The 72,089-nt window shown below is 41.1% G+C and overlaps 1 protein-coding gene across 1 annotated transcript; it reads right to left on the minus strand.

Moving 5' to 3' along the window:
• Positions 1 to 24,484: 24,484 nt before the first annotated feature.
• On the minus strand, positions 24,485 to 44,599 carry LOC121876118 (T-cell leukemia homeobox protein 1-like). The gene is made up of 3 exons (XM_042381055.1): positions 44,428 to 44,599; positions 39,668 to 39,852; positions 24,485 to 28,036 (listed from the first exon to the last, which is right to left on the minus strand). Exons 1-3 carry the CDS (start codon positions 44,597 to 44,599, stop codon positions 27,854 to 27,856), a joined length of 540 nt encoding a protein of 179 aa, XP_042236989.1. The 3' UTR covers positions 24,485 to 27,853.
• Between the last annotated feature and the right edge of the window lie 27,490 nt (positions 44,600 to 72,089).

Here is a 72,089-nt window from a genome sequence, read left to right on the forward strand (position 1 = left end):
TATTGCAACTCATCTTTTCCCCAGAAGTTGCAGCTACCTGCATCATTGGATGTGTGGTTGCACCCTGCGCTCCTGCCTCACCACATAAATCAACTAATGTACAGCCATCATCTCGCTCATCACACTCTTCATCATCATCAAAACCCCTATACCTCTAAAAGTCCTATGACGACAGACGAGTGGGGACGGAGACTGGTGGAGTTGACTGCTGGGAGTCTCTAGTCATAACTCTGCACATGGGCGGCAGCACGTAGTAGGCAACTACCAAACAAGGAGGTACTACCGCCTGGGAAGATATTGGAAGCATAATGTATTGTCTAATGGTAGACCCTGCTGCTATATGGTACCACAAAAATTGTGACCAAGTCCCAGGTTGCTGATCTGTCTTTCTGCCTCATTTACACACAATTGCAGGGTCTCAATTGTTTCTTTTACTCTTGACAACACAACATACATATATTATTTCTCACTCTTGATTTATTTTTTATTTTTGTATTATTTGTGGTTATTATTCTTATTATTATTACTATTATTTTATTTTATTTTCATTTTCAGTAATTTTTATTTATATTAATTTTTATTTATTATTATTATTATTATTATTATTAATATTATTATTATTATTATTATTATTATTATTATTATTATTATTATTAGTGCCTCGCGCTTTCGGTCGCCTCAAGTAACGGCCACTCCATGTAGTGTCGGCTGACCAAGTGAGTATATATAACTAATGTTACATCAGCGAGACCATAGAAATGGTGGCTATCTCTACCAAAGTTACATAAACAAGTGTTAGGTGTGACAATTCTTGCTCCCAGTGGATTATTCTCATGTGTGGATTATCGCCCACATGGGGGGTGCCCGACACAACCACACGCGCGCGTATGCCCCTACTACTCGGACACCGCAGGCCAGGCCGTCACCTCTGTGCCTCATACGCATAAGATCTAGTTTCTTCGTCCGTATGGGCCCAATAGCAGAGGTCGGAGGCGGAAGTATCTGTCGCCCAAGGTGCTGGTCACTATGCCTGGCAACAGTCTTTGCTGCGTCTGTGCTAGCCCGAACCAAAACTGCACAAATTGGCTTTGTGCGAGAAACAACCGACCATGTGTGGATTGCAGGAAGCTAGACCAGTGTCGGAACCCACGTCGCAGGGAGCCGACACAGGCGGCCACAGTGGATATCGCCGGGACCCAACCACCCGATGATATCCGAAATGATAGCAGTGAGTCTACTCAACCCGAAAATGTAGTACTAATAAATGCTGCTCCCTCAGTAGCAGGTGTCCAGGTGGAGAATGAGAGACAGCCGCCTCAGTGGAAAGGCATGTCGATGGAAAATGCAGGAGTATGGGTCAAAGAAACCTACTCAGAAATTGTCAAGTGGTCGCCCGCTAACTTATTTGAACCACCCAAGTGTGCGGCCACCAAAGAAATGATTCGGGAGATGACTTTCTTCATGACCGATTACACTCAGGACCACTTCCTCGCCCCCCTAGCTCTTCAAATACTGGCAATAATACCACATCTATTTTGTCAGAGGACACACACAAAGGCTAAGCACAAAGAAAATGTGGCAGCAATGAAGAGAAGATTGACAATGTGGCGGACTGGGGCCCTAGATGATCTCCTATGTGAAGCAAGAACACTGCAGGAAAGACTAAAATCTACGGGTGACGGAAAGCAAAACACCGATGACGTGGCAAGAAAATTTGGAAACAAAATGCGTGTGGGAAAAGTGTCTCTCGCGGTAAGATCTCTCACTCAGGAATCTTCCGGTGGGGTGATGCCAATAAACAGAGAGACATTAAAACTATTGAAAGAGAAACATCCCCCTGCAAGTGAAGATGAAGGCATCAGGTTCCAGGGCGCCTATATCCCACCAAATGCTGTCCTGTTCGAGAAAATAACAGGAGAGATGGTGTGGAAAAAGGCACTGAAGACTCGTGGAGGAGCCGGCCCTTCAGGTCTGGATGCAAACGGTTGGAGAGTCATCCTCAGCACAAACAAGTTTGGCCCTGTAGCAAGCGATCTCTGCACTGCCATTGCCGCCCTTGCAAGAAAGCTTGCATCCTCTTGCTGCCATCACCTCCAGGCCCTGACGGCCTGCCGCCTTATTCCTCTGGAAAAGAAACCAGGATGTAGACCTATAGGGGTGGGGGAAGTGCTGAGGCGGATTATCGGAAAGTGCATAATGGAGGTGGTAAAGGACGATGTCAGGGCAGCAGCAGGGAACCTACAAGTGTGTGCTGGCCACCAGGCTGGTGGGGAGGCGGCCATTCACGCCATGAGATTGATATTTGAGCAGCGTGATTGTGAGGCCGTTCTCCTGGTGGATGCTTCAAACGCATTCAACATACTTAACCGCAAGGCTGCACTGCACAACATCAAGATCAAGTGTCCTAGCTTTGCGATGTATGTTGAAAATTCGTATAGGAATCCATCAGACCTCTACATAGTAAACAACAAGGCTCTACGAGGTGATACCATCCTACAGTCGACTGAGGGAACAACACAGGGGGACCCCGTTGCAATGGCAATGTATGCAATAGGCCTATCAGTGCTCCAACAAGAAATAAAATTTGAAACAACTGGGGTCAAACAAGTGGCATATGCTGATGACTTTACAGGAGCAGGAAAAGTGGAGGACATCAAAAAGTGGTGGGACCTGGTAACATCGCGAGGTCCACAAATAGGGTACCACCCAAACGCCAGCAAATCCTTCCTCATCGTGAAGCCAGATCATTATGATCGGGCATTGGAGGTTTTCGGCGAAAGTGAGGTCAAAATAACTTAGGCCGGCCAAAGACATCTAGGCACAGTAATTGGCACTACGGACTTCAAGACCCAGTACGTAGCGGGAAAGGTGAATGGTGGGTTAGCGAAATCCAAGCTCTATCGGAGATTGCTAACACAGAGCCACATGCGGCCTTTGCAGCATTCACCCATGGAGTCAAGCATCATTGGAACTACCTGATGCGTACCATCCCTGAGATCGGACCCCTCCTCCACCCTTTGGAAGAAGCAATCAGTGTCAAGTTCATTCCCAAACTAGTGAAACACCCTGACTTAACCCTAGCAGAAAGAACACTTCTTGCACTTCCACCAAGACTGGGAGGGATGGGACTAACTAATCCAGAGGAGATTGCTGACTCTGAACATCAAAATTCACTTAAGCTCACGGCAGCCCTCACTGACCACATAATAGCCCAGAATGCAACAGGGGAAGTGGACACCAGCGAAGTAAATAAGATCCGTAGGTCCATTACAACAGATCGGCAGCACTGCCAAAATGACATGTTGCAGCAACTATTGCTGCAGGCTCCAGAAAATTTGACAAAAAAAGTAGCTATAGCGCAGGAGGTGGGCGCCTCGAACTGGTTAACTACGTTACCGATAAGGGCAAATGGTTTCAGCCTTAACAAACAAGAATTTACAGATGCCATTGCTCTAAGGTACGGTTGGCCAGTAGATGGTTTGCCCTCCCAATGCGTGTGTGGCTCTTCCTATGATAGCGATCACGCCATGGTCTGCAAGAAGGGGGGCTTCATATGCATGAGGCATGACGAGGTAAGGGATCTCACAGCAAATATGTTGAAGGAAATCTGCCGGGACGTCATGGTAGAACCGACCCTCCTTCCACTGGATGGCGAAATCTTCCAACACAGGACTTCAAACACATCTAACGAAGCCCGTGTGGACGTCAGTGCTCGAGGATTCTGGACGAGGGGACAGCGAGCTTTCTTCGACATCAGGATTTTTGCGGTTTTCTTCACATCAGATTTTTTATCCCATGGCCGTTCTGTCACCGTAACTCCAGCTCTCGATGCTGCAATACAGGAGGAACGAGAACGAGAAGAGGCGGCTATGGGGAGAAAATCAAAATACCGTTGATCAAGGCAGCTTCAATTCTTCAGTGTTCATAACCCTGGTGGATGTGGCCCAAGTGCAAGATGTTTCACGCCAGACTCGCGGAGTTGATCGCCGAACAGAAGCAGCAGCCCAGAAGTTATGTTACAGCCTGGACTAGATGTCGACTGTCCTTCTCTCTCCTTCGGTCGGCTTTGCTCTGCCTCAGGGGAACGAGAGCTTCTGCCCCTACTCCGACAACTGCTGCAGATATTGACTATGAGGCTACAGTCACTGAATGCCGCATAGATCTGCGGCTCAACTAATTTAACACAGATAGGATAGCTTCTATGTATTAGGATATTTAATATTAAGGTAAATAAATGGTGGCGAAGGTGTGGCTATTGGGGAGGCTGGAGGCCACGAGAAAAAAAAAAAAAAAAAAAAGTAGAAAGTAGTATTAGTAGTAGTAGTAGTATTAGTAGTAGTAGTAGTACGGCATAAATTGTAAATATTCCGTGTGTTCACCGGTGTTCTCCAAGTGAGTGGTGACCTGTGCTGGGTCGGTGGTGGGATAATGAGGAGGCTCGGCGCCAAGGTCAGTGTCGTTAGGCCTACTTTGACAGGGGTGGTCACGAGACTATCGCCCCTATGGGGCCGAGAGTGCTGACCATGCGGTCGCCCCCCCCCCCCACCCCCACCATAGTAAAGGACACTTAATGTAGGGTCTCGACGAACCAAGTGAGTATACATAACTGATATTACACCAGTGAGACCATATAAATAGTGGTTATTTGTGCCAAGGATATATAAACAAGTGCTTGGTGTGACAAACTCTTGTCCATAGTGTATCATTCTGATGTATGGATGGTCGCTATTAGGGGGGGTAGCCTACACACCCACGCGCGCACGTATGCCCCTACTACCTGGACACAGCAGTCCAGCCTGTCACCTCTCTGCCCCTCCCTCATAAGAACCAGTATTATCTTGTGCCTGGGACTAAATCAGATGTTCGGAGGCGGACGTAACTGTCGCGCAAGGTGCTGTTCACTATGCCTGGCAACAATCATTGCTGCGTCTGTGCTAACCCGAACCAAAACTGCACAAATTGTGTTTGTGCGAGAAACAACCGACCATGTGTGGATTGCAAGAAGCGAGACCAGTGTCGGAACCCACGTCGCAGGGAGCCGACACAGGTGGCCACAGTGGATATCGCCGGGACCCAACTACCCGATGATATCCGAAATGATAGCAGTGAGTCTACTCAACCCGAAAATGTAGTACTAACAAATGCTGCTCCCTTAGTAGCAGGTGTCCACGAGGAGAATGAGAGACAGCCACCTCAGTGGAATGGCATGTCGATGGAAAATGCAGACATATGGGTCAAAGAAACCTACTCAGAAATTGTCAAGTGGTCGCCCGCTAACTTATTTGAACCACCCAAGTGTGCGGCCACCAAAGAAATGATTCGGGAGATGACTCGCTTCATGACTGATTACACTCAGGACCGCTTCCTCGCCCCCCTAGCTCTTCAAATACTGGCAATAATACCACATCTATTTTGTCAGAGGACACACACAAAGGCTAAGCACAAAGAAAATGTGGCAGCAATGAAGAGAAGATTGACAATGTGGCAGACTGGGGCCCTAGATGATCTCCTATGTGAAGCAAGAACACTGCAGGAGAGACTAAAAATTACGGGTGACGGAAAGCAAAACACCGATGACGTGGCAAGAAAAGTTGGAAACAAAATGCGTGTGGGAAAAGTGTCTCTTGCGGTAAGATCTCTCACAGAGGAATCCTCCTGTGGGGTGATGCCAATAAACAGAGAGACATTAAAACTATTGAAAGAGAAACATCCCCCTGCAAGCGAAGATGAAGGCATCAGGTTCCAGGGTGACTATATCCCACCAAATGCTGTCCTGTTCGAGAAAATAACAGGAGAGATGGTGTGGAAAAAGGCACTGAAGACTCGAGGAGGAGCCGGCCCTTCAGGTCTGGATGCAAACGGCTGGAGAGTCATCCTCAGCACAAACAAGTTTGGCCCTGTAGCAAGCGATCTCTGCACTGCCATTGCCGCCCTTGCAAGAAAGCCTGCATCCTCTTGCTGCCATCACCTCCAGGCCCTGACGGCCTGCCGCCTTATTCCTCTGGAAAAGAAACCAGGATGTAGACCTATAGGGGTGGGGGAAGTGCTGAGGCGGATCATCGGAAAGTGCATAATGGAGGTGGTAAAGGACGATGTCAGGGCAGCAGCAGGAAACCTACAAGTGTGTGCTGGCCACCAGGCTGGTGGGGAGGCGGCCATTCACGCCATGAGATTGATATTTGAGCAGCGTGATTGTGAGGCCGTTCTCCTGGTGGATGCTCCAAACGCATTCAACATACTTAACCGCAAGGCTGCACTGCACAACATCAAGATCAAGTGTCCAAGCTTTGCGATGTATGTTGAAAATTCGTATAGGAATCCTTCAGACCTCTACATAGTAAATAACAAGGCTCTACGAGGTGATACCATCCTACAGTCGACCGAGGGAACAACACAGGGGACCCCGTTGCAATGGCAAGGTATGCAATTGGCCTATCAGTGCTCCAACAAGAAATAAAATTTGAAACAACTGAGGTCAAACAAGTGGCATATGCTGATGACCTTACAGGAGCAGGAAAAGTTGAGTGCATCAAAAAGTTTTGGGACTTGGTAACATCGCGAGGTCCACAAATAGGGTACCACCGAAACGCCAGCAAGTCCTTCCTTATCGTGAAGCCAGAACACTATGAACGGGCATTGGAGGTTTTTGGCGGAAGTGGGGTCAAAATAACTAAGTACGGCCAAAGACATCTAGGCGCAGTAATTGGCACTACGGACTTCAAAACCGAGTACGTGGCGGGAAAGGTGAATGAGTGGGTTAGTGAAATCCAAGCTCTGTCTGAGATTGCTAACACAGAGCCACATGTGGCCTTTGCAGCATTCACCCATGGAGTCAAGCATCGTTGGAACTACCTGATGCGTACCATCCCTGAGATCGGACCCCTCCTCCACCCTCTGGAAGAAGCTATCAGTGTCAAGTTCATTCCCAAACTAGTGAAACACCCTGACTTAACCCCAGCAGAAAGAGCACTTCTTGCACTTCCACCAAGACTGGGAGGGATGGGACTAACTAATCCAGAGGAGATTGCTGCCACTGAGCATCAAAATTCACTTAAGCTCACGGCAGCCCTCACGGACCACATAATAGCCCAGAATGCAACAGGGGAAGTGGATACCAGCGAAGTAAATAAGATTCGTAGGTCCATTACGACAGATCGACAGCACTGCCAAAATGAAAAGTTGCAGCAACGATTGCTGCAGGTTCCAGAAAATTTGAAAAAAAAGTAGCTATCGCGCAGGAGGTGGGCGCCTCGAACTGGTTAACTACGTTATCGATAAGGGCAAATGGTTTCAGTCTTAATAAACAAGAATTTACAGATGCCATTGCTCTAAGGTACGGTTGGCCAGTAGAAGGTTTGCCCTCCCAATGCGTGTGTGGTTCTTCCTATGATGGCGATCACGCCATGGTCTGCAAGAAGGGGGGCTTCATATAAACATAAGAACATAAGAAAATAAGGAGTCTGCAATAGGCCGGTTGGCCTGTGCATGGCAGCTCCTGTCGAGAGTTACTACCACTCTATCATCCATGAATCTATCTAGCCTCCTTTTGAAACTTTCCAGAGTTCCCGCACTTACTACAAAGTTGCTAAGCTTGTTCCACTCGTCCACCACCCTATTTGTGAACCAGTTTCTTCCTATCTCCCTCCTAAACCTAAACTTATCCAACTTGAATCCGTTGCTCCGAGTCCTATCCTGCTCGGATATTATAAGAACTTTATCTATATCCCCTTTATTGATTCCTTTCACCCACTTAAATACTTCTATCATATCTCCCCGCACTCTTCGTCTTTCTAGGGAATGCAAGTTAAGTTTCTTTAACCTATCCTGATATGGAAGGTTTCTAAGTCCCGGAATCATTTTTGTCATTCTTCGCTGCACCGACTCTAGTGAATTTATATCCATTCTATAATAGGGGCACCAGAACTGAACCGCATAATCGAGGTGCGGCCTAACTAGCGCAAGATATAGTTGCAATAAGACCTCTGCACTCTTGTTACTTACACTTCTAGATATAAAATCCAATACTCTGTTTGCCTTATTTCGAACATTAACGCACTGTTTTCTAGGCCGTAGGTCCGGGCTTACAAGTACCCCTAGGTCTCTTTCACAAGTCGACTTCTCTAGGTTGATGTTGTTAAGGCTGTATACATTATAAGTATTTGTTCTTCCAATATTAAGTACGCTGCACTTGCTGGTGTTGAATTTCATTTGCCATTTTTCAGACCACCCTGCAGTTTATTTAGATCCTCCTGTAATGCATTTGCATCCTGCCCTGAATTAATTTGCCGCCCTATTTTGGTGTCATCCGCAAACTTGCTTATGTCACTGCTGATCCCAGTATCTAGATCGTTTATGTAGATTATGAACAAGAGTGGGCCTAGTACTGACCCCTGGGGAACCCCACTGGTTACACGGCCCCACTCAGATTTAACACCATCTACGCTGACCCTCTGCGTTCTATCGGTGAGCCATGATTTTATCCAATTTAAAACTTTCCCCTCGATACCATGAGCCTTAATTTTTCTCAGAAGCCTCTGATGCCTCTGTCAAATGCTTTGCTAAAGTCTAAGTAAATAACATCGTAATTTTCGTCATTATCTACTACCTCGAAGACTTTCCTAAAAAACGTTAGCAGATTTGTTAGACAAGATTTTCCCTTTGTAAACCCATGTTGAGAGTCGTAGATTAATTTGCTTTTCTCTAGATGCGATCGGATGCTATCTGCTATAATTGATTCAAGAAATTTCCCCACTACTGACATCAAACTGATCGGCCGGTAATTTGACGCTGATGCTCTGTCTCTCTTTTTGAATATGGGTACTACATTTGCCTGTTTCCACAACTCTGGCACAACTCCAGTGTCTAATGATTTTGTAAATAAGTTTACGAGGGGTCCGCTAATCTGTTCCCTACACTCTTTTAAGACTCAAGGAAAAATTACATCCGGCCCTGGGGATTTTGTATTCTTTAGTTTATTTATCTTCTTAAGAACATCCTCTTTTCTGATAATGATATTCTTTAATTTCTCTTCTTCCTTTCCCATATGCATGAGGTATGACGAGGTAAGGGATCTCACAGCAAATATGTTGAAGGAAATCTGCCGGGACGTCATGGTAGAACCGACCCTCCTTCCATTGGATGGCGAGATCTTCCAACACAGGACTTCAAACACATCTAACGAAGCCCGCGTGGACGTCAGTGCTCGAGGATTCTGGACGTGGGGATAGCGAGCTTTCTTCAACATCAGGATTTTTGATCCCATGACCGCATGTCACCGTAACCTAGCTCTCGATGCTGCACATAGGAGGAACGAGAACGACAAGAGAAGGGCATATGGGGAGAGAATTCAAAACGTTGATCAAGGCAGCTTCACTCCTCTAGTGTTCACAACCTCTGGTGGGATGGGCCCAAGTGCAAGATGTTTCTACGCCAGACTCGCGGAGTTGATCTCCGAACAGAAGCAGCAGCCCAGAAGTTATGTTGCAGCCTGGATGAGATGTCGACTGTCTTTCTCTCTCCTTCGGTCGGCTTTGCTCTGCCTCAGGGGAACGAGAGCTTCTGCCTCTACTCCGACAACTGCTGCAGATATTGACTATGAGGTTACAGTCACTGAATGCCGCATAGATCTGCGGCTCAACTAATTTAACACAGATAGGATAGCTTCTTATGTATTATGATATTTAATATTAAGGTAAATAAATGGTGGCGAAGGTGTGGCTATTGGGGGAGGCTGGAGGCCACGTTTAAAAAAAAAAAGTAGTTGTAGTAGTAGTAGTAGTAGTAGTAGTATTGTATTTTTGCCCCCCAGGCCCTGATGTGGCTCAGTGACCTGTGCCCGGGTGTGCTAATCGCCGTAAAAAAAAATAAATTACTCTAGAAAAAATCGTCGTTTATGCACTGGGGTCTAAGTAGCAGTGCAATCCAGTCCTATCTGTGCAACTGAGTAGCTCTTTTCAGAAGTCACTCCACTCACCCCATATGGGGAGGGGGATAAACGGGTTCCCTAAACATGGACTACCTAAAAAAAAAGCTGACAGGGGAACCGTACCCAGTAAGGTAATCCTAATGCGGTCGTAAACATTATCATAATCAGTTATCAAAGCAAAAACAATTTATACAACCTTTTATGGTCGTGGCATGGAATGTCAAGACCAGGGCTCCCACAAAGCAAAACATTGAATTCCCCAAACTAACGTGAAAATTTCCCTCTCTCTCTCTCTCTCTCTCTCTCTCTCTCTCTCTGATACACGCACTAGCAGGCAGTAAATTACTTATAATGGAGAACTGTACTGTTTTAGAAAAAAAAATGGCTCAAATGAAGTCTTAAACCTTTATTATGAAAAATACATTCTTTTGTAATAAGTATATGATTCACTAACCACTGTTAAACTTAATGGATTTATAGTCTTTGGAATAATAAGCAGAGGTCCTTTCATCACTGTTAACCTAGTTTCTATTTCTTATATATTTATTATACAAGAATGAAAATGCAGATCATTTCACTCACCACTGTTAAACTCAGTGGAATTATTTATATTTTTTCTTTAGGAAAATAATGTAGTCTTTGAAATAATAAGCAGAGGTCCTTTCATAACAATCACATTTCTCGCAATTTCCCCAAAATTGCCATTTCCCTAGATTTTCCCTAAACCCACTCAAATGTCCCGATCTAGGAACCCTTTCTCCGAAAGTGGGTTCCCTGGTCAGGACCCTTCTGGATACTGACACAACTGAGCGCCCTGTGGCTAAAGAGCTATCTAGGTATAATTTTAACATAGCAGCCAATAGTGAGTCCCGGCTCCCAGACGAGGGTCGACTCACAAAACTGGGGTGTGGCTATAACTTCTTTTGAAAGGGGAAGCCTGCTGCGGAAAGAAACCTCATTTATGGAGTTGGTTTTCTCTTTTCCAATCCATCCTACAAAGACTAACTGAAATGCCTGTTTGTATCAAAGATCGCCTCGTGACGCTGCGAGTCCCGCTGTATCACTCACGCCATGCCTTCATCATCAGTGCAGACACAGGATGCAGAGAATGACATCAAGGAGGCCTTATACGCCAACCTTGACAGAGTGCTAGCCTCTGTTCCCAGAGAAGGTAAGGTTGTGCTTCTAGGTGACTTCAATACCAAAGTTGGCAGAGATGCTGACATATGGCAGAGAACCACAGGGAGAAAGGGAGTAGGCAAGTGTAATCCCACTGTGACACAGATCATAGGCTCATCAGAGTCAAACTCTCCCTACACGTCGTCCCAAAATCTGCGAAGGCAACAAGCCTCCAGAAGAGGTTTTAAGACCAAGCGACTGGAGGGTCCTGCAGTAACACATGCTTTCAGAGAGCAGCTCAACGATGGACTGATAAGCAATCCAACAACAAAAAATCTTGATCCTAGTGCCGAATGGGGTCTCCTCAAAACTGCTATCACAAAAACCTGCAGCGAGACCCTGGCCAGATCAGAAGAAAAACCAGGATTTGTTTGATGAAATTGATCCGGAAAACGAAGTACTCTCAAAAACAAACGTGTTCGTCTCACTGACTGGAATAATAACCCTAAATCTCGGACCAAAGCTGATACCTTCCACGAGACGAAAGCGGCCGTTCATCTCGAACTTCGCAAACTATTGAACAAATGGTGAAAATATATTGCGTGTGAAATGCAAAAAATTGCGGATCAACACAAGATGCGTGAATTTTTCAATTCCATTAAACCAATACATGGCCCAAATACTCATAGCGTGGCCTCCCTCCGCTCATATGACGGTAACTCCCTAATTAAAGACAAAGAAGGCATCTATGAGTGCTGGAAAGAGGACTACCAGTCGCTGCTCAACCGGAACACCGATGTGGATGTCCTGACTATACCCAGCAGGTTTCTCAGCACCAAGAGTTGACCCACCTCAGCTATCTTCCATCCTTGGATGAGGTAGATACTGCTATCAAGCAGATGAAACATAACAAAAGCCTCAGGGCCTGAAGGGATCCTAACAGAGGTGTACTGTATATAGTACGTAGGAGGACCTCTGCTTACCAGCCGTCTCCGATCTCTCCTGGAGAATATATGCGAGAAGGAGGAAATTCCCCAAGCTCTTAAAGACGCCTCCATCGTCAATATTTATAAGAACAAGAGAGACTGATCACTGATCAGACTATGGCAACTGCCATGGGATCTCGCTGCTGTCCGAATCTGGCAAAATTATCGCCCGAGTGCTCCAAAAACAGACTGCTTGCTGAGGCGGATACCTTCCTTCCAGAATCTCAATTTGACTTTAGACAATCACATGACACCACTGATATGATCTTTTTGCAGACAACAGCGACGTGACTTGAACATGGCCTTCATCTACCTTACTAAGGACTTTGACTCGGTCAAACAGGGAAGCCCACCAAAACTCACTGCCATTGTGAGGAAACTCTACAGTGGCATGAACGGCAGTGTCCTGCACATTGGCACCCAGTCTGAGTTCTTATCCATCCAAACGGGGATTAACCCTTTCACAGCGAGAGGTTACCCTAAACTGAATAAAATCGTCTGGCGGTAGCCAGAATAATATGGCAAGTGCGTGACACGCGGTGAAGGGGTTAAAGAAGGATGTTTACTCGGACCAACTTTCTTTTCCATTTTCTTGGCTGCCTTTCTTACTCGTGCCACTGCCAATTTAGCCGGTAGGGTATACATCCAGTGTCGGATGAAGGGACTTTTCAACATAAGACAACTGCAGGCAGGAACAAAGGTGTCGGCCGCTTTCATCACTGAACTTCAGTATGCAGACGACTTCACCCTCGTCGCTCACACTGAACGTGACCTACAGGAGATCTTGAACACCTATGCAGATGCATGTGCACACTACGGCCTTGGGGTGAATGTATTTCAAACCCAGATTCTCTTTCAGCCTGCCCCTGGTTCAACCACACCTCCACCATCCACACAGCTTAACGGTACTACCCTCTCTTATGTTACCCACTTTAAGTATCTCGGCTCCCACCTGTCCACCATCGCGGACATCGATGAAAAGATTCAACATCGGATCAGATGTGTATCTCAAACATTCGGTAAACTCCGTACCCGTGTCCTCAGCTTTAGGGAGCAGATATTATCTACAAAGTTGCACGTATATTGAGCATTGGTCTTTCTCACCCTTCTGTATGGCAGTGAGACATGGGTCACATGTAAGAGGCACTTCAAGGCACTTGAAAACTTTCATCAACGTAGTCTATGTTCCATCTTCTGAGGTCGCTGGGAAGACAAGAGAACAAATGCCAGTATTCTCACTGATGCCAACTGTATGAGCTTCGAGGCTACCATTTTTCTTGAACAAGTACAATGGACTGGCCATGGTACCCACATGGATGATAGTAGACTGCCAAAGCAGCTACTTTACAATCACCGAACAAATGATAAACATAATGCTGGCGGGCACCGGAAAAGGTATAAGGATAGGCTTAAAACAAACCTGAAAAAGTGCCAAATCGCCCCCCTCAACTGGGAGACGATCACTCCACACCGTAACGCTTGGAGTAGCACCACACGGGGATGTGCCAGTACTTTCGATTTAGCCGAACTGCATACCGAGGCAGACAAGCGCCAGCGCTGGGAAGATGTAGCCGTCACCCCTCCCGCACTAGTTGTGGCTCTCCACACGTGCAACATCTGTGGACGGCCCGGGTTGTCCCGTATCGGCCTCTCGAGTCACCTCAGAGCTCACCAACGAAGGTGATATCCTTAATAACTCATATAATTGAATCATAGCTTGATGATCGTCATACTCGATCCCGAGGACAGCAAAATAGTAGTAGTAGTAGTAGTGTGTGTCTGTGTGTGTGTGTTTATTCTGCTAAATTAAACCGGTATGACAGAGAAATCTCATCGTTATGTGGAACGAGTGAAAATAACTCTAAAATTGATCATTTGGAAATAATGGTAAAGTGGTTTAGAAAAGTGTTTCACAATAATGAAATTTAAAACTAACCTTCAGATGAATGTCTTATACATGTAATATTAGATCAAGTTTTAAAAACACGAAGCAAAAGAAAAGGTTACCCTCTTACCGGGAGAAATTTTATTAATTTTATCCATTTATATATCAAGAATTAAGCATACTAACCATATAAACTAACATCTGCCGATTAGTTGTAAATGCATTTCTACAAAAATCTTTGTTACATATGATATAGTTCAGTCTGAACGCGTAAAACAAAAGACAAGTATGTGAAACAGTGATTATCAAGTTATTTATACTATTTGTTGAAGTAACATGGAGAACAAGTGATATTCTGATGTGAACAAGTAAAATGACTTCCAATACATTGACCTGCTGTTGCAATACACTGTGGTGATAATCTGTGTTGATACATTGAGGTGTTACACTGTGGTGATGATCTGTTTTGATACATTGTAATAATTTACTATGGTTTTTCACTTTGGTGATAAACTGTTTCGATACACTGGAAATACATTGAGATGATACGTTCTAATAATGTGCTAGTAATACACTTATAGTAAATTAAATGGTGATACATATTTGTTGAAAGTGTAAAACCTATAAACAAAATCTCCTGCGGGATGCCTCTTAAGCTCGTCACCATTGTGTATAATTTAGAAGACGACAAATGATTTAACATCACTCTCCTTTTAAGACGATAAAGTGCATTGTTGCTATACTGTTATTACTACGCTTCAACAACGAAGGTCTTTAAGCATGTAACAAAGTTATTAATACACTAGTCCAATAACATTAAAAATTATGAGAGATAGAACTGTCGGCTTGAGGTGTATCTGTCAGCTGTGTCATCTAAACCCGTTCAGTTGTCAAACAAAACTTACCTACACTTGTTACGGCATCAACGGGGCTACTTATTTTCCCTACTTACACGCGTTATGACAAATTATTAATAAGAATTGGCCTCATATTTTCTGAAAGCTCTGTTCCGCTAGAATCCAGTTCGTACGCGACCTTAATGATGGCAAAAATGGTAATAATATCTTCAGTCCGGTGTACAAGTCATCGTTAGACTGGGTATCGTCTCCACCCTCGCTCACTTTTGGTGGAAATGTGTTCACCGACTCTTACTCTTTTTCTCGAATTCCTTGAAAAGTTAGCGAAAAATATTTGTCACCTCTTCTGATTTGACTGTTAAGGAAAAACTCTTTCTTGGAATGTTTTCTAGTGTTGTAAGTCATCTCTTATAGTTAGTGTTACAAAGTTTACGTTTTCTTTCTATTTTCTTCCTCGAGTTTTCTCTTTTCCGTACACCTTCATCTACGATAATGATATGAATAAATCACATGTAAAAATTTTTCTTTATTGTGAACATAAAATACGCATGGTCAATATTCCTCTTTACAATGAAGAAGGTACTTCATCCAATTGGCTAAGCTGAGTTATCGACTTTCGGTTTTAGCTAAGTAACCATTATCGACCACCATTAGTGCACTAATAATCCTATCAAGGCTCGTAAAAAGATTAAGTTACGTGATGGGAAGACTCGCGGTGCGGAAGGGATCTTCTAGTCATTAAAATATTTTTAGGCTTCTAATCAATATAAATGAAATCTATCAATTGAATAAACCGTAACTTTAATTCATCCCCAACGAAGTGTAAGAGACGGTTTAAAGAATTATATCTAGATGTTTACTTGTATACATTTGTGAATAAAATAATGATTTAAGCTGTAAGAGACGGCGGCGTGTTCGTCTACCAAACGAGGCCACTCAGTCGTTGGTCGTCCCGCCCCTGTTACCAGATATATCAGCTAAAAGGCTGCAATACTACACTCACTTTTCTTTTCTTCTGCGCCATCCCCTACTTTCTGTTAATTATAATATAAAACACTATATATGCGTTATATTTGAGCTAGTACTCTTTCTATCTTTGGATGATTTCATGTGGACCTTATGGGACGTGGGCTCAACCAAAAATGTGGTGGGGGAGGGGGGAAGACCTTCAGAGTACCCTTCATATATATACATACACACACTAAGGTCCTAAGGTTAGTAATACACTAGTCCAACAACGTTAAACAATCATGTTAGACAGAACAGTTTTATTTACTATATAATTTTGCATTGAAACAAATATTGCAACAATATATTTTTTTTTGCAGATTTTAAGAGAGGGAATCTTCTCGAATAACATAATTATTATAAACGTTGAAAATTGTAAGTGGGGAAACACTTCCAAATATGTAGCCATATGCAGCTTGAGATTCAGAAGGTTACAAGGCACTTTAGCTGTACTGGAACGGTGGTATGCGATGCAGGGAAATTCATGATAGAAGGAATGAAGGATGTGTTTCCACTATATTATCTTTGGTTTACATGCTTGAAAGAATAATAGTTTAGGGCCTTTATTTTTTCTTTACTATAATGTACCATCCACTTTCTTATTTATAATTATTTTCGGGTTGTTGTTCAAGTTTTAAACAACAGTAATTAGATATTTATAATAACGTTGATATGATGAGAAATATTGAAACGAGGCTGGAAATCACATTTATTTTTTAATATTTACCAACACAGGTCATACAGTACAGAATATCATTAGTCCATCCAATGGTCTCCTCGCCTGTCAATCGTGGTCTCCCCGGCCTAAAATTATATAATTTTTATAAAATAAGAGTTCAAATGTGTTTGGTTCTATAACACACCCGAAATTAGTCATTTTAATATATCAAATAAGAGCAAACCATTCAAAATACTCACTGCGGCTGGTCTCCCAGAGTCCTCCCAGCTGGTTAATCAACGTCTCACATTTACCCCAACCACCCATGCAATTTCTGACGTGTAGCCAGCCAGGCGCGAACCGATAATTTGCCAGCGACTCACCCATCGTTCTTTAGTGTTCATCCTGGGCTGGGTGTGGAGCAGTGGCCAAACACTATTGCCTCCACCACTTCATCACCTCGCATTGATTTTCACAACTCCAATAAGCATATTACAGGGTGGACAAGTCACAGTCGATCCAACAATTCATTCCGATTTTTTTTTTTAATTAATAGTGTTTTTTTTTTTCAAGAATGGCTGTGGCGAGAGGTGAAAGTGATCAAGTAACAGCCTCGTTTAGTGTTATTGATGGTGAGCAAGCCACGCCCCCTCCTCTCTTATGTTGTCATATCAGGGGCTTTCCCTCACGGAAACCAGACGCCTTAACAAACCTAATGACACATTATCTGCCAAAAGCTCACTCGCATTCCTCCCCAGAATCTCAACTAAAGACAACGATAACTTAGGGGAAGTTAAGTCCATTTGACACTTCCCCTTCACCTCCTCGGATACTCGCTCTCCTGGTTGATTGGTTGTTTGGGTTTCAGGCTTATCAACTGCCAAAGGCATTAAGGCCATCAACGACAAGCTGCATCCACCAACCTTAACACCTTCTTCTGGTGTTAAGGATAATTCTAAGACCACATACACTCTCACTACGTATGTGGCCCTTGATTTGCACCCTCCTACCTTAGCCAGGTCTGGCACCCCCATCAATACCTCCCCGATCCATTTGTGATCTGTCATGTAGAAAAAAACCTTGATCTCGCAGGTATGGTAGTAGGGGAGGTGTATGATTACTTTTGACCGCGACTGTACAAAGACTGAAGTCACTGAGTGTGACACGATAGTCCTGTAACGGGAAGCAGTGAACGCCATCCATGAGGAGTTGGAAAAATTTGTCAGGGTTCTGTTGACTTTAACAGAGGACAATGATGCGAAGGGTGTGGTGCTTTCCCTCACGTCCAATGGTTAAACAAGATTTTTTACGGTTTGCAATAAAATGCAATATTACAGTATATTAATATAGATTTTCCTCCATGTATTGATACTATGACTAGTTACTAAGATACAGAGCACGATGATCATAACATGATAATGATAGTGAAGCCTGGAAGGGGTCATATCATAACTTGTGTGTTCGTGCGTATGTTGCCCCGTGAGAGTTACCGTGGGCCTCCATGTGCCCAGGTGGGATGGTCAAAGTATTACACTATAAGTGTGTCAAATGAGGAGCGACTGATCCACATGTAATTTAAGGTTTTTGAAATATGTAGTTAGATTAAACACGATTTTTCATATAGTTACGCAAATGAGGGTGTGTGGTGGAAACATCGTGGTCTGGCACACACACACACACACGTTGTGTGGATTCACTGGGCGGTTTGGAAGTGTTTATTTACATTCATACTTTCGTAACTACAACCTATGGTAATTTTTCTTTGTGTTCATATATGACGAAGATAATGCAGAGTATAAAATGCCATATACAATATTTATACATATAATATCATCTATACAGCTGTACTATGACTGTGTGTGTTCGTGCCTGTGTTGCCTCGTGATAGTTAGAGTGGGCCCCCGTCCAGAAAGGACACTGTACTAACCTCCAGCACCGACCCAGGCGGGCTAGAGAATATGGTTTCCGAGTGTACGTAAGACTCAGATTCTCTTTCAACCTACGCATGGTTCAGCCACACCTCCACCATCCATCGAGCTTAACGGTACTACCCTTACTAATGTTACCCACTTTCGGTATCTCGGCTCCCACCTGTCCACCACCGCGGTCATTGATGAAGAGATTCAGCATCGAATCAGATGTGCATACCAAGCCTTTGGCAGACTCCGAAACTGTGTCTTCCGCTGTAAGGAACTGAAATTATCTACAAAGTTACACGTATATCGAGCAGTAGTCCTCCCCACCCTGCAATATGGCAGCGAGACATGGGTCACATACAAGAGGCACATCAAGGCACTTGAAAACTTTCACCAACATAGTCTACATTCCACCCTCCGTGTTAACTAGGAAGACAAGAGAACAAATGCCAGTATTCTTGCTGGCACCAACTGTAGGAGCATCGAGACTACCATTATCCAGGAACAACTACGCTGGACTGGCGATGTTAACCGTATGGACGACAGTAGACTGCCAAAGCAGCTTCTTTACAGTCACCTAACGAATAGTAAACGTAATGCTGGCGGGCAACTGAAGAGGTATAAGGATAGTCTTAAGACAAACCTGAAAATGCTCCAAATCGACCCCTCACCTGGGAGTCGATTACTCCACACCGTAACGACTTGGAAGAACACCATACAAGAAGGTTTTAATACTTTCGAGTTAGTCCGACTGCTTAACAAGGCAAACAAACGCCAACGCCGGAAAAACGCTGCCCCCACCCCTCCCGCACTAGATGTAGCCCCCTACATATGCAACTTGTGTGATCGACCCTGCCGGTCCCGTGTCGACCTCATTAGTCACCTCAAAACCCACCAACCTGGGTGACACCCTTAATAACTCATATGATCATATCATTGTATCATAGCTGGATGATCGTCATACTCGATTCCGAGTGACAGGAAAATAGTGTATATATATATATATATATATATATATATATATATATATATATATATATATATATATATATATATATATATATATATATATATATATATATATATATATATATATATATATACTGATAACAACAAGGAAAAAGAAATCCGTTAACATGAATTTGAGTAACGGTATGTACAAATTGGACAATTTTGTAATTAAGAAGATTTGTAACCAAGTGAGAAGGTTGGGTCAGTTTTCCCTCTGACCTGACTACCGACCCCTGCGGTGCTTTTGTAAAGATTAGTAGGGTCATTACCTACACTTGACCTCTGTGGACTTGTTCTCACCCTCCTCTGTATATATATAACTTGTTCTGCACTTTTATTTTAGTCTGTACTCACCCCTGAAGATGTGAATTACACGAAAGCACTTGGGAACTTCGTGTTTCCTTTTTCTTGTGGTTATCAGCATATACCTGGATCACGCGCACCTACAGTGATTTATTTGCATATATATATATATATATATATATATATATATATATATATATATATATATATATATATATATATATATATATATATATATATATATATATATATATATATATATATATATTTTGTTAATAAATTATCACATATCAGCATATGCAAAGCCATATTAATATCATTAGCAGAGTCTCCCCATGAACGCCTTCAGCTTTCAAAGAAAATGAAATATTATTATCCTGGATGACTACAATAATATTGTACCTATCTTCGTGGTACATTACTTTATTAATCTCTTGAGTGAACACTCTGAAGCACGGGTGCAGTACTTCTGGAGCTCGCCGGTAGCGCCGCTCCGGCACCTATATTTTGATCAATCAATCAATCTATATCGCCGACGTCTTGTTCCCCAACAGGGGGTGGCCATGGCAGAAATGTCTCCAGGCCATTTTATCCTTGCACACCTCACTTGCTCTCTCAAACACTCTACCTCCCTTTCCCGCCCTCTCTTCAACAAACTCTCTAACTCAGTGGTTCTTAACCTTTTTTGAGTCACGGACCCCCTTGGGAATCTGGTGAAAGCTATGGACCCCCTCCCTAGAAAAATGCACGTAAGCATATAAAAACATCTTTGCATACAATGAATATACTTTATTTTATTGAAAATTCATTGCCTCATACAGTGTATGACATACACAAGGTATGAAGAAAGTAAACAATCTTAACAAAGAATTATGTTTCACAGTTTTTTTATGCAAAAATTATTGGCCACTCCATACAAAAATGAAATACAATCATCTTGTGCAAATTAACAAAACAAAACTTTAATACTGCTCAAAACTTCATTTCAATGTGAAGGTTGTTGTTGCTTGGATTGAACATAAGAACATAAGAACATAAGAAAATAAGGACTGCAATAGGCCGGTTGGCCTGTGCATGGCAGCTCCTGTCGAGAGTTACTACCACTCTCTATCATCCATGAATCTATCTAGCCTCTTTTTGAAACTTTCCAGCGTTCCAGCACTTACTACAAAGTTGCTAAGCTTGTTCCACTCGTCCACCACCCTGTTTGTGAACCAGTTCCTTCCTATCTCCCTCCTAAACCTAAGATCAATGTTAAATATTTACCTGACCTTCATGGACCCCTGAAGCCCATCCATGGACCCCCAATGGGTCCATGGACCCCAGGTTAAGAACCCCTGTTCTAACTGTTTTCTCCCAGGTGGCAATTGGTCTACCCCTCCCAACATTCCCCTCTCTCTTGCTATCATAAACTTTTTTGTCAGCCTGTCTTCATGCATCCTCGGCACATGTCCAAACCACCTTAGTGTATTCCTCTTCATCCACTCCACCACAACACACTTCACAGAGGTACCAGTATGGCCAGCATAAGGACAGAACCAGACACTGTGATGGAGTCGTGGCCAGAATTAGGCTAGGATACAGACACATCTGGCAAATTAGTAACTCTGTACCCATACCGGAACACTCAGCATGTAAACTTTGTGATAAACCTTTAAAGCATACACATGAACACTATATTATTGAATGTGACACTGTCAAAGACTTCAGGCCACCTGGCTTATTGTATCTTGAACTTTGTAATTACTATATTGAATCGGAGGTGCTTGGGGACATTCTTGCTGTTTATCCCAAATTTGCTAGCCCACACTGATTACTCTTCAATTAGAATATGACGTCCAATGTATATGAACCACTGTCTTGCATGGCAGCGAACAGTGACATCACCCACATGACTCTGACCTATATATACTGCTAATGAATATGATGCATTTCTTTGTGTACGAACCTCTGTCCTGCATGGCAGTGAACAGTGACATCACCCGCATGAATCTGATTTATGTACTTTATATATGTGTAGGTATGTGTATGCGTATGCATATGTATGTGTGTATATATATATATATATATATATATATATATATATATATATATATATATATATATATATATATATATATATATATATACTGTTAATGAATATGTTGTATTTCTTTGTGTATGAACCTCTGTCCTGCATGGCAGTGAGAAGTGATACCACCCTCAGTGTGTGTGTGTGTGTGTGTGTGTGTGTGTGTGTGTGTGTGTGTGTGTGTGTGTGCATCAATATATAAGGTTTAGGAAACGGAAATTATTTTGATAGCTCCGGTACCTTAAAAATTGGCACAGCAACACTGCTCTGAAGGTGCTGGCGGTGATGACTGTAGGAGCTGTTAATATGGTAAAGATTCGTTCTAGGTTGAACAAGGAGAAAGGGAGGAAGAAAGAACAAAAACATATTTTATTTTGTTACTTTTCTGTTGCATATTGATATTTTTCGAGTATTTTAACCGATATGACCCTCCCTCCCAATCACCAACAATATAATTTATTCAAAGTGGGCAGGGATTTGAAGTAGAAGGAACATATATAGTAAGACACTAAAAATAAGACCAAATAAACCTTTGGAAACCTTTCCTAACTTATAATATGGTTAAGAATCACTTTCGAGTTTATGGATCCATCCTCATCTGAACCCCGAAAATAGCACCATCGCATACTAAACACCAAAAACACGAATAAAATAAGATAAGCTTCTTAGAGTTTTAAGATTTTTATAATCTAGGAAAGGTTAAGTAAGATTTTCTAAGGTTTGTTTAGTGTTCTTTTTGGTATTTTACCCAACATTTTCCCTCTACTTCAAAGCCCTGCCCACTTTTGTTGGTAATATCAGTCAATATACTCGAAAATTATAAATTTGTGACTGAAACGTAATAGAATGTTAATTTTTTTTCTCTTTCTCTATATAAATAGAAATATGAAGTTCCTTGTTCGACCTAAAGCGAATCTTTACCGTTATTATTAACTGTTAATAAATTACAGAGATAATTCCGTTAAAACCATAAATGGCTGGTGGTACAGCAGTAACGTGCCTCTCATATGTCAAGAGTTCCAATATCAGCCCGGACACACGTGAGACTGTGTGACCCTACCAAACATCACAGGATTCCCGGAATCTGGTTGCCTCCTGTACTAACATTGGACAGACCAACCGCCCAAATGTTTAGTAAGCTGATAAGTGGTGAAAAAATGAACCACCTATTATCATGGCAGAAGTATACTGTACAATGTGTACAGTAAATCAACTTTATTTAGTTTCTGACACAGTTGACTGATTTCCTACGTGGTTATTGTTGTATAGTAATATCTAATGACCTATAAATATAACCGCGTTCTTATAACGTCTGGATTTATTATTCTTATTGCCAGTGTTTTGTTTGACAAATTTAATGCTGGAAATGACAACTATTGTCCTATTTGTTTCGTATAAAAAATATTCACTTTCTTCTAATACAACTTTTCTTTTCTTAACTTCATTGTGTCTTTTACCTTTATTTTATTACACTATAATTATTGTCCTTCTTTTATCATTCCTCACTTGCAGTCTGTAATGTGACATTCCTCATTCTTTTACATCCCTGACCTTAATAGTTATCTGAAATTGCATTATACATCTCAGGTTGTCAATCTCCACTATCTTTTGTCTTCATTTATCATTCCTTCATGCAATCTTCCTATTCACTCGTCGCTTCTAATTCTTCGTCTTCCTCAATTTACTCTGTGTTTTACTTTTATTTTCTTCTCTGACAAACACTGTTCGCTTGTATCAAAATTAACCCATAACTTCCAGACCTTTACCAATCACTACTCTTTTAAACTTCATAACTTTCTTCTTGATAGTGTTTACCTTTAACATCTCTCTCTCTCTCTCTCTCTCTCTCTCTCTCTCTCTCTCTCTCTCTCTCTCTCTCTCCAGTCACCTTCATCATTATGGATCACTTGTCACTCCAATTCATCCTCTGACTCCCCTCCCCCAGCACCAAATCACCATCCATCCACTGTGTCACCAAGATTCACTCACACTTCAAGGTAATCATTTTTTATTATTTTTCTTTCCCATTTTTCTCTTTCATAAATACAATAAGTAACCTCTGACGTACTCGCTCAGTGATATCCAACCTCTCATTCACTCCACTGTATTATAACCTAAGTTGCTGGTGTCCCTTTCAAAAATTCAGTAACCTAACAACTTTCTCATATCGTGTCTTCCAACACTAACAGTCCTTCTTTGCTTTACATGTTAAACACTTCTTCTTAATGCAAGCGTGGCATATCCTTTCTTATTTTAAAAAATGCATTCATCTTTACTTTTCTACGTGAGAGTTATAATAATTGTAAGCTCATTTATCTAAGATCTCCCTATAACTCACCTTTCCTGTCATACTTCAGATACTTTATAATAAGGAGGCAATAATAATCTTCATCCAGTGCTCAGGTACCAGCTTCCTTTTCCAAGTATTCTTACATATCTTCTACATCCGTTGTTGTTTATGTAAGTCCGATTTCTTCTTATGATTGGTAATTTGTATATTTGTGCTTAATGCCGGGATTTATTATGTGTATCTCCGTATCTGTTAGGAATTTGTAGGTCGTTAATTATGAGGAGTTGGAACGTAATTTTTATTCCCTAGCACCAACAATATTAAATTAGTACCATCATAAGCACAGGTCAGCTAGTGTACTTCTGGTAGTCATGAGGCATATGTGAGGCTGAAAGTGGTTGTGTTTGGGATAATTAAACACTTCGGCCAGTGCAGTTCAGTAGATTTACTTTATTACAAAAATATTTACATGAACCTGTACAGACTTATGTACATAATAATATTATACTCGTAAAAAAAATCCCATGTCGACATAATTTATTTTACAGTTGAAAGCAGACAAACAAAATAATGCATTATATCGAGTTACTGGAAATTTATACTTGTGTACAGCCTCAGCCGCCCTATACCTCTGCCGGTGTTGCCAAGTTAGAGGGATTTCATGAGCCCCAGTTCAATGTGCTATGTAGACACCTTGATATAGCAATCATTGGCCTCCTCTATTTACAGGTTTTAGTACCCAATTACTGCGTTGCCACTCAGACGAGGAGAAACGTACCCGGTGTAAAGAGGCGAACTCAAAAGACACTTAGGACGTACTTAAGAGACATTTGAGTATAGAAATAAATATTATTGCACATTTCTGACCATATGAGCCTTTATCAGTGTCCTGATAAATGGCAGAAATACTGGTGAGGTGCATCAGTCCTCACATGTCCTGGACTGACGGTGGTAAGACAGGGAAATGGGTCCAGTTTTCACACGAATTCGGAAGTTCAAACACCGATTAATCCCTCCATGCTGTTACTTACATAAAATAACTAGCTCGTCTATATTTTAGTCTCACAATCTAAACTACTGTTACATGTTGACATTGGGACAGAGGAACATTATTTTTCTGTTTTTCTGAACAGAAGAATAAATTTTCTAATAAAACTAAATTTGACATCATAAATGGCAACCCGGTCATCGTCGAACTGACCTCCTTGATATAGTTCTGTGGTAGATACAATAACTCGTCATCCTTCAGGGACGGAGTTGAAAATTCAAACGGTGGCATCTTTCTCCTCTGGATACATTTAGGTAGAACTGACCAGTACTTGGAACACTCCTAAAGATTTGTACCTGAACAAACTACAAGCATTTGTTTTGTCCACTAGCTGTCACACATTGACCGAAAGAATCTAAGAACCTATGAAGAATAATAACAAGAAAATGATGATACCCATCTCTTCATTAGCAAATAGTCATCCTTAATATTCTTAATTCATCGAAAGGAATTCAAGTCCGCGTTCTGCTGTACATTACTTCCTTAACCGGGCACCCACTACTCACCACAGCCACTTGCCTCTCCCTTTAAAAAACAATGTAAGGGTACTCAAAAAACCTGCACTTTCCTTCGTATTCTCTACTTTAGACGGAATCTGAAAGAATTTTAATTACTTGATTAACTTAGAATTTCTTACTTCATTTGTTTACCCTTGTCTTTTGTGTTCTAGTTAAGGCAATCTTCATGCTTTCCTCGCGTTCTTGTTTCTCATCACAAGAAATAAGCGACTATGTTACTTATGTCATAGGTAAAACACCCAACACCCAATCACGAAAACATATCACTTGGTAATCCGTAATATACCCGGGGAGAAGTCACTAAAACACAGACAAACAAACACAATAAGCCATCATCAGCATTGTTTGATGACGCATAATGACTCGGTAAATAAAGAGAAACTAAGAAAAAAACAAGAGAAATAATGTTTGATTAAATAAGTATTTTTCGCGTCATGCCGCTTGAAGCTTTCGTGTTGTTGACTCCCTGGCGCTATTGAGGCGTGTGTTGGACCCCGCTGTATGGTGTGTAACCATCCTCTCTCACAGCACTGGTCCTCAAACAGACAAAACTTACTACGTTGTGTTGATGAAATGTCAGTGAAATAATATAAAAATTAACACATCATGATATAACAAAATAAATTAAACTGAGAGATACAATAAGGATAGGAGACATGAAGTAAAATCAGAGTAAAAAAAATCTTACAATGAGTTTAACGATAATAATTCACGTAAAAAATATACAGAAATTGGAAAGCTGGTTATCAATGATAATTAAAAACAACATTTAAACAAATATCATGTAAGAGGAATTTGTTAATTATAAATCCTAGATCATCCCATAGTCACATAACATTTTCCTGGGTTAAAGTCAGCGTTGGCAACATTGTCGATTATTACTGAGAAGAAAACAAATATGTCATGGAAATACTGCATTATTATTATTATTATTATTATCCCGGCACTTCATTATATTAACATATAAATCGACATCATAATGTATTCTTGCATTTTACAAGGGAAGGTACACGACATTGAGAAGTCGTTAGTTGACTTGTGTGTGTGTGTGTGTGTGTGTGTGTGTGGTAACTCTCACGTTCAGAACATTACAACATTGTTTTGTGGAATATAATTTTCTATGAGAATGATAAATTTATTCAATGGATTATAACTTTGTTCAGTGAATTACTTCTTTGACCAAAATTTACAGTGGCCGTTTTTCACAACGAAACCACAAACTTTTAGCCATAATTTTGTATTTTCAGAACACTCGCATATTCAACGTTTTAATAATGAATTAAAGATCCTTTACAGATGTAAACAATGACGACAAACATATTCTGATGGAGCTCCGACTTCCTATTATTTTCAAGTTTTTGTAAGATTGACTTACAAGGTTTGAAAGGCTACCTCGGTTTCAAGCAATTAGTTGAGCCTTTAATTTTTCCCATATTATATGTTTTTTTTACCGATTTTTCATTCTTGTGAAAAAAGTTTGATGCTTAAAAAAACAATTGTCAGTTTCGGGCAGTCTACTGTAGTTGTGTCGCTTCTAAAGTTTTCGATCAAATAAAGGAAATTAAATACATAGAACAGCATATATTTAGTGACTGTTTACCTGTCTCATATTTTCTGACATGTAAATTTATGCTTGTACTTTTTTCTCGGTTTTTAGCTCATAAAAGTTGAAAACATGATATAGAACTAAAAGTTGATAATTATGTAGTGTATGGTCGAACTTGGTTGTATGCTCTTCAAGATCCGTACATCATACTTGGTGTCTGTGACAGAGTGTGTAGGTATCCTGAGATTTATAGATGGAGATTCAGTTGAACGTATTCAGTTGAAGTGGCCATTAAGGGAGAGACAGACTTCGACCAGTTAAAAGTCATCAGTTGGAGATGCAACGAAGAATTCTTAGGTTTCGAACATCTTATGCCTGTCAGGACCAGAATTTATCTAAGGTTGTTTAAAGTTAAGAAGGAGAGGCAATGAGAAGTGTGTTTTTATGCTGAAGGGATAAGGATTCTGAAGGTTGTATTGGTCGACAGTTTTTTTTTTTTGGAACTTATTGATGATAAAGTTATAAGGTTCAGGTTATCCTTTAGCCACCTTGTTCACCCTAATAGTTGTGTCTTAAACAAATAATCGACTCCATGACTTTTTCAGAGGCTCATAGAGTCTGCATTTGAGCACTTTTGGGGTATAGGCGTAATGGTCTTGGAGGGATTTCTGAAGTGAGAGCGAGCACCTTTTAATTGTCCCTTCAGTTACGATCATCCCGTTATTTTCTTTATGTCGAAGGGCTCCCCGGGCTTGTGCTTGAGGAGACCCATTTGCGTCATGGTCTTGATGAAGGTGGAGTGGTCGCTGAGGATCTTATGTGATGTCACGTCCTTCTTCAGTTCCTCCATGTCCCTCTTTAACTTGGCTCGCCTGTTCTGGAACCACGTGATCACCTGCGGGAGGGAGAGGTTATTAGTTATTGAGAGTCTTTAAGTATAGGTGTGAGAGATAAAAGTTTTAAAAAAACAAAAATGTTTTTATGAAGGACAAAAACAAACACAAAAAAAAAAAAACAAAAATTTGTGTTTTATGAAGAACAATGCTAAAAAACTTTTGAAGGAGAACATAATAGCTAAAAGGAGGTTTTGTGTGCATAATAGCTAAGAGAGATAGAGGTTATTGTGTCTTTATGAAGGAGGGACATAATAGCTAAGAGAGATAGAGGTTATTGTGTCTTTATGAAGGAGGAGACATAATAGCTAAGAGTTATTGTGTCTTTGAGAGGTTAAGAGATAAGTTGTGTTTTATGAAGGAGGACATAATAGCTAAGAGAGGGTATTTTCTTTATGAAGGAGGAGCCATTAGAGGTAGATTTGTGTCTTTATGAAGGAGGAGACATAGCTAAGAGGTGGGGTGTCAGCCAATGGCTATGGAAGGAGGAGACATAATAGCTAAGAGAGGTAGGGATTGTGTGTGTCTTTATGAAGGAGGAGACATAATAGCTAAGAGATAGAGGTTATTATTGTCTTTATGAAGGAGGGAAATAATAGCTAAAGAGAGATAGAGGTTAGTGTGTCTTATGAAGGAGGAGACATAATAGCTAAGAGAGGTAGAGGTTATTGTGTCTTTATGAAGGAGGAGACATAATAGCTAAGAGAGATAGAGGTTAGTGTGTCTTTATGAAGGAGGATACATAATAGCTAAGAGAGATAGAGGTTATTGTGTCTTTATGAAGGAGGATACATAATAGCTAAGAGAGATAGAGGTTATTGTGTCTTTATGAAGGAGGAGACATAATAGCTAAGAGAGGTAGAGGTTATTGTGTCTTTATGAAGGAGGAGACATAATAGCTAAGAGAGATAGAGGTCATTGTGTCTTTATGAAGGAGGAGACATAATAGCTAAGAGAGGTAGAGGTTAGTGTGTCTTTATGAAGGAGGAGACATAATAGCTAAGAGAGATAGAGGTTAGTGTGTCTTTATGAAGGAGGAGACATAATAGCTTAGAGAGATAGAGGTTAGTGTGTCTTTTAACAGTTGATAGAAATTATTGTCATTCAGATAATTGGCAGACAGAGGTGATCACATTTCTCAATACATGTAGACTTGTGTACTTATATTAATGTTTATTTAATTGATTGAATTTATATTCCTGTAATTGCCTTCTTATCTCTCATGTTAATATTATTATGGGTTTTTTTGACTCTGGATCTATGTTATTCTGGCTAAATAAACTGTTTAAAATCCATATCAATCAATATCAATGTACTTACTGTCAATATTATTCTCTGTGATATTTTTGTGAGGCATTTATTATTTATAGACCTAACCTAACCTAACCTAACCTAACCTAACCTAGCTTGACTTAACTTAGCCAAACGTGACGTAACACTACAACCTGTCTACTATTCATATGTACTGCACTGTGTTTATCGTATGCCAACGCCACAAAACTCTTCCATGTAGGATATATCTCACTTGATCACGTATATCACTCTCCCATCTATCACTTTTACACACACTCACACCTCTCCTACCGACACTCTCACCCACCTACACCTTTCATACACTCACACCTTTCCTACCGACACTCTCACACACCCCACACCCCTTTCATACACACTCACACCTCTCCCCTCCGACACTCTGTACACACTACATCTTTCATACATCACACCTCTTCCTACTGACACACTCCCTCACATGCCACCTCCACACCTTTCATACACTCTCCACACTTTTTACCGACACTCTCACCCACCTACACCTTCATACACTCACACCTCTCCTACCGACACTCTCACACCCATGACCTTTCATACACTCCACACCTCTCCTACCGACACTCTCACCCCACCTCACACCTTTCTTTCTATACACTCACACCCTCTCCTACCGACACTCCTCACACACCCACACCTTATACACCCACACTTCTCCTACCGACACCTCACACACCCACACCTTTCACACTCACACCTCTCCTACTGACACTCACACACCCACACCTTTCACACTCACACCTCTCCTACCGACACTCTCACACACCTACACCTTCATACACTCACACCCTCTCTCCTACTGACACTCTCACCCACCCACACCTTCATACACTCACACCTCTCCTACCGACACTCTCACCCACCCACACCTTCATACACTCACACCCTCTCCTACCGACACTCTCACCCACCCACACCTTTCTATACATTCACACCTCCTCTCCTACTGACACACTCTCACACACCCACACCATTCACCACACCCTCTCCCAACACACCTCACCCACCCACACCTTCATACACACTCACACCTCTCCCAATGACACTCTCACACACCTACACCTTTCTACACTCCACACCTCTCCTACCGACACCTCACACACTTACACCTTCTTCACACCACACCTCCCCACTGGACACCTCACACACCCACACACCACACACTCCACACCTCTCCCACTGACACCTCACACACCCATGCACCTTTCATACACTCTCACACACCTACAGCCTTCTCACACACACACACACACACACACTCACACACACACACACACACACACACACACACACACACACACACACACACACACACACACACACACACACACACACTATATCTCGGTATAAACCATATCATATTCCTTAACATCTTCACCACTTATAAATCTAATGAAAGGTATTTGACACATTGTAACTCCTCCCATGAACATCGACTTTAACCAATCCCTCCCCCCGTGATCCACCCAATCCGTTCCCAATCCCTCGCCCCGTGATCCACCCAATCCGTTCCCAATCCCTCGCCCCGTGATCCACCCAATTCGTTCCCAATCCCTCCCCCCGTGATCCACCCAATCCGTTCCCAATCCCTCGCCCCGTGATCCACCCAATCCGTTCCCAATCCCTCGCCCCGTGATCCACCCAATTCGTTCCCAATCCCTCGCCCCGTGATCCACCCAATCCGTTCCCAATCCCCCTAATCCGATCTCTAATCATCCCTCACAATTCTTGCTAAACACCACAACAAGATAGAATTTCCTATGTTATAAAAAGCACCTGGTGACTTACGGTGGGGAGGGGAAGGTGGAGGTTGAGAAGGAGGGAGGAATGGAAGGAGGGAGAGTGTGGGGGAGGGCAGAGGAGGGGGAAGAGGGACGGTAGGTGGTGGAGGTGGGAAGAGGGGAGAAAAGGAGGGAAGTGAAGGGAGGGAAGGAAGAAGGTGAAGGAAGTGGGAAGAGGCTGCAGGTACAGAGGGAGAAGGAAAAATAAAGGAAGAGATGAGGGGAGGAAGGAATGGGGTAGAAGGAGGAAGTGGGAGGGAGGTGGAGAGGGAGGGGAGGAGGGAGGGAGGGAGTTCTTTCGTGTTGAGGCAACGTGTCATTCCGACTTAACTAGGTATGTGTGGCTGCCCGGGGTGTCATTACTGTCATGCGAGGATAGTTGGCGAGGCTTGTCATATGCTCCCTCAGCCACCCCCTCCTCCTCCTCCTCCTCCTCCCACAGCTGATACCTTTATTGACTAAAACATAACGCCCACCCGAAGGTGTTTCATTTCTTTTCTTTATTATTATTATTATTATTATTATTATTATTATTATTATTATTATTATTATTATTATTATTATTATTATTATTATTATTATTATTATTATTATTGTTATTGTTATTATTATTATTATTATTATTATTATTATTATTATTATTATTGTTGTTGTTGTTGTTGTTGAGGTATAATTATTTCCTTTTTATTATCAACTCTTTTTTTTTCCATTAAAATATCTGGTCGAAAATCCGCATTAACTTATGAGAATCTGGAATAGTGATCAAGTAAGAGCCAAAGACGTAAGACGAGTGAGCAGGATCGTAAAGTCTCCGGAGAGTCGAATATACGAGAGTTCCTGTTAAGCTGAATAAGTAACATGGAACAGATGGAAGATGAGAAAATAGTAAGTCTTATGGCAGCACAGGCTGGAAGATGGTAGGAAAATGAAACGGAAAATTGTATAATGTATTGAATAGTGAGGTGTCGAGGTTTCACGTTCAACATTTTCCCCGAAAAAAAAAGAAGGGAATTTATATGGTAGTTTGTTTCAAACTTGGGGTCGTAAGATGAGGAACCGTGACCATTCAAGAATGTTCTATACTGTTATGCTGTACTGTATTATGAGGCAGTATAGAAGCTGAAGACTCATTCTGTATTATGTAAGTTGAAGATATAAAAAGTATGTATGAATATCCCTATATGCTGGGTTCTGCTCTATCCTAACGCTCTCTATAATTCTCTGTCATTTTGGGTTATATATATATATGTGTGTGTATATATATATATATATATATATATATATATATATATATATATATATATATATATATATATATATAACCCAAAATGGGAGTTTGTGAGTACAATAGAAAAATAAATGTTTCCTCAGAAGACATTGACAACTGAGTGAACAGACCTGTTATACGGTACTGTATACCGGTACATTGGTTATCATCATCTATTTCTTGTTATAACTCAGTACAACTTAAAGGTTAATGTATAGACATATAAAATATTAATATATAAAATAACATATAAAGAACATAAACATAATAATTAATGGAATAGAGGAATTGGCAGTGCGCAACTCCACGCGCACTCCCGGGAGACAACCACAGCTTATTTTCTGGGAGAAGTTGCCTCTCTCAGCATAATTACTTGTAGCTTTAATTAACTGCTGCATAGTCTTTTGATATACAGTATATAAGAATATTGTTGTTCATACTGAACTGTTTGTTTGGAGACACTGACAGTGTTGCTGAGTGTGTATGTATCATTATAATATTTTACGACCATCGGCTTGATGTATAAATTATGGGGGTAAGGATTAATATTTTCATGTATTCATAAGACGTCTGGTAATAAGTCTGTTTTGTTATTTGTATACTTGTGGTATATATACAGTAGATCAAGATGATTTTAAAGTGACTTGTGTAGAAAAATATATTACAGCCTCAGAACTCAGTATTTTATAAAACAAAAACATCGAGTAAAGAGGTAATGGAAATTTCACTTTTTGGCCTATAAATTTTCATATTGTTTTAACTTTGCAAAGTAAATGCAGTTTTCTTTACAGTATGCACACAGCATCAATTTTACAATATAAACTGACTACTAATGTAAGAAATAGCATACTTTGAGCCCAGCTTACATTATATGATATACAGTGTAGATGAGCATAATGTACCCTTATGGACAAAGAGGCTATATTTCCATCATGTTTACAAAAAAAGTCAAGCTCGGTGACCTATATATTTTTTCCACCATTGTTCTCAAATATAAAAGTGGATTAGATGGTAAAAATCTAGGTGTGTGTTTATTGTGCATCTATTTTATAGCATTTGTCCTTAGTTATTTAGAGCCTATAGGAAAAATAATGTTATGAGAAATATCAGTAAGACTATTGAGATCACCTTAAAAATCTCCACTCCAGCTTAGTTCACCTAAAGATTAACTATCCTAACGTTAACTTAACTTAATCTAACCTAATCCCCCCCCAAATGGTTTTAGGGTTGTTAGTTTAGGGGTGGAATAAGATGGGATGGAGATTCTTCAGGTGATCCGACCATAGTGATTATTTTCTTCATTTGAATCAATTTAAACCACTTGATGCAAACCATGTCAACCTTGATATGCTTGTGTCTATAAATAATATGAATTTTCAAGAATTTTCGTAAGAATTAAGAATGTCTAATTGTGTGTCCGTCTCTTATTTGGTTAGGTTAGGTTAGGTTAGGTTAGGTTGATGTGTCAAATGGAAAAGTGAAGTGATATGACGTCCACCAGCAAATGTCTCGGTACCTAAGGACCAATAAGCAAGCTCGCCTCAAGGTAGGTGAGGACCAATCAGGAGAAGGTATGCAACAATAACGTAAAATTTGCCACATTGCGGGTCACTCCCAGCTATGAGGGCTGGACACTGAACCAAATGACTGCATCTTGTACAGGCTAAGTTCGCTGTAACAACTTAAACATGATTACTGGACCACCTTACTTATATAACCTACTAATCCACTCTCTTCACGCCGTAATAAAAATAGCGGAACATACCCAGCTGCATATAATTACAAGACAATCTGATCTATGCGTTGTGTTCTTCTGTGTTGCGACATTATGAAATAGTAGAACTTCACGTTATGGGAACTGTGTTACTGGTAAACATAAGGCGGAGACTAATATATCTTGATTTTTGTGCACTGAAGTTGTACAATGAATTATTACCTTTGGTATTACGGGAAAATGATCCTGGCAATTAAGTACAGTATGTATATGGCTGCTCTTGCCAGTTGTATGAGTACGTTATTGGTAATAGTGTGTTACGTTACTGGTAATAGTGTGTTACGTTACTGGTAATAGTGTGTTACGTTATTGGTAATAGTGTGTTACGTTACTGGTAATAGTGTGTTACGTTACTGGTAATAGTGTGTTACGTTACTGGTAATGGTGTGTTACGTTACTGGTAATAGTGTGTTATGTTATTGGTAATAGTGTGTTACGTTACTGGTAATAGTGTGTTACGTTATTGGTAATAGTATGTGTACATTATTGGTAATTGATATAATAACATCAAAATGAAAGATAAGATCTTCCACTAACTCAAAAGTGAATAAAAGTCGTACAAAAACATAGGAAAATTATGACGAAATTAAAGTTATTTTTGTAAAGAAATTAAAAAAAAATTCCCAAAAAGAATCAGCTCAAACACGTTCAGGGTGTCTTTATATAAATATGAAACCTGGGTTATCTATCATGGCCATAAGATCTATACAAATGTGTCCTCAATAGTTCAAAATATTCTTTTCATCATTAAACATAAAACTGTCCGGTACATCTTCACCTCAAATGAGAAAATTTACTTGGAAACCAGATATTTTAGTATCACGTAAACTTTATTCCTCCAATGTAAAACATGTACTAAGTGTGCCCTGATAACGTACAGGTGCACTAGATGTATCGTGTTTATGTATGAAGTGTAACTAATGGACTAAGAAAATATTGGCGATGGGGTAGTGGCGGGGGATGGTGTAGTGGCAGAGGATGGTGTAGTGGTAGGGGATGGTGTAGTGGCGGGGATGGTGTAGTGGCGGGGGTAGTGTAGTGGCAGGCGATGGTGTAGTGACAGGGGATGGTGTAGTGGGCAGGGGGGGGGGTGGTGTAGTGGTGATAGTGGCAGAGGGTGGCAGTGTGGGGGATGGTGTAGTGGTAGGGGATGGTGTAGTGGCAGGGGGGTGGTGTGGTGGCAAGGCGATGGTGTAGTGGCAGTGGATGGTGTAGTGGCAGGGGGTGGTGTAGTGGCAGTGGATATGGTGTGCAGTGGCAGGCGATGGTGTAGTGGCAGGGGGGTGAGGTGTAGTGGCAGGGGGGGTGGCAGGGGTGGTGTAGTGGCAGGGGATGGTGTAGTGGTGGGGATGGTGAGTGGCGCGGTGGTGTAGTGGCAGGCGATGGTGTAGTGGCAGGGGGTGGTGTAGTGGGGATAGTGTAGTGTGGGGGGTGGTGTAAGTGGCAGGGATGGTGTAGTGGTAGGGGATGGTATGGCAGGGGGATGGTGTAGTGGGGTGTAGTGGTAGTGGCAGGGGATAGTGTAGTGGCAGGGGTGGTGTAGTGCAGGGGATAATGAGGTGTAGTGGCAGGGGGATGGTGTAGTGGCAGGGGATGGTTTAGTGGCAGGGGATGGTGTAGTGGCAGAGGATGAATGTAGTGACAGAGGATGATGTAGTGACAGGGGATGTAATGGCAGAAAGGGGTGATGTAGTGGCAGGGGATGGTGTGGTGGCAGGGGGATGTGGTGTAGTGTGGCAGGGGGTGGTGTAGTGGCAGGGGTGGTGTGCAGGGGAGTGGCAGGGGTGTGGTGTAGTGGCAGGATGGTGTAGTGGCAGGGGATGGTGTGAGGCAGGGGAGGTTTAGTGGCAGGGGAGTGGCAGTGGGGGTAGTGGCAGAGTGGTGGCGGGGGGATGGGGGTGTAGTGGCAGGGGATGGGTGCAGTGGGGGTGTGAGTGTGAGTGGTGTAGTGACAGGGTAGTGGCAGGGGGATGTGAGTGGACAGGATGGTGTAGTGGCAGAGGGGGATGTGGTGGCAGGGATGATGTAGGGGATGGTGACGGTGTAGATGGTGGCAGGGGATGGTGTAGTGACAGTGGTGTAGTGACAGGGATGGTGTAGTGGCAGGGGATGTGGTTTTAGTGGCAGGGGGATGGTGTAGTGGCAGAGGATGGTGTGACAGAGGTGATGTGGTGACTGGGGGATGGGTGGTGAGAGGTGTGGTGTGGCAGGGGATGATGATGCCTTGGGGGTGAGTGTCAGTCAGGGGGATGGTCTGTGAGTGGCAGGGGATGGTGTAGTGTGGCAGAAGGGGTGGGGTAGTGGCAGGTGATAGTGTAGTGGCAGAGGGATGGTTCTGGTGTGGAAGTGTATTTGCAGGGGTGGTAGTATTGGCAGGGGATGGGTGAGTAGTGGCAGGAGTGGTGTAGGTGGCAGGGTGGTGTAGTGGCAGTGGCAGGGGGTGGTGTAGTGGCAGGGGATGGTGTGAGTGTGGTAGGGATGGGTGGTGGCAGGGGATTGTGCAGTGGGGGTGGCAGGGGGGGGAGTAGTGGCAGGGGGTGGGTTTGTGGCAGGGGTATGGGTTGGGCAGGGGAGTGGTGGATGGTGTAGTGGCAGGGGATGGTGTAGTGGTGGGGGTGCAGTGTATGGGTTGTTGGCAGGGGTGGTGTGGTAGGGGTGGGGTAGTGGCATGGATGGTGTGGCAGAGGTGGTTAGAGTGGATTGCAGGGGGATGTTAGTGGCAGGGGTGGGGTAGTGGCAGGAGTGGGGAGTGTGGCAGGGGTGGTGTATGGCAGGTTGAGGCAGGGGTGTAGTTTGGGGGGTGGGTAGTGGCAGGGGGGTGGGGGATGGTAGTGGCAGAGGATGGTGTAGTGGGGGATGGTGTAGTTGGCAGGGGGGTGGGTAGTAGTGGCAGGGGGATGGGGTTAGTGGCAGGGGAGGTTTAGTGGCAGGGGGAGGGTGAGTGGCAGGGGTGGTGTAGTGGCAGGGGATGGGGTAGTGGCAGGGGATGGGAGTAGTGGCAGGGGAGGTTTAGTGGCGGGGAGAGGGGTAGTGGCAGGGTGGTGTAGTGGCGGGGGATGGTGTAGTGGCAGGGGGTGGTGTGTGGCGGGGGATGGGGTAGTGGCGGGGGATGGGGTAGTGGCAGGGGGAGGTTTAGTGGCAGGGGAGAGGGGTAGTGGGACGCTGGCTGTTCACTCCTCACTTGTCATGTTCAGTGGTTGCCAGATAGTGGTTGTTTCCTCGTGTCGGTGGGTCGACAAACACACAGGCTGTATGGAGGATTGTGTCCACGTTATACACACTATCCTCCTCGGCCTGTTGAAGTAGATGGAGAAGGAGGAGGGTGGAGGAGTAAAGAGAAGTCGAATGGTAGTGGGGGAGCGACTGAGGAAAGGAAGAGGATGGGAGAGAACTTAGAAGACAGGGAGAGAGGTAAGAGCCTATCATTACCTGGGCTTATATCACCTAATTAGACCATATTGAGGTGATAATATTATTTATGAAACTGAGGAAAATTTACGTCAAGGTCTTAAGATTAGGATATCAGACTTTATACAACCATGACTTTTTAAAGATGGAGTAAAAAAAAGTAAATCGAAATATGACGAAGGAAAATTTTCCAGGACAGAGGTCAAAGTGAAAATGCGTATCACTCACAAGAACAACCTCGGAGACCCAGGTATCATAGCAGGGAGAAGCCGTAATAATATGTATTTACACTTGGTGGTGCGATAATGCCGGGTCGCTCTCTAGATGGATGAGGACAAATAACACGAGACTGTGAACTCCTCTCCTACTTAAGCAGGATATAAATCCTCCCAAAATAAGACGGGTGACGTATTTTATGTTTTACAGGGCGGAAAAACAGAGAGAAACGATTGTGTTAGTCTGCCTTGTTAGTCGGGTGACTTTGCCGGGCGTTTTAGGATAATGGTCAGAATAAGACGCAGGACGCAACGAACTATTTTGCTACATAGAGATACAATATTTTGTTTTTCTGCATTGCTGCAACTTTCTGAAAATAATGCATTTATGGTGAAACTAATTTATTTCACATAACGTTCACTTTTTATATATATAACCTATTTCCTCTAAATTATTTAATGTACAGTTAGGTACGGTTAATACGAATAATATTCATTTACAGTTTCAATGATGTTTGTGTTCATTATAGCTGTCACAATCATCCTTTCTTGTATTTGCGACAAGCTTATCTTGTTTTGAATATTGACGGAGGCCAGTGTATAGAGATAAAAGGAGAGAGAGAAACTTAAACAAGTGGTCTGCAGAGACAGCCATATACACAGAGAGACATATAGAAGGAAAAGCGAGAGATCATATTTGCTTTACATGCTCCAAGATACGATAGAAATATCACGTCTGGGGTGGTGGGCGACCGTGAGAAATATTCCGAAGAGAGTCATCACTGTAACATCTTTGTTGTGTTCTAGCCCAAACTGTAGGACTAGGCCGGCTGCTTTACATGTGTTTCTCATTATATTTCAAAGGGATGGGTGAGGGAGGATGGCCTTCTTATCTATGGATGTTGTAAAGGGAATTTCGAAACTCAGGGATATAAGATCCCTCAATTTCTTCATGGAGAAATCTTAATAACTAATATTGTTTATGTCGTCCACTTCTCTGGTATGGCACGGAGGCCTGGGGGTCCGAAACCTAACAGATCCTCTAAAATTTTAAGGAACACTGAAAGTTACTATTGAAGGATGACAGTGATCTGCCCTTGTTGGTCCTTAGTTTAGGTGTTAGAGGGAAAAACTCCTAAAACCATTTTCAGTCGCCAACCGTCCTTAACTCTATAAGCCATGGAAGCGTTTATCTGCGCCAATGGAACGTCTTTTTATTGCGTGACTGACCGACCCACCGAAATAACTTTTCTCCCGACATCCTCCCACCCCTTTTCTTTTAGCCTTTATCCCTCCTCCAACCCTTCCTCTTCACCCTTTGTCCCGCACTACAACTCCTCCCCCAGAACCCATCTCTGCTCCCATCGCTCCCCATCCACGCAACCCCTTCCTGCTCCCCACCACCCTATACCCTCCACTCAACCCTAGTCCCACCCCCTTCCTCCCACAGGTAGGAGATTACCAAGGCGCCAACTAGGCCTACACTCAGCTGACAACCAACTCTTAATGTCTCTTGAGTAGTTATGTATTAAACCACAGATTTATTCATTTGTTTTCTTATGTATACGTGTGTTAGTTTCAGGGCTGTTCTGTAATGTACAATAATACGTCGTAGGAAACAAAGAATGTGTAATATCATTGACTCATTCGCTCGCCTTCATTGCTCTCTAAACCAATCATCAAACCTCAAGTTTAATATTAAGACAAAAATATTTATTGCTCGTGATAACCAAACTACGTGTTTTAACGTCGTTCTCATAAGTTAACGAACGTGTTTTAGAGACTGTCCTCCGTGTACATGAGCACCTCCTCTCGTAAACTACCTACTAACACGCCCTACCGTCCTGCTCGTAACCCACCTGCGCGTTGCTTAGCCCTAGTGTCTGGGCCACCTCGTCTCTGTCGGCGGGGGAGAGGTACTTCTGGTAGAGGAAGCGCTTCTCTAACTCGAAGATCTGGTGGTTGGTGAAGGCCGTCCTGCTCTTCCGCTTCTTCTTGGGCGGCTGTTTGTTGCTGAAGAGGTTGAGGTGGCTTCCTGACCCGTCTGGAAGGAAGGGGATATGGTTAGTAGTGAAAGATGCTATTATGATTGTGTTGAGAGAGAGGTCACGCGGATGGGTGAAGGTGGGAGTATTATGTTCACACTAAAAGCAAAGATAATCGTTTTAATGCCCTTATTTAACTATTACTATTAATTTATATATTGTTTATATATGTAAAAGAGTTCAATTATCTGTCGAAAATAATAAAAATACTGTACATGTTAAACTGAAAGTAGAGCTGGTAGCATTACAATTTGGTATACGTTTACAGATGGTTGGACTGGATATATATATATATATATATATATATATATATATATATATATATATATATATATATATATATATATATATATATATATATATATAAAGTAAGTATGAATAATATTATATTGTCATGAAGTTCCATAAATTCCCAACTTAACGTATTTTTGTATCTAAAAAGATAGAGACATGCTGTAGCAGATATAAATTTGTATTTTTTTGAGAAATTTTCTGTTGTAGACAAAAAACACAGGTTGAGAATTTATTTATCACTAGGTTAATGCTGCTGAGAGTAGGTGTAATTCAACAAATGGAAGGTGACACAAAGCACCAAGAGCGGTGTCCAGGAACTGCCCATAATACAACGTGCAGGGCTCATACATCACCCAGGATCACCCGTGAGACAGTATATCACCTCAACAATCAGACACACGCTGTAATTTGGGATAAATTATTAATATAAGCTAAAAGAACAGCGCCAGTTGAACCCTAGTTACTGATTAGGGTATTGAGATGTGGCGGACCACAACCGATGCGAGTTTTTGTTTTTTTATCGAGAAGCGGAGTTATCTAAGTTATAGGAGGAAAATTACCAACAATAACAACACACCATAAGATTGTTAACTCAAAATATATAAATATAAAAGTAAAATGCATTAATAAACGGGTGAATTAATAAATAAAAAGGAAATAAGTTAGCGTGTGTTCGACAATCTTTCGACAGGTAGTGTTTCTCTTTCATCCTGGGAGCAGTATAGGCTCGACGATCCGGAAATGGGGTGGGCTGGGGGGTGGCTCTCCAGGTGAGTTATAGAGCGACGGGCGATCGTGGCCACTACTGGTACACAGTGAGGGTGTTTTATTTTTGATAAACTGTAACTGTCTTGGTTAGGTTATTATATACTGATATGAGCACACACACACACACACACACACACACACACACACACACACTCATACGTATAAATAAACATGCACCTCTACCAACAGGTCTACACCCATACACACGTACAGTATATCAACAGACACATACTTTCATCAGCCTCCTCCATATACACGCACCTTGTTACTATGATTATCAATCATTATCATCCTCATCACAATCATCATTCTAAGATAAATTGTTTCATGTTAATATAACTGTACACTCAGAGACCATCCAAGACTGAGTTACTGTTGAAAGTGAAAGATGGTCACATAGGAATGGCTGCCCAAAGGGACAGTGTGGATACAGCGCACTGTTGTATACGACGTCGGCGGTACACAAGGAGGCAGCAAGGCCGTCACTGCACTCGATTGCCTTCACTTCCCCAACAGTAAAATAGGTACACATTTACAGATGGTTGAACTGGATATACCATGAGACAAGAGTCGAGAGTTGCATCCACTAGGCTGCCACACTCCTGATTTTATTGCCACGACAGACACAGAAAACGTCTTTCGAAATTCCGGTCACTATTCCAACGAACCGGGATTAGGCTTAATTTGATCTACCTATAGAACGTCCTGTATACACCTCCAGCCTTCTCTCGGGTGACCTGCACAGCCATCTATCACCCAGCCTTCTTCAGGTACAGGACGTGAGCACAGATCCTCACCAACATGACTGTACTAATTTTGTCTGGTTCCTTTTGTCTCTTCGCCTCCTTAACCACGGTGATAACAGATGTCTCCTAAACTACAAAATTCTCACCGCCAACAACTTAACGCGTCTCCAACAATACAAGTCTCACTGGCAACAACTTAACGCGTCTCCAACAATACAAGTCTCACTGGCAACAACTTAACGCGTCTCCAACAATACAAGAGTCTCGCCACCAACAGTATCGCAACTCAATAGACGTCTCCCACAATACTGGAGGTACGGCCCGCCATCTCCCCGAATGTGATGTAACACCACCACCATCATAGTTACCACCACCATCACCCCCACCAATGCCAGGCAGACCGACATTTGTATCAACCACTACTATTACACTACTACTACTACTACTACTACTACTAACACCACTGTTTCTACTATCACCACCACTAATACCAGTCACACAAGCTTTTATATCAACCACAACTACGGCTACTACCAATCACACAGGCATTATAGCAACCACCTCTACTATTACCACTACCTTTACCGCCATTATCACTAGCACTACCAACTATACCACCACCACTGCTACCAACCACCACTACCAATACCACTCAGACGTTTATATATTACCACAATCATAACTACCAACCACCACTACTACCACTACTATCATTACTACTATTACCGCTACCACCATCATGACCACCAACCACCATTAACCACCACCACTACCAATATCACTATTACTACCACCAACCACCACTACTACCACTACCACCACCACTACCATCATTACTATTAATACCACTATCAACATCACTACCACCAACCATCACAACTACAACTACCACCAGCACTACCCCTACCACTACCTCTACCACCACCAAAAACCACAACCACCGCAGTCCACCAAGTATAGTTTGTCGCCAAAATTAATATCCGGACTTGTACGTGCGTATAAAAATGGCGTACCATGCGTCACACTTACGCATTGATCTGCACCACGTACAGTAAAAGAGAGAGAGAGAGAGAGAGAGAGAGAGAGAGAGAGAGAGAGAGAGAGAGAGAGAGAGAACACAAAAAACACCTCAAATGAACAGAATAAAAGACAAACTGAAGGTAATATGAGAATACGCGACAGCCAGAGGAACACAGACACAAAGGAGGTGACACACAAGGTCGTATTTACACTGTGATATATGGGAACACTCGAGCTTAAGCGATCTATGAGGGTTAGCAGTATCATGTTACAATTATTACACACCAGCTACGATTTAATGGAAATAAAAAAGAATGTTGACAACTGTACTCTCCTGCCCGACAAATATAATTATAGTTCACTTTTTATTTATTTATTTATTTATCTTTTTTTTTATAACTCCCTGACTTCTACACTACAGCCCACCGATCACTTGTTTTTGTAGCTTTCATTATCTGGGTCGTTATCAGGGGGAAGAAATTTGTTATGTAAAAAAGTATAGAATTAGAGAGAGAGAGAGAGAGAGAGAGAGAGAGAGAGAGAGAGACAAACTAGATGCAAAGGAAAATATATTCAAACAAAACAGTAAATGAGACAGAGAAACGATCAGGGACAGTAAGAGAAAGATATGAAAAATAAACAGAGACTTAAATACAAATTAGAAGAACAAAGAAAGGCAGAGAGAGAGAGAGAGCGAGACAGAGAAGGTGGAGGGAGCGCGGGAGAAAGGGATATAACGCTCCCAGGTGAATGACAAACCCGTATTGGCAGGGGCCGGATATTTGAGCCATCGGGAGTCAGCATAGCGTGAATAATAACAGTTTTGGTCTCAACGAGGCGCGTTTGTCACCAACCATTGGATTAGGTTCTAACTAGGTGTCCTTGCTGTCGCCCCCCACCTCAACACACCCGTGCAACACAGCTATCCTGAAGGGACTGCGCATCACAGGTAAATCCTGTAGGAGCTGTGCAATACAGAGGTACGTGCAGCCTGCAGATGGTTAACACAGGGTTACACTCTGCAGGAGACGGTCTAAATTATTTTGTTTGTTTGTGAACTCTTATATTTGTACGTTTGTACGTCACGTTAGTTTTGTGAACTGCCTGTTTCTATCCTGTTAGTTACTCTCTTCCCTTTCTTCCAAAATACACACACAGATGCGCAATTTATATATATATATATATATATACAATTTATATATATATATATATATATACATATTAATAGCAGTATCAGTCGTAGCAATATGAGTAGTAATTAAGGGTTGAGTTATCGCACCAGTTGGTTTTGTGTCTTAGGACGTGACTTCCTTTATGTCCTTTTTGCCCAAGATTATTATTTCAGATATAATGAAAATGAAATTATCGATGCGTGTTATCATTGCTGAACATGATATGTATATATATATATATATATATATATATATATATATATATATATATAATGTGTGTGAAGGAGATTTTAATGTTGAAGTATTTTTCATACATACAGTCTTAGCAGAGTATACTTTGCAGTACACTATATACTAAAGCAAGGAAATCTGATATATAAATTATGTTTATGGATATACATGATACATGTACTGTAGGTAAATATCCAGCTTCAGTATATACACTACATGAGACCATCACCATCCTGATCCCTAGAAAGGAGAGAGAACAGTGTCAAGGACTATGGGGTGAAAGTGTGAGCAGCATGAATCACTCATAGGTAAGTGATAAACATGTGCGGAGCCGATAAATCACAATATAATTCAGGAGAAGAATGGTCAAGAGTAATAGGTATCAATATGTCAAATCCAATAACCTTTGGAGAACCTGGGTCACAAGACAAGGTGAAAATTTGCACGAGTTGAGTGACTGTCTGCAGGTATTTCACAATCTTGTTGTGTGCCATATGGTGTGACGTGGAGACCATTTTTGTAATCGAGCAGGGGAAGTGGAGGATAGGTGGTTCATCGTGTGCGTCCGTGATTAATCAAGATGAGAAATGGAGAAATGTGAGTGAATATATCCGTGACTGTACAGTGCGTGAGGACCATTAGACCAGAACATGGTGGCGGTGATCCAAGTAAGGAGATTCAGATGATTACCGGGGCGGTGTGACTCCTCAGCGTTACCTACCGACCCACCTCGCACAGCTACTAACCTCCCCACCCGCTACACTTAGACATATTTTCTATAATCGTTTAATGGGGGACTAAATTTTGTAGCTTATATGTTATGTTTTTATTAGTTATGAACTGTTTTGCGTCATAATTCCACTTGAGAGCTATAGAGCGGTAAAGACATAGATAATTGCTGTATTGTGTTCCCACTAGTTATCATTACTGGAAAATTACTTCAAAATCCATTAAAGATTCAAATCTTAATCTTATTAAGTGTTACGTCCTGATCCGATAATAATAGTATTCTTCACGTTGTGTCACACCTGGTCCATGACTTTTACAAAGATTATAATTGGTAGTCATCAATGGATTAAAATTTAGTCACATGAGAAAAATATAATAAATTTGCTTAACGATGTTAGTTTTTTCTTATATAATTTCCGCCACTTATTATCTTACTAGCCGTCCGGGTGGTTGGTCTGTTCCTTGTTAAATTCTTCCGACCTTTATTGTGTCTTTGGTTTTCACGTTAGATTATGAGTTTCATGGTTACCGTCTGACACCTGAAGACGTCAAGTGAATTTCGTGGGTAGTATGATTCTACTGATAGCATTGTAGTATTTTGTGAATGTATAGAATGGCACTGTGTGTATTTTTTTTAAATCTCTTTATGTGAAAGGTAACGCATGATCTCTTGAAGTTAGCGCCTTTCATAATCTTGTTACTCGCTAATGGTATTTACCTCGGGGCCACCACTCGTGGACAACCGAGGGTTGACGTTATAATGTTATTATTGTCCTTCAAAAACTAAGGCCCCTAAGCGTATTGTAAGGTTAATAACCCAAGTCCATCAACAATTAAAAGCTAGGAGAGATAAAACTCTCGTGGTACAGAAGGTATCGTATGCTTGGTTACTGGTCCTCCAATGTTGTTAATTTTGCTCGATTTAGAAGAATATTTTTTCTTATTTTTGTAATGTTTTTTCAGTGCTTACTAAATCAGTGTGTTGTAAAGCTCATTTAATATTTACGTTTCTATTATTTATATATAAATATTCCAGTTTTGTAATCCGAATTTTACTCTGTATTCCAGATCTGTAGATGAAGGTAGCGTCACGATAAACGTCTTTGAGACTACATACAACATTATATGGTTATCCTTCCAGCTTTGGACATATTTTCCGTTATCAAAATTACATTTCCTTGAGTGAGAGTGTTGCCTGTATGCGTGTGTGTACGTACGTGTGGTGCGTGACTTCCTGTGCTTGTAAGGACAGCCGTGTTTTACTGCCCTCTAAGAAGCTTTCATGTTCGTTAGTCAATTAAATCATTTCAGTAATAAATACCAGGGACAGAGTCCTACACACTGATTCACTGGAGAAATTAATTAATAGTGAGAAATTCGAGGATATTACTTGTTACTAGCTTAAGGAATGTCCGGACAAATCGGTTTACAATATTGTACACCAACACAGTCACCTAGGAAGAGGCTCACCACCGTCCCCACATGTGTTACGGAGCTGCACCTAAAGTAAGAGTTTGTGATCATGTTGTATTTGTCATGTGAGTACCTAGCCTGGGCTGATGGGTGTCTCTTCTAGTTTATAAGGTTTGAGAGGAGCCGTAGAGGCCTTAAACGTGCTGGGACGGAATAAGGTGTTTATAGAAACACCACAATAGTATCAGATTAACTGTGATACGTTTAGATAGGTTGCGATGGGTTCAGGTTAGCCTTAATGTGTCCAGATGTGTCAGGATGGATTCAGTAGTTCTTAGGGACATAAATTATAAAATAATTTCTAAACAGAACTAACAAGAGGAAATCAGTACTATGAGTCTTCGTGAATCAGTTTCAGTTATAAGAATAAAAGAATAAATGCTTATTTGGGGAAGATTTAGTCTACTCTCTGGTGTAGATGTGTGGAAACCAAGGATGTGTTTCCGACCCTCAAATGTGGCCTACGAATTTTGTCCTATTTACCAAATCTAGTATTTATTCGAGGTGAAAATTATTATCGTCATCTTTATCATTATTTTATCGTTACAAGCAGCTGTGTATGAGGACACGTGGAGACGGCAAGAAGGACGGTGGAGGTGTTGTTGGTGGTGGGGTTATGACAGGAGACGCAGAGCCACACGGTCATCCTCACCACAACACAACGTGAGTCCATAAAGGCGTCCTGGCCATACCATACTGTGTCCATCAAAGAATCCTGGCCACATATTATGGGATACATGCTACTCTGGCCACAGCATCATGGCCCTATACATGCTACAGTAGCCACAGCATGATGGCCCTATACATGCTACTCTGGCCACAGCATCATGGCGCTATACATGCTACTCTGGCCACAGCATAGTGAGCCCATACACGCTACCCTGGCCATGGCATCATGAACTCCATTAAAGCATCTTGGCCATAACGAGGACGGGCCATTAGTAGGGATGAGGCCAGAGCGGCGGTGGGTGGTATCAGCCGCCAGAGGCTGGGGTGTCTGGCGCTAATGTGGCGTCCCTGTCCTGATAAACAGCAGAAGATGGACAGTTCCCCAGCAGGGTGGAGGACGGCCGGCTCCTCTCAGGAATAACGAGGCGTGAGGCCAGATACCTCCGTGACGACAACCTCCCGAGAGCAATAGTCAGGAGGGTAACAGGACGGCCAATCATCCACCTGACCTCTCAAATACAGTACACCTGAGAGAGGCAGCAGAAAAAACGCTACAGCAGGGATGCAGTGTTGAACAATACCCCACCAAAAAATAAAACACAGCAATCAGTAACACAACAGAGGAGGCTTGTAGAAGGTCATGATGATTACTAGGTTAAAGAACTATAACAAGGACTTCCAGCTAATGCATATGTAAGAAACATAAAAAAACAATAATGGTCTTGAGTGGTGCTGAAAGAAAGAGGAGGAGTGTGGTGTTTGGCGTTCGACCCTGAAGCTATTGTCGTGTAGTGGCGATGGATGGATGGCGTGTACAAGAGAGAGAGAGAGAGAGAGAAAAATACCGAACGTAGCGACTGGCTTTCTGTACAGTCTGTCCCTTTAATCTAGTTCTCAGCTGGTTGGGCAAACCTCTCCATCAGCGTATTTTCAGTTGTAATTTGTTAGTCTTTTTTAAATATTTGAGAAGTTGGCACTTACAAGCTGGCTGTAGTCACTTCCTGTGGATCCATTCTTTAAATAATCATGACAGAGTGAGAACATTCCTTTTGCCCTGTTCTCTCGCTTGTTTGCAGTCGTAAGAGCCTGTTTTTTTTATGTAGTCAATAGTAATCAAGTCTTCGCCGGATAATTCAACTAAATAACCACTCAAGTTTATGATTATAGAGTATAAACACACAGGGTATAGAAATGGAGTACAAATATAGTTTATAAACTGACCACATGCTTTTCAGATGTCAGCTAAGTGACTAAGAATGTATATGATTTAGACTAACTTCCTGGACGAACCCAAGATGCTGAAGATGGTGACATCCCTCTTGGACGATTAAGTTAGGTTAGTTTAGGTTAGGTTAGGTTGAGTTGCTGAAAACAGACGATAGCCAAGATGGGAAACATCCAAATGAGGTGAAATAGTTCAGATGAGTAGATCACAATACTCAACTGAAGAAAACTTTAGGATCTGGCAGGATGTAGCACATGAGAGCTTTCCCGATTTCACTGAAGTGTGTAAAAAATGCTTGAAAATGACACTGAATAAATGGAGAGTTAATGAGGGCACTATTGGGGGAATCCTTGTTTTCAGTTGTGTCTATACACCAAGTTATCAAAAAAGTTTAAGTAGATATAATAAATTACAGGTAAGGTTGGTAGGACCTGTAGCGAGGTTAGTAGAAACAAGTTCAACAAGAAGGTTATGAGGGATGACATGACACGTCCACAAAGTTCACAGGTACTCGGGTGTGGGTAGGCATCGAAAGTGATCCCGTTTGTTCAAACTAGCTATATATGAATAGAAAATGTCTCTGAAATACAATTTATGTAAATTAAGATGAGATAATAAAGAAAACAAATATTTAAATGTCATAATAACCGATTCCGACGGAAATGTAAATATACAGTATTTTTAAGAGACCGCCGTGTACCCCCGTGATGTTTTACCTTCAACTCCGAATATTTTTTATCTCCCCACCGCCTTCTCTAATTTTATAAAGCATTGTATTCCTACAATCATCCTCTTATAGCTTCAAGTATGTTAAGTAACGCATTTTTGTTTGTGATAAATAGATGTAATGCTATTTCCAATTCGCCAATATATTATATAGGGAAGATATAAGATGAGCCAAATATACTGCACTAGGTAGGCTGCTGAGGTAATAGTTTACAATAAGTGTCATCTGTGACCCACGCTGATAATTACCATGGACAAATTTTTAATGTCACCACAATGTACGTATATAGGATGTGTAAATAGAGAATATAATCCGTGTGATGAGTCCCACACAAGATACCAGGATTTTATAAGCATATTTTTATAGAAGACACCACTCCAGTATATATACATTGACGAATAAAATAAATAGGTGTAAAAATAAAAGAAAATTACCTTGAATCTCTTGGAAATCGAAGAAAAAAGCGAAAGTTTGGGCCAGAAGCTGTTGACTTTATTTTTGTGTTAAAGCGCCTCAACGCAGCACAATTATTCGGCTATTAGAATAATATCTCATATAAAATCACAATCCACCTAGTCAGTATATGGATCTTACAGATAAACAGCACTGACGTCTGTGCCTCACACACTTCCCGCCTCAGATGAAGAAGGTGTTGCTACGTCACTAAGCTCCGCCCTAAAGCTGCGTGTTGGCTGACCTGTTCTAGTTAGATCATCGTGTGGCCAGGCTGTGTTGTTGACATTAGGTAGTGTGGCCAGGTTCAGTGGAAGTTAAACCCTGTAGTGACTGTTGGTGTCACCCATAACTGTGTCGTCATGGTTCACCGAGCGGATTTCCTCATTATTTCTGTAATTTGTCCAGAATTCATCAAAGGTTTCTCGACGCGACACGCCACGATAACATATTGAAAGGGGCGGTATATTTTCTTGTTATAGAGGGAGCAGTACTGTAAGGCAAAACAAAAGAGGAAAGGGGTATATGTGATAGGTACTGTCTTTTATTATATTACAGAGGTGATATTTGAGGCGCCCTGATATCAGTTCTTCTTTACGCAATACCCACTCAAGCTGGAATCACACCTCAGGCACAATATTTAAACTAAACAGTCCCAACGTCAATCAGGATATGGAGGAAGGAGCTCACACTCTGTACCAGGAATTAAAAAAAAACTTATAATATGCACACAATCTCTACTTAACAGCCATCACATAACTTTAAACATCGGAAAGACGCTGAAGTTGTATGATATTGTGAGTTTTGATTGGTTGCGGTAGTGAAAATAATGACTCACAGAGGTAAAATGAAATCCTAAGCGTGTGATTTACCATTTTCTTCAGGTAATTGTATTTGTCTAGCGCCTTCAAGAGAACTACAACTCTCAAAGGTAGGAGCCATGTAAAAAACAATAATAATGTATAACTCTTACCAGTAATCTTTGGGTTAAATAATGTTTGAATTTCAATATAAGTTGCATTAAGTATTAATTAGTTATGCATCTAATATATTAGACATTGAGCCAAATAAATAAACAGTTTCTTTAGACATTAACACTGCTTGTGCCTCATGGGGTGACTGATGACCTTCAAATTTATGAAATTCACCTTCGTCACCAAATTACTAGAGGAAGTTGTTGTGTTGTTTAGAAAACCATTCATAGCTTTGTTATATGTTACAGGGGAAACATATAACCCACATACTCCAACAGGTTAATTTGACAGCAATTATTCAAGAAAGACTTCAGTTTTCAGGATCATTGGATGAACTTAATCCGAGTGATCAATAGGTTAAAGTCTTCTCAAAAATGGTTCTTCTACTTAGATAGAAATCAGCTCATGTGTTGATTTTTCTATATAATAATACTGACTTATTACAGAAAATAATCTAAGCCGTTGTTTTACCATACGCTTCGAGACTCGTTGCTAAAGAAAGGTTATTCTCGGCTGGTGAGGCTAGACCATAAGTCACTGGTGCTGGAGGAGGACCTCAGGGGACAGAGGTAGATAAAGAGGTACTGTGAGACCCTCAGGGCTACCCTTCTCTCACCGCACCACTATAGTTGGAGAGGTTTGGGCTGCCAGCGGCCGGGTGAAACGGCCCTTGACCAAGCAAAACTTGACACTTGAACTCAACAAATGGGACGACAACTTAACCTGTCTGGAGCCTTCACTCACATCTGGAGATAACTGATGCAGAGTACTTACATCTGTCAGCCGCTTTGTAATAAACATTGTTACATACGTCTGCCATTTTGCTGACTTTAATTCGTTGCAATCAATGAACAAATTATAGTTAAGGAACAAATTATAGGCGCATGTTTATGACCATGAATTTGATTAATTGCAAATCGTTGGATCATGACACTTGTCCGCTGATGCTTTTGGACGTAAGGTTTCCCATCGTTTACACTGCACTGAGGAATGATAAGGTCTCATCATACCGAGAAAGTAAAAAATGTCAAATGCACTATACAGTACAGTACAGAATACAGTTTCCATTTCACAATGCTTCACATTTCTATAAGCCTCTAATTCAGCCTCGCCAGAAAATCAAAATTTAGATCAAGTTCCACCTTCCGTCACGGTCTTGTTTACGTGGCGCTGTTGGCTGCCTCCCACAAGGGGTTAAACTGCAACTGATCCGTCGTTCAAGAATTAACCCTCGGGGTGAAGGTGAGTGTGAAGCTTGTTACTCCACATTCTTCCTGTTTACTTCAAGTCGGGTCTCGTCAAAATGAAAGAAATGATGCTGAAGTGGTTAATTTGTATGAAAACAAAGCTTTAGTAAGTGAGCACTGAAGCTTTAGAACGGCATTTTATTAAGGAATTCAGTCCCCTGCTATTCAAATAACCATCAGCCTGGGGATCACTGGGACACTGACCATGGGGATATGTTAACATATACAGCATACTGCAGTGTCAACTAAACTCTTTGAGCATTTGCTTCCTGTTTTTACAGCGTCAAAATTTAAAAACATTTTCTTTTGGAAACTTTTTATTCATCGATTATTTTTATTTTTTTTACAAAGAACTGAAGTGTGTTAAGTGTATTGCACGGAGTGAACAATATTGTTGGTGAGTTGTGGTAAGTACTGAGGAACGTGACCACCACCTGGGGATTGAGGCACTAGCAGTGACCCAGGGCTGGTGGCCCAACGTGCTCCCTCGAGGACACTTACTCTTGATGTATAACTCAAGCACTTGCTGGTAGGTCGTTAGTATGTGTTTAACGACAAAGATCTACACTATTCTGGACTCAAACTTACGATAATAGGGTAATATATATTGACACTGTTAAAAGTAGATGGAGTACATTAGCATTATGGAGGTAGTAGGTAAGTGGCCGCGTTGTTTGACAGGCGGGAGACCGTTGACGGTGCAAAAAACACCAAAAGACGGGAGGGCGTGGAGGGAGACCTGCACGAGGACAGCCTCTTGCAGACATAACAAAATTCGTGTTTTGCTTTCTGTAACTGCAACATTTGCTTACTCAACAACCATCATCTATACGTGCATAAAACATTTTGGTGAGATTATGAAAATATATGAAATTTTTCGAAGCACCTGGTAAAGCGTAAACACATATTTTATACCACTCTTAGGTGCTGTACACATCACAATACATTATTTCTCAAGGGGAGTGTGTAGAACAGGGTGCTTGGAGAAGAACAAGCCTTTGTTATCTATAGAGGACCTAAATTATCAAAACTATATTTAAACTACATCAATGTCAACATTAATTGTTCTTTGTTTAACTTACATAAAACGGCGACACCTTCCTACGAAGAAACCCTGAAAATAAAACCAAGCTCTCGAACCCCTAAATTCGCCACAAACTCTGTCTCGGTATTATATAAATGGTGAATAAGTCAACAAACACTCAGCAGATGAAAAATCAGATATCGAACTCTCTCTTGCACAAAAAACTAAGACAATTACACAATTACTGTAATAACCTAATTCGAACATAGATTGTGATCAGTAAATCAACAAATAAAAAAACAGAAAAAAAAACAGAAAAATACCGAAGACATATTAGAACTTCCCTTCATCCCTGTTAAGTTCAAATCCTTGAGTGTTTATATTATGTGGTCGCTTACACTACCACACCTGACTGCGCTTATTGGCTCCACAGGAAACATATTGTCCTTTGAGAGTCTTCCCGAGATCTTTGCCTTAGTATGGATGATCATAAAAGAGTTTCATTCAGGAACAGAAGGACGATTATATCCAGGAATTCTCCAATCAAGAACATTCATTAAAACATGACCCTGATATTAACAGTTGTGCGTTATATTGCTACTTATATTTGATGCTCACCTTTATATTTTGGCCAGTCTACATTTTTTAGAAAGGAATTAAAAAATGTAGTAATCAGTTACCTTAATCTAGTACTGACTTACCACAATAACATTCTTTTTCTCGGCTTTCCGTGTTCTGTAATTGCTAATAGCGTGTCAGGCATAGCGGTGTAACCGACCACATATTATAAACACAAGGTTTTGTACATAACAGGGATAGTTAGTTCTAGTATGCCGGAGGTATTTTTTGTAATTTTGCTTTTCTTCAGTTATTAAATTCAATCAGTCATCGTATTTACGGTTATATTTGGGTATTTGTCAGTCATTATTCACCGATGATGGGAAGATTAATTACCTGAAACGTTTAATGATTTAAGGAAATATGAAAAGATATTCTTCCTCATGACTCTGGCTCTGCTCTCACTTATTAGTGGCTGCACTTCCCACCTGAAATTCCTCTTTATTCGTAACACCACAGATTGTACTATGAAGGTTGAGGACAATCGTATGGGCTAAATTCATCATGTTGCTTCCCGATGGCTGAGAGTTGAATGATTCTCAAGAAACCTAACCTAACATAACCTAACCTAACCTAACCTAAATTCGAGCGAGAGAACATGACGAGCTTAATTTCTCGATCATTGTGAGAGACAACGTGGTGAGAGTTGCTCTTAGAACAGGTGACAATATGGGCTCGTCTTGTTTATACTTAAGTGGTAACAAAATTCGCAGTAAACATGAATAAATTTTCATGTAAAATATTTTGACTGTCGCAGAAATGACACACAGCGTGAAAAATATAACCTTATTAATCTTACATCTTATCTGTAACTTAGGAAAAATACAATTAACTCTCTCCCTCATTATTCACTAAAACTGTAATGGTAATTATAGTTTGGGAATATCGGTTTTTGTCTCATTTAAATAAGATTATTTGTTTTGTTCCTAGAAGAGAGACAACGCGACACAGTGAGGATGTAGTTGTAACACGGAGTCGTTATGGTGTGCAGGGCATTGGGAGATATACGTCAGAGTCAACCTGCATGTTTACCTCTCGTACAACACTTGTAAGGTGTTGTTATGACTGTTGTAGGTGAGCCAAGACATAGCTATAGCCGTTCATCCGTGTGTGTCACTTGTGGCGGTGTGGTTGTGACGGAGTGGTTGTGACGGGGTCAACTCGCCCGAGACGTAACATGATCCACTGTTTGTGTCCCAGAAGAGTTTTCTCGACGCCTGTCTTTCCCTCTCTCCCTCCCCCCGCCACTACCCTTTCACGGCCACTTCTATCACTACTCCTTCCCCCACCATAACCACCACTACCTCTTCCCCACCATCACCACCACTACCTCTTCCCCACCATCACCACCACTACCTCTTATCCCCACCATCACCACCACTACCTCTTATCCCCACCATCACCACCACTATCGTTCCTCGGCCACCACCACCATTTCTGGAGTGTGTGGGTATGTGTGTACGAGAGAGAGAGAGAGAGAGAGAGAGAGAGAGAGAGAGAGGAAATAAGCCATGAAAGTTATGTCTATGTTCGCTACTGATCCTCCCTAACAGTTAATTTTTATCTCCTAGCATTCAATAAGTATCCTTGTCATCAACATCCACCCCAGACTATGCTTCACACATAAGCTCCAAGACACTCTATTACGGGATTAATACCCAATACCCACTAGATGACGCCCTTTCATATGTGCTCTTAGGCGACCAGTCAGAGCTCCTGGCACTGGGCTTTTCAGTGCAGGTTTGAGCGCCACTGGTAGAGCTCTACCTCCTCATCAAATATGATTTACCATCACCCTGGCCTCCCTCAGAAAGGCGAGCCTCGGCCGTCCATCACACAGTAACTGAACGGTTCTCTGTTCGGAGCCTTTATCGTAAAACACACAGTTGCCAACGCTCCAGGAGAACTACACCGACCCTCCTTCAACACTAACTAACCTCACCTTGATTTATTGGCTATCACCTGTCGTGTTTATACTCAAAACCGCCAATAAATCGATTTCCATATTCATATCAGTGCTCAGCAATAACGTTGTTATTTCTACATAGTGAAAGAAAATCGACAAAGGAGGAGGTAACCATTAGCTAAAATTGGTAACACTTCCATAAATGAACGGCCCGACCGAACTGTCACGGAATCCCCAGAAACTGTGCCGTATCCCTCCTGTTTGGGTCTCGTAACCCCGCCCATGTTGTTATCCCCAGCCAATCAGAGGGCAGGACTTTATCTCGCCCTCCTTATACATCCCTGGATCACGGCGGGTCAGCCAATCAGAGGGCCACGAGTTATCAGGGTCCCATTATGGCTTCCACACCTGTGTCGGCTACATAAAGGTATGGTTGTGTGTCCTGCCACACAGCAGACCACAGGATCAGATATGGGAGGGAACGGTATATTTTCTTTGTTAAGGAGGGAGGCGTAGAGGAGAGGTAGGGGGGAAGTATGGGTAGTGTGGGAAGTAACTGGCGTGGGAGGAACTGCTTGAGGAAGTACTAACGTAGAAATTACTGGCTTGGGAGGTATTGGCAGGGGAGATAGATACTGGCCTTAGGGTGTAGGGGAAGGGCACTGACAGAGGAGGTACTAGCAGGGGAAGAGTACTGACAGAGAAGGTACTGGCAGGGGAAGAGTACTGACAGAGGAGGCACTAGCAGGGAAAGTACTAGCATGGAAAAAGTACTACCCAGGGAGGTGTTTCTTTCACACACTATGCTGGAAACATAAATACTCCAAGAGGTTATTTTTAGAAAGATAAGACACTGAACCAGACGTTTATTGTACAGTGTACAACATTAAACATATCAAGTGTTCGTTGATATTTACCTAAGACAAGTGCAGCTATAAAAACTGCCAAAAACTGGGTTTTTTCTCTGTGCATGAACATTAATGAGAGAGAGGGAGAGGTACATGGGGTCGATCACAAAAGCTTACATCTTCGGCGACGCTAAGGACTATATTGATGTATACGGGTGTGTTACTCGCAGCAGTGAAGGTAACGACTGAGTGGGGGGGTGCTGGACCTGCCCTCACCAACAACAACATTCCGAACGTTCCAAAAGAAGAGTTAATGGTCTCTACCTGGTAGACAATTCTCTCATAAGAAGAGAGCAATTACAAAATGGTTTCTATGTTCTCACACTAGGAAAATGGGAACGTGTGAAAAATTGGACTCGAAGTATGTAAACATTTGATAGAGTAAAAATAGAGTAACATAATGAAAGACAGTAAGGCAAAATAAGAGAAAGAGTAACATAAGAAAAATATAAATGTTTTAAATTTATTAAGTTAAACTACTATACGCTAACCTGCTTGGTGTTCACAATCTCGATAATTAATATTTCTGAATAAAGTCAACTGGGAATCAGTCAATGCTCCATCTAGAGTAAACAGTACACAAATAATTAGTTTACAGTGTGGCTCCGCAGCTCAATTGGGAGAGCGCTCGACTCTCAAGCTAGCAGTCGCGGGTTTTATTCCCGACCGGTGTGAAAGGATTGGATTCCCCTTTGTATACTCAGTAATAAATAACCACACTATCAGGTGGAACAACACTTCGGTGGACCAGCATTCTGCCAAGTGGGCGGAGTAACCCAGTAGCTGTTGAATGATACAAATCAGGAGACCAACAACGCCTGTCCGGCCACCCTGTATCAGTCAGAGCAAAAAAGAATTTGTATGAATAATATATATATATATATATATATATATATATATATATATATATATATATATATATATATATATATATATATATATATATATAATTACGATACAATTAATAGGGTAAGTAAAATTTACATATACCGCCGATATTTTAATAGAAATTATGTACTGTACAGTATTACTGTATATCGTCTGAGCTAGATACAGTGTGGACAACCAACAGTGCAGACCCTCACGACTTGAATTTCAAATTAATTACAGAAATGCCGAGGATAAGAATAACTTTATTCAACAATGACTGTGGGACCATTTTACAAGCTGCTCTCTGGTGACGTCTCTGGGACCCTCGAGGCTCTTGATGCACAGAACTGTACCACAGCTTCCTGGTCATTATGTTTTTGTTTTTTTTTACGTTACGATCAATATTATTGGACTAATGTTGATGAGACGGTGAACGTGGAAGTCCTGTACACCAAGTAGCCTACAGTAATGTAGTTTTTGTTTATGTCTTGATTAACCTTATTTTCCTCGTATATAGGTGAAGGTGAAGACGGCATGTACTGCAGTTGTGGCGGTGTCTTTGTGTAAATACTAAGTCATGTTTGTAATTTTTGTACATAAGAGGTCAGTTAGATGCACTCAAGCATTACCAATTATGAGGAAAAGTTGATGTACCAAAGTTAGGAAATTCCAGGCTTTATTTTTATTTTAAATTTCTTTTCAGTAAATAGTGATGCAGGAACGATCAAATTTCGCTCTATAAACCGGTTGGCATCTATATTGTATTGAGACTACAGTATGTTTAATTTCCCTTCCTCATTCAGTTACGGGGAAATTCATATTTATAAACTGATAATTCGGATATGTATGTAATGTAATCAGTGGAGAGGAGGTGAGGCCCAACCAACACTTGAACTCCCTGTACTTACTGAGGTCTGGTGTGAATTACTCTCACAGGGTACACTGAGGACACAGGCAGCAGGGCGAGAATTATATAACAGTAATCCACGACCAACATAGGTAGTTGAATATGGATGACCACTGACCTTAGTTATAACACATATAGTAGGGGGAAAGGGGTGACTTGACTAGCGCGAGTAAACAACTCACCACTTCTTCCCCGTCCTCAGGAGCGGCCTATGATTACCTAGTTCCGCTGTGCTCGCCCGACAGAAACAGCCAAAATAAAATTGTCGGTCTCCCGTGTTGATTCTAGCAGTGACAAATTGGCGTATCTATAATTCTTTATTTAATTCACGCTTGGTTCTGTCGGGGACACGTTGAGGAATCACTGGTGCGTGTGTCCCCGCTGAGTGTTGCGGTCCCCTGCCGGCACCCATCAAGGGGTAACGAGTCCCTTGTCCCTACATGTCCTCGTCTATACTGGATTCTGACGTCACCCCTCCTCCACCAATGGCTTATGAGCTACGACGATAGGCAGTTAGAGCTATTGATTTTGGTTGGTTTATGGCCGAGAATAGGGGTTGAGAATGGACCAATCACGTGCCGAGCGGACGCACGGTGGTATATCATTGCGGGTTGGGACCTTTGTTTAAAAAATATGCGCCACCAGAACTAGCCTAATGAGATGATTTATTGGGTGGCGCCGCCCTCATCAACAACGTCCTAATTAACATTACCAAGTTAATGCGATTTCGAACTCTAGGATCCACTGACCTACGGCTCATTTCTGGTTGCTGTAGAGAGCAACAGCTTACGACAATGTCCCCTTTGCCTATGAGGAATGAAGTAATGTCTTTATTAGCTTCGGGTAATTTATCGAAGACATGGGAGCCGCGAGTGATTAGGGAAATTGGCGAAATGAGCACTGAGCTGGGTTCAGAGCCCTGGCGGCTGTGCCAATATGGAGTCAACGGGTGACGCAGCAGCTGAAAAAGTCATTACGCGGCTCTACAATTGCAACTTGGGGTCTGATTTATTGCTCTTCTCTTAAACACAGCCCCCCACTTAACCCGACTCCACCAGGAGCTGCTGATGCCCGCCCAGGTCTGGTTGGTCATGACTGTACTATATGTGTATCTGGCTCTGAGGCTTACATTTTCGTAATCAGGTGACTTGTTCGACAGAAAGATATTTTGAATGATTTGAGTGTATTGTTGACAGTTAATTTTTACAACACTATATTCATTAGTATTGGTTCTCAAAAACTCATGCGAAAAAATATATATATATTATTTTGGTATAAATCTTTACAGAAAAGAAAATCGTGTAATTCCTGCCAAACCAGTCGAATATCGAATCTATAATCCTTAAACTGGAATGAAATCGCTGAGAAAATAAATTGTGCTAAGAAATTATTTACCCTATGAGATTAAAGAAAATTACAACCTCCCAATAAAAAAAAGGTGAAAACAATTTGTACCTCATCAAAATTGCACAGCGCCACTTGCTGAAGTAAAGTGCGGTTAAAGAGGACAACTCAACAGCGTCATAAGAATATCTGCCTTATTTGAACACACTCTAAAGATCATTATCCTCCACACGCGAGAGTTTAATCAATTATGCCATGATATGTGCTTATCAAGAGAATAAATAACGTTTCCCAGTGGGACTTGAACTTAAAAGCTCTTGGCGTGAGAGACCACTACACCTCTCCATGGCACGACGAAGCCACCAAAAGGTCTTTGTTTTTCCCCGTTCTTACACCAGCTGGGCGATTCTGCTGCCTTGCGACACAAGCGCAATATGTCAATACTGTACTGTACCTCGAATACACTTGCCCTGGCAACAGAGATGAGCTGCACATTTATTATGATAATTATTTTGTTAAAATAATATTACTTTTTTTTTACGCCAGGGATGACGTCATAAAGTTGTAGGGTAAATATGGGACCGCTATGAGTCTACCTTTGAGGCTACACTCGCCGTAGGAAAAAAATGTCTTGCGTGTTGTGTAATAGTCGAGAAAAAGAAACAATTAGCTATTGTCAATGTGACGTCATGAATTTATATATACAAATAATAAGTGATGTTTAGGCCTATTTAAACCATGTTCTCAGCCAAAATCAATTAATTATTCAAAATGACTACATGAATTATATACGTATTACGTAATGTAAATATTCAATTAGAATAATGAAAAAGTCAACAAAACTCAAACTTTATGAGACCATCTTATGGACCTTTGCTGCTAAGTCATTAATATATCCCTATAATTTCGGTCTTATACGATAATCTAATCCAGCGGTGATATATTTACGAGTCTCTGGTCCAACCCTGATCTAACGTCCAGCTCAGGTGGCAACACTAATTGGGAGAAGCAAACACCTCGTTGTACCCGTTTGTTTACCCGATGGTATGTTGTTTACTGTTGGTGTTGTGTTTACTGTTTTGTTAACTGTTGGTGTTTTGTTAACTTTTTTGTTTACTGGTGGTGTTGTTTACTGTTTTGTTTATTCTTAGTATTTTGTTTACTGTTGATACTTTGTTTACTGTTTTGTTTACTGTTGGTGTTATTTAAAGGTAGTATTTAAACCTATTTCTTCATGTTATCTAACTACAAACTCAACATTATGTAACTCGAACCTCAAATTTGTTTCTGTACAGTTCAGTTTTTATTATTTCCTGACAACCGAAAATTTCCTCAATATCAAATCTATATTTTTTTTCCATCTACACTTGGATTATAATTCAATGAATATATTTTTTCTCTAGTCTTAAATGGCATCGTTCAGTGCAACCTACGTGTCTCATTGGCTGGACCACGAATAGCCTAAACAACCCATTTGATAGTATAACGACTGTAAGTGAATGTTTGTGTGTTTAAGGCTCGGGGTAGTGGTCTCCTCCCTGTCATGGTGACCAGGTTGTCCTACACCAGTGAGCTCCTCGGTTCAGTGCGTGATGTTATTCTCGGCATGGATTATATACTGTACTTACGAGTTTAAAGGGGAAAATTTATTCCACTTAACACACATGCATTATATACAGTACATGAAACGCAAGAACGACAGAAAAATACATTAGTGTTTGTTGATTCTGAACATATTGATAACTAAGAGCAGGTGAAATAGTGAGAATTTAGACCGTGTTAATAGTAGAAAAGAATTATGATGCGAGGAAGATTGGTAGTGGTGGTGACGAGCTGTATCCTCCACGTATTGAGAGTCGACAGCGGTGTGGTGGTGTTGATATAACAGGTTAGTGTCCGTCAACACCAAGTTTATGTTGCTACAACTCGTAATACTTTTTTTTCGGTAAAATTATTATTATTTCTATATTATTATTTGTAGTGAAAACAATATCTTATGTTTTATTTATTTTTCATAATAATTAGCACTAGCATTATCAATAATATAAAGATATGTCATTATTATCACTATAACAGTTGCCGGTATTAATAGTTTTATTAACATAATCATTGCTTTCGTCATTGATATTATTAATAGTATAAGTATTATAATATTTTTAGTCGCTCCGTATCGCAATATTGTGGGTATTTAATCTTGACATGTAACATGGCCAGTGGGGTGGCTGGGGGGTGGAAGGGGGGTTGTTCCTGCTGCCGTTGGGGGGGGTGGGTGGGGCCTTCAGTCCCGGCTGCTAGGGCTCGTGTTCTTTCTGAATTGAATGCTTTAGACCGTCACCAGGCATTGGTTGTAAGTCGGTAATTATATATATATATATATATATATATTTTTTTTTTTTATGGCGATAGATGGCGTTTGGTCGGTAAATTCTCACTTGTTGCCAGTATACGAAATCGAAGATGAAATTGTTTATCTAATGGTTTTTGATGTGTTAGGAACGAATTTGACCTTCATTTCTGGCGCAAATCAATAGTTTCTGAGATCCCCCCCCCATCTCAGAATCTAGGGATTTGTTGTAAAAATCAAGGTAAAATGTGTTTAACCACATCGAAAACCACAGAGAAAACAATTCTGAACCGAACCTAACCGGGGAGCGCCACAGTTGTTCGTTGTTCTGGGTGTGTACCGCCACATACGAACATACATAATAAAAAGTTAAATATCTCGCTTAAACTTAATTTTCGCCAGAAATGCCATTGAAGAAAGATGTCTTAGAATTGTCAAAACTACTGATTGCAACAATAAAACTCCCGAGATTCATTAAGTGGCAACAAGTGAAATAAAACCGTTTGTTCACACGTCAGAATCAGTCTAAAATTATAATAAATCCTTTGTTAATATTTCGTAATGAACAAGCACGGAACTTTTTATTGATTCTTATATAAGGAGATTTAAAACAAAAAACAAAACTTGATAACGTTTCCGTCAGAAATTTATAGTTTTCGCGTTATTTTCACTTTTCGATTTCACTGAAAGTACAAGTTCGCGGGGATATATACATTATACACATTGTTTGCTTCTTATTCAGCCAGTCAGCAGAAGTGTCGATGTCACGTGATACCCTGCACAGGCGCTTACCTTCCGATTTCAGGTTTGGTTTCTTTGTTATTTTCTTTCGTCAGGTCCTTGTGGTTTCTCTGGTTAGACACGTATACTGATATTTAAAGTTGTTAGGTTTCGTTTCGTCAGTTTTTGGCGAGTTTTCCACCCACAATTTCCTACTTCAAAGACTTGTCCACTTTGTGTGATAAAAATTGCATTTCTTTAAGTGAAATCGATAAATCAATACAAAGGTTACGTGCATAGTCACTACGAAATATTTACCAAATCCTTTTTTAACGTAAGGTTACATTTTGTTCAATTATCTACAACGTATTCACTGATGACCACCAAACTATTTTGTACTGTACCATTATCGAGGCGCAAGTGACTCAGGTTTTATGATACGACTATTAAACTAGTTTCTCTTTTAAACGAAACCTTAATAACTAAACCTTTATAATCTGTAAAACCAGTAACAACCTTCATAACAATTTTCTCTTCGAGGCTTAAGGTAACACTGAAGAAAAAAAAACTTTTTGCCGAACATTGTGAAACGGGTTAAGTAAATGTTGGCTGTAAGAGTGAGGTGTTGGAGACATTGAATTACTGGTATTAGTGTATATCAGTAAAGGTCAGAGAGAGTTACTATCTCAAGTTATGGTCGGTGATCCGAACACTTGAGAACAAATTACAATACATGGTGATATTCTAATGCAACTCATGAGGTGAATTGAGTCGCAGTTGGAGAAGAATTTTTTGTCTTAAGAAATTCTAATAAGACTTCAGGTGACAGGTGTTGCTGAGAGATATATCACAGGAGTCTTTTGTTAAAATATAGAGATCGTGGAAATTGTCATGTTCAATATGTATAAGTTACATACCAAGAACTATATTTCATTTTCGAGAACTATATTTGTAACTTGCTGGGCTATTTTTTTGTACTTTTAACAGCTCTATTTTTCTTGATGATACCTTTTCACTCTCCCAGATCTAGTTTTCAGTTGTTTGAGGCTATTTCCCATCTCCAGACTGACATTCGGTTTTATTCCGAAGAAATTATATTTCGAAAATAAATTTATTTTTAAATGAAAGTGTTACGTTGGCCTGACGTCCCATTATTGAAGACATAAAAATGCACTGTAGACCAAACCTTTTATTTGATAAACGAGGAGACAGTGTAGACGGCACTGCACTCGTCCACCTTCACTTTCCCAACTGTAAAGTTAGGTACCCATTCACAGATGGGTGAACTGAGGGCTTTTCGGGCGTGAAAAAATGATCCTTAGGACATCCACTCGACTATAGCTAATTCTTACCAATAAATTTTAATCCTACGAGGGCGATTTTGTTTACTTTGAGGACAATTTCGGGGGGCTTGGAGGAATCTTCCGTCGCCTCTGTGTTAATTTAAATTTAACTAATCAAAAGATTAGGACAACATTGTACGTGAGTGTGACATTATTACAGATTTTAACTAATTATATTAAGTGGGTTGGGGGATGACCATGACTGAAATAGGTCAAAGATAACATAAACAAGTAGTGGTAGAGTACACCGCCCTGCAGCACTTCACGCGACACCTGGATGCAGTATGGGGTAAGGAGAGGTAGTGTACAATAAGTCAAAAAGTAGAAAAGTTCAAATTTCAGCCTCCTAACTCAAAAACACCTGAGATGGGGGGGGGTAGGTAGTACGTATCCCAAGTTAATTCTTACACAAAACAAATATTATTGAACATCAAGAAATTATCGTAAGTTTGAGGTTAATGTTGTGTGTAGGACAGAGGCTTGACTAACTATTTTCGTGATGACGCTTGTTTAGCCGACCTGAAAAACAGACGCGCCACGAGCCATAAGGTAATCCTTTGACAAGAACCACGTCGTTTCGCTAGAATGAAGACTATTGAGTAAACGAATTAGAACAATTAAATCGTCTAAAATTCTAAACCATCTGATGAACTGCCAACAAAAAAATTTCCAAAGCAAAATATCGAGTAAAAGCGAAAAATCAAACACTAACTAGCAAAAAAATAATAAATAAATAAAAGATCAAGTGAGGTCTGCGGCGTCATAAACAAGGGGTTGGCTCGTGTAAGGAGCTGGTGTCATAACTTATGTCTTACTTGGGCAACCGACTAAGATGTGTCAGGAAGTATTAGTCTGTGGAGAGGAAGGCAATACCATTTTTTTTTACTTGCCTTTTGTTTTATAAAGTTATAAGAGAACAATAAAATACAAGATTGAGGGGCGAGGTAGGTCTATTAATATTTATTGCACTACTCTTGGTATCTACGACAACTAGACAAGTTTAAAGTGCAAAAAAAAAAAGCGAAACTTGTTTATCCCTGTCAAACAAAAATAAAAGTACGACTAACATTTTGCGTAACCCTGGTCATGTACTCAGGGAGGGAGAAGCAAGAAAAATTCGCCGTCACGTACAGGCGCAATATATTCTCTGTCATGCAGGTCAGGTCACGTTAGGTCAGGCAGGCGGAGAGGTTGGAATATTGATATCAAAAAGTCGCCCAATAGATGCAGCGTAGTTCTTTGCTCTTCAAGTCACGTCAATTAACATCGACCAATAATTGTGGTAGCCATCATATAAATTAGAAAGGTTAATTAAATATAATGTTTCAGAGTAGACGTGACTTTATTTATTTTTATGTATGACTTAATAATTAGAGCCTAAATGATTTGGTCAAGACTACAAGTCAAGCAGCAAGTTAAGAGGTACTGTACCAGAAGATGTAAGCAGCAACTAGACTGGCCATCAATGTTTGCCTCACTACACACACTGCTGGGAGCTGATGGTTCTGTGGTCCCTCGTGAGGTGAAACAGGATTTTACGTTATTTGATGTGCGTCGTGTCCGTGTACTTCCGTCATTATTCACAATTAACATTACTGTAGATCATAGCTTCCTCCTATGTAGACAGGGCGTTGACCTGCGGGTGGTTGAACTGAAAACTCGCCATTGTATACATAAGATAGTTTAGATAACATGGCGCACTTTACACCATCTTGGTCTTCCATAAAGGTAACAATTTCTCCCATAAGTGCAATCAAAATATATTTCGAGGACCTCTGGGGCACAGGAGGTGGACCAGAAACAGTTCTCACCATGATGCTGCACAAGATGAATTCAGCCTTAATAGATCCAATTTATAAATTAAATATCGTCTGGTTACTTATATTAATCTGTCTGGAAAAAAATAGTATTAGTCTCCTACGACACCACAAATAAAGTTGGCGGAACTCCCAGCAGTTGGGAGTCATTTAACCGAACCTGGTCTTGAAGTTTGTTTCTCCTCCCTTCGGGGGAACAAATGGAGAGAGATGTTTATCAAGTTTGTGGCCACAAGATGGCTGCCACAAGACGTACAGACACTTTATGACCGCCATCGTAAAGTCTTCTGGCCGGGGCAGGGCGGGGGGAGCTGGTGACGACCAGCTGCTGCTGAATCCGTGGGCTTTCAATATCCAAATTACAGTAGCTTTTATTCTGACCCAAATTTTTAATTTAGTTTAAGCCAAAAGAATACATTATAAATGAAAATTTGAAGTAAATAACTGCTTCCGCGTGAGATGTATACTTGAAGGGATATGAAAAATATTAATAAAGATGTCGCAGTGCATAATAATTATGCTTGACCAACGTGTCGTAATTAACGTTAACGTTTGTTCGAATTTAATACCATAACAATAATACCAGCAAAACACTGATCATCTTCCCGGGATGCAATGCTTACAAATTTTATAGTTATGTTGAAGACGAAAGAAATATACAACAAGAGTCAAGAAAAAAAAAGAGAACAACGAAACTACAAAGATCAGTCAGTGCTCCGACAGACAAAGTAACTCTTTAAAGACACCAACACCACTTTTGTTCACCCAAAAAACTTATAAGTTTACTTCGTCCATGCTTTCATTCAATGAGTAAAGATGATCAGTGGGAGGGGGGGGTGGGGAGGAGTTGGTTGCTAGTGAGTTCAAGTATGAGGGACACTTGCTTCTAGACTCGAACTGAGTCCTGTGGATTTGTGAGCTGGGAGACAGACATACGAGCCTGTCAGCATGATACTGCCTTGTATCAACTTCTGACGAGTGAAACGTTGAGAGAAGTTCGTTTCTGTTGTGGGTAACTGTTAAGGCAAGAAGTTTTCCTTGAGGATGATGGTTAGTTAAGGTTTCCTGGATATATTGGTTTGTTTAGATGTTTTCCCTTGATTAATTGAAATGTTAAAAAGTTTTCCTGGGTGTGATTATCAGGTAAAAAGTTAGTCAGAGTAGATCATGTAAAATGGCAGCATTTTCCATTTGTTTTCCTATAAACTTTTCATTAATTCGATTTTGTGTTTAAGATAAAGAATGATTACACTTTTAAATTAATTGGTGTGAATATAGTCGATAATAGTTCGACCTGTCGTACAAAGAACCGACGAAAAATGGAAGAGCGAAAGACTGCTCATAACAATGTGGTAACTTATACAGACCTATGTTTGAAAGAGAAAGTGTCAACACAAGCAGTCGGCATCGTCTGGCGAATTCTTCCCTGCAATGGCCTGCTTGGGGAAGATACGCCAGAGGAAGAGCTGTCCGCAGTCTGTCCGCTGTGACGCTCCATTCTAGTCCAGGTTTTCACCATGGTGATCTCCGCCATATATCTTCTTCTGTGATTGTATATCTCTTTATATCTCTCAATTGTTTTAGACATACAATATCTTGCAGCGTTGAGAAAATATTTCACGATAGATCATCACGGAGGCTCAATATTTATCGTCTATATAATGAGAGGGCTGCCACACCTCAATATAATTTTCTCCGACCAGAAGAAATATCCCGTCATATATAAACGTAAGTAATATGTGAGAAAGTCCCATTTAGGCCGAATATATGACATAATTAGTGCGGTGAGTTGGTGGCCTGACTTACTGAGGCACGTCACGGACCCTATCTGGACTACTCTGTTTATATAGCCCATTTGGTCCATGGTCTCGGTCTTAGCTATGGCCCAGTTTGGTTTGTGACTCATTTTGGTCCGTGATTCAATGATCCATGGGCCGAAGTGGTCTATGGTCACCGTTATTGGTCAGCGTCCACACGTTGGTCCAGTAGGAGTTAAACAGTCATATCGCCTCTCATGGTCGAGCGTCTCTTGTTTCAGACCATTGTCGTTTTCCTGTGTCTGTCAACATCCTTCATTCTCTTACCATTTATCTTTTTTTTTCTGATTCATTTTATTTCTATAATGTTTCTAGATTATAGAGGGGCTCGTGGTCTATTACCTTACGTTATTATTACTTGGGTTTTTCTTCATTCACCCTCGCGAAATTATCCTTTGGCGGGGTACAATAGCTTATGCAAAATCGCCCGATATTATTCCAAGATCCCGTGAGCTTAACGTGATACCCTCAATTCTTTTTATTCTCGAGGAAAATAACAATATCAAACTGCGGTAATTGAAAATGTAGGCAAAGACGCCATTAAAAGCATGATGTAAGGGGATGTCGTGCCCGCCTGTGCTATATTGTCGGCAGGAAATTTAGAGCGATTTGAGGTGTCAGGTTGGTCGTACGTTAAGTTGGCTCGGCGTCGGTGGTGGGGGCGGCGGCTTGGTCGCAAATGGCGGGGCAAGTTTCTAGTATACTGCCTCTAATTATTATGCCATGCCGGTTATTACATATTGTTCATGTATAACATCCGGCTAAGTTAATATCACTATGCAGCATCGCTACAGCGGATAGAGTTTTATTATATGATTTAATGTCGTGTTTTGGTATCGGGTCAAGAGTTTGTCTATATATATTTGGGTCTTTTATATTATAATTATTATGGCTCCTTCACTTTTATTTTATTGAGGACAGTGTGATGTAGAGTTTTTGTCGCGTCTTTGTTATGCTAAGTAAATTTATTACTATGTTCTAGACCTACTTACAGTACAGGTAAATTACATCTTAATCCACATTATATAATGTTAAATAAGTTGTTATTACGACAAATCTACATTGAGAAGTATGAAAATTTTTGCTTTTAAACAGTAAATTGCGTAAATAGATGACATCAGTAAATATTTCCAGACTGATATTAATTATATTGAATTATATATTCAACTATCGATAAAAAAGCTGTATAAATTTACTCCAGTAAGGAGATATAAAACGAAATTCTGTTAAAAATGTAACGTGAAGTGTACTGTTTTTTTTTATCTTCGGAAACATTGTAAAAAAAGCAACTGAAAACAAAAATTTGGTTGAATTGTAAAGGTATGAGCAAAGTGTAATGAATTCGACGCCAAATAACGTATTTAATAAGGGAGATATTTAATGATATCTTATTATCTGAAAATAAATAATTTTTTACTCTATAATTGATATAAAATGTATATAACCTTTTTTTTTTAAATGAATTATGGTGATTCTTTCTTTTAAGATTGTAACGAGTTTCGCAAATAAATTTGGTCGTAAGAATAAAGTTAATACAATTTCATTTTAAAGATATGAGTCAAATGTTGAGAAAATAGACTGTGAAAATATAACATAGGAAGCTTTAAGTTTATTGGTAAAGTCGTGTACATTTGATGTTCAGATAAAACTGAAACAGCTTGAATTCAAGTGGTTTATTTACTACACCAGCTTTAAGTCAGATGATTCAATTAATAACTACATAAGCTTCAAGTTAAATCGTTATCAACTAGACCAGCCTTAAGTCAGACGGTTAAGTTAACAGTGATCTGGCGTTCACTGATGATAAAAATATTTATCAATTTTTGTTTTCGTTCCAACGACATAAAATGAATTGGCTCATAATGCCGACACCGACACTTTATATTCTCGCATCTGCTGAGAGAAAATAAAATGTGGTGCACTAAAACAAGAATTAGAAAAAAAATCCTAAAGCAGAATATTGGTTTACCGACTTTATCGTCATTTCTTATGGGAGATTTGATCTAAAATATGGGCAGGTGAGGAAGTCACGCTCTTTTCTTCTTAATAACCGAATAATTTTATCAACAGTATTTCTACTAAACTAAAAAATAAAGTTGAATAATTATTAGTAAAAAAGAAAGTAAGAACGACACGAACACTTGCGATATATAAATAAGTGATGAGCCTCAAGTAAGATAAGAATTTCAGTAAACAAAAAATCCCATCGTAATCCTTGCTCTCCTACACTTGAACATTATATCAGGTGTTATGTGATTTCTTTGTCACACTGAATAATACCACAACACTTGAGACTCGACACAACAACACCTACCAAGTGATCACCACATTATTAACTTTCATACCCATTTGTGTGTTCATAGTCATCAGCACAGAGAAATATATATGTGTGTGTGTGTGTAATAATAATAATAATAATAATAATAATAATTAACGGTTTATTGAAAGAGCTTGGCAGCCAGAAGGCTGAAAATATACAGTTACATATTTGGGGAATGGGTTACGAATTACAAATAATATACAGGTAACATAAGTGACACAAATAAGACATATAATAACTAGATGGGGAAAAGCTCAAACTACAGTTCATTTCAACATAGTGACAGTGTAAGGAGCAGTGTTTACCGGGAGTGAATACACTGATTTATTACAAGTTATTGATAATTTTTACAATGGTTGGGACTGGGCTGTTCTTATAGCGACCAGTTCGTGCACGTATGGGCTGGATGCGGTTGTGGTGTCGAACAGCAATTCTCGGACAAGGGATCTCAGGTGGTAGTAGGAGCCGGTGTCGGGGATGGTGTAGAAGCTTCTTACCAAATTTGCAAATGAGGTCGTGGTGATGGTCAGTGAGAGTCGAAAGGGTCAGTGTGTTGAGCGCTTCTTGATATGTGGAGTAGGAAGGGGAGAGAATAATCTTGCATGCCCTCTTTTGCACTTTTTCTAGGTGTTTACGTTGTGTGGCATTTAGGGAGGAAGACCAGGTGGGGGAGGCATAGGTGAGCTTGGGAAGTATGAATGTTGAGTAAACACTGAGGAGCTCGGGTGCAGGAACTCCGAGGGACTTGAGTCGGCGGAGGAGGTGGAGACGGAAACTGGAGGATTTGACAACTTCACTTACGTGTGGTTTCCAATTTAGTTTGTTGTCTATGGTGACGCCGAGGATCTTCGTGGAATCTACAACCTGGAGTGTGTTCGGACCTAAAGTAATGGAAGGGGGTGGGACAATGTCGGAGGAGAAGTTGATGTGCATAACCATGGTCTTGGTATGGTTGATGGTGACGTGGTTGTCGGTGGCCCAGTTTTGGAGACTGTTCAATAAATCCTGAAGGGCGGTATAGTCAGGAGCAGAATTGTTGACGCTGATCCCAATGGTGGAGTCGTCGACATATTTCCAGCGAGCAGGGGTTTCTCTTAGGGACGCCACAGGTGAGTGACTGAAAGGTGGAGACAGCCCCTCGGAAGCATACAGCTTGGCGTCGGTCACAGAGGAAGTCTGTAAGCCATGGTATAAGACTTCTCCGAAGCCCGAGGTCAATAGCTTTGTTGATGATTAAATTGTGGTCGACTAGGTCGAAAGCTTTAGTGAAATCAATGAAGGCGACAGCTACAGACGTTTTTCGTTTCTCGAAATGGCGGTATATGTAATCGAGAAAGCTGACAAGAAAGTGAGTGGTGGAGGAAGTTTTCTTATTGCCAAATTGCTGAGGGTCTACGACTCCTGCAATATCAGCATAAGCCCAGTCAAACACAAAACTTTCACAGATTAGGCTGGGTATTGGGGTGATGGCAATAGGTCGTAGCTGATTTAAGGATTGTGGGCTGGTTGACTTGGGCACTGGTGATACATAAGAGGTCTTCCAGTCAGCTGGGCATCTGGCTTGACTGAGAGAAGCATTGATGATGGAGCAGAGGGGTTTAGCAAGCTCCGGGGAGAACTCCTTGAATAGTTTCATTGGTAAGTCAATGGGGGTGGTAGAGCGTTTTAATTTTAGTTTGTCCAGGCGTTTTGCTACGTCAAATTCCTCTACTAAGTCAGTGGGAAGGGGGGCTGGTAGGTAAGCAGGGAGAGTGGTTGTGTCAAGCTGTGGGAGCGTCTGGCATATAGTAGCGAAATGGTTATTTGTTTGCTCAGCTGCGTCAACATTAGTGAGATGGCTAAGGAAGGGGAGGGGGTGTGTCTTATTGTTTAGTCCACAGAGTTCTTTAAGCTTACCATACCATTGACTGATGTTGGTCTGCTTCAGGTGTTGTAATTTGGTTGGGTAGTGGGACTTCTTTGCAGTGCGTATTTCGCGGATGACTCGGTTGCGAAGTGACCTGTAGCGGATGTGGTCATTGAGATGAAAGGCTCTGTCTCTCTGTTGCATAAGTCTTTTGATCCGAGGTGTGATCCAGGGCAAGTCAGCTGGGTGAGATCTGACGGACTTCTCGGGGAAGAAGTGGTGGTGAGCTTCCGTGGTGGTGTTGGTATAATTTATCCATTTGGTTTCCACGTCATCCACGCTAAGTACTTCAGTCCAGGGATGGTGAACTATCCACTGCCCGAAGAGGCGCACTGCAGAGTCAGTGATCGGCCTGTAGGTCTTGATGTAGGGTCTCTGTACTTGAGTGGGAGTGGCAGCTGGGGACCAGAGCACTGATAAGTGTGTGCTACACCCGATAGGAGGCATTGGTTGAGGTGGTTGGTACTGGTCTGCTAAGTCAGTTAAGATAAGGTCAAGGGTATTTTGACCGTGTGTGGGGAAGGTCACAACTTGTGATAGTGATAGCTGGTCCTGGATATCAGTGGTGTCAATTTCATTTAAATCCCCACATAATACTAACTTGGCACATGGGTACCTAACTCTGAGGTGGTCTGAGGTGGTGATGAGGTGATTGATAAGAGTG

The sequence above is a fragment of the Homarus americanus genome, unplaced genomic scaffold (genome assembly GCF_018991925.1).
Source record: "Homarus americanus isolate GMGI-L3 unplaced genomic scaffold, GMGI_Hamer_2.0 scaffold34921, whole genome shotgun sequence".
NCBI classification, from domain to species: domain Eukaryota; kingdom Metazoa; phylum Arthropoda; class Malacostraca; order Decapoda; family Nephropidae; genus Homarus; species Homarus americanus.

Excerpts from the sequence above, each read along its gene's own strand:
- LOC121876118 (XM_042381055.1), bottom strand. The coding sequence starts at position 44,599 with ATGGTCTCCACGTCACACCATATGGCACACAACAAGATTGTGAAATAC. Across the intron at positions 39,853-44,427 it reads TTCTTCTCCTGAATTATATT|ACGGGTCAGGAAGCCACCTC; the intron begins GTGATTTATCGG and ends CCTTCCTTCCAG. Across the intron at positions 28,037-39,667 it reads TAGGGCTAAGCAACGCGCAG|GTGATCACGTGGTTCCAGAA; the intron begins GTGGGTTACGAG and ends TCCCTCCCGCAG.